The 72089-nt window shown below is 33.2% G+C and overlaps 2 protein-coding genes, 1 long non-coding RNA gene and 1 pseudogene across 3 annotated transcripts; 2 read left to right on the top strand and 2 right to left on the bottom strand.

Moving 5' to 3' along the window:
• Window positions 1–33010: 33010 nt before the first annotated feature.
• Window positions 33011–35065, bottom strand: LOC133174612 (uncharacterized). The gene has a single exon (XM_061309712.1). The coding sequence runs from the start codon at window positions 35063–35065 to the stop codon at window positions 33011–33013; it is 2055 nt and encodes a 684-aa protein (XP_061165696.1).
• A 2258-nt stretch (window positions 35066–37323) lies between these two features.
• Window positions 37324–38850, top strand: LOC133174641 (uncharacterized). Its single transcript, XR_009719152.1, has 3 exons — window positions 37324–37400; window positions 37727–37812; window positions 38810–38850. It is a non-coding gene; the product is annotated as an uncharacterized LOC133174641 (long non-coding RNA).
• Window positions 38851–41921: 3071 nt separating this feature from the next.
• LOC133174611 (monocarboxylate transporter 2-like) lies at window positions 41922–52972 on the top strand (annotated as a pseudogene).
• A 514-nt stretch (window positions 52973–53486) lies between these two features.
• Window positions 53487–55334, bottom strand: LOC133174610 (uncharacterized). Its single transcript, XM_061309711.1, has one exon. It carries the CDS (start codon window positions 55332–55334, stop codon window positions 53487–53489), a length of 1848 nt encoding a protein of 615 aa, XP_061165695.1.
• Window positions 55335–72089: the final 16755 nt, after the last annotated feature.

Below are 72089 nucleotides of genomic sequence, written 5' to 3'. Positions count from 1 at the left end.
TTTGTCTGTCGTCGTCCAACGTCTTTCGTGCGACGTGCAACGATCGTAAACTTTCAAACTTTTTCACCTTCTTCATTTGAACCGCTGAATGAATTTTAACCAATTTTAGCCTGTACCATCAATGAGTAAAGGGGTACAAAAATGCTGATTTCATTGTTCCTGCTCTCCTGGAACATGACGGGAGAGTCTAAAACCATATTAGTGCAAATTCAAACAATAAATCCTCTTTACCACTGGAGATCAAGCATTAAGCATTGAGCCCTCTACCAAAATTTCAAAATTCATGGTCCCAGGGTCAGGGGTTCTAAAGTAAGTCTCTTATGATCATATTGTGAAAATGTCCTCTCTCCCCTACAGACACAACCTAACACATGAGCGAACCCAAAGCGCACCCCGGGTTCGCTTTCTGGGTTCGCTCGAGGTCCGCTACGGGTCCGCTCTCAGAAATTTTGGGTGCGCTCTTGGTTCGCTTCGGGTTCGCTCTGCGTTCGCTCGGGGTCAGCTCTGGGTCCGCCATAGCGAACCCGGCGTTCGTTTTCTGGGTTCGCTTTACGCACTCATGCGTGAAGCGGACCCCGCTTTAATCTTGCCGCCAGTAAGGTCCTCCCCTTGTTTATTCCAAATACAGCAGTGAAATCGATTATTGTTATTTTTGTGGCGATCGATACATGTGCATGTACAGTGGCTGCAGCGTTATTGTTGACAACATATGCATACACGAACGATCACGTTTTACACAAAATAGTTAAAATAGTTAGGAGTGGATATTTTTTAAGAAAAAACTTAATAGATATTTTAGATTAAAAATATTTATTGCTGCAATTCGTCGACTTTGGAAAACTGAAAGAAAAAAAATTAGAAATAAATATTTTTGAAACTACATGTAAATAAGATTTAATAGGTATTTTAGATTACAAATAATTATTAATGTAATTCTCCGACTTAAAATTTTTTTATAATCTTTATGATACGTAAAGATGTAATTTATGATCGAATGCGGCATGTTCTATCACATGATATAGGTTGGCTGTGAGTTTTGATTCAATTGGATTTTATAATATGCAGTATGGGGGTAAAGGATTTTTAAAAGTGGCCTAAAAATGAATGAAAACTTATATCCATCTTTCCATTCATGAATTTCAAAAATCAGCATTTTTTTTAAATTCATTCATCTGCAGAAATTAAAATAATGATAAGTATCAGGGATAAAAAGTGACCCCGATAATCATGTCGTGTACATTTGCCGACTAAATATTTATGTAAGTATTGGGAATTATTAATTTTTGTAAAAATATACATTTTTGATGTATTGTTATATTAATATGACCACAATAAGCAGTTAACGGGGCCTATCATCAGAGAAAAAAATCGTCAAACATCTTAAATACGCTTTATCATTTAAAGTTACGCTATTTTAAAAGGATACAATACTGTGCGACTTAATATATTGCTTATTTACTACCGATAATTAGTTCGTTCAATAATGTACATGTAAATTGCGCTTTGTTTTTTTTTTTTTTTTCAGTTAAAAAAAAAACAAGGTAAATCAAGCTTTACATTATTTTTTTGTAAAAGGTAAATCAAAATAATACCATGGTATTTTACGAATGGGCATACTGTACATGTACATTTATGCTGTTCTTTATTTATTTATTTTTTTTTCATTCTTTTTTTCAATTAAATCAATAATTTTGATGTTGATCTGGATTTAAACAAAAATGTAAATTAGAATTATAAAAATAAAATAATTGAATGAAAGCACATACATGTACATATACATAATCTTGTACAGTATCATGAGATGATGAAATGCTATAATTTGTCAAAAACCTTTTTTTTTTTTTTTTTTTAAAAAAAAATTTTAATAACAATTGTGATAACCATTATTTTCTTTTTTCTTTTATACATTAAAGAATGTTTTGTCTGATAAATTTACGCAATATAAATTATTGAATTTTAAAAATAAAAAATAAAGAAAATAAATGTGTAAATATAACATGCTACCTGGATAATTAAAATATACAAATAATTTTTTTAAACCATGTTTATAATAATTTCACACTGTACATTAACACGCTTTGCTTGTAGAATGTTTTATTTACATCGAATGACAAAGTGGCGTGCTGATCGGTCGACGCACTGATTGGTTAACACGTCTTATCGCTAATCCTGATTGACAGCTCTGTTACGCAACACCGAACGCGCGTTCGCTTTCTGGGTTCGCTACTGAATTTGGGGTTCGCTTTCGGCGTTCGCTCTGGGTCCGCCCGGGGTGCACTCCGGGTTCGCTCGGGGTCAGCTATAGCGAACCCCAAGCGAACCCAGAAAGCGAACCCCGGGTGCGCTTTGGGTTCGCTTTCTGTTAGGTTGTGTCTGGTCGGTACTGTTTATAGCAAATAAACTAGGTGCCTGGTAATGATGAGTAAAGACGCCGATGAGTAAAGACGCCTCTTTCAAAACTCGTATAGAGACGTCACCATACACCGGTGAAGAGCTTCAAGTTAAAACCTAAATGCGGCACCTAGGGCCATTGAGCAGTAACGTTTCTCTATCGTACCAACGCCTACCGTGACAAGGGAAGTCGGTTTATAAGGTTTCACCGAAAGAAATCTGAATTCTAGTGTAGTGCAGAGCGCTTAGCGAAAGAACAGTTACATATAGCGTACTATCTATGTAAATGTTTTACGTTTGACGAACGAGAATCGAACCCTGACCTCCCTATCATGAAACGTCAACGCTTTTCTGTTCTTATTCTACATGTATAAGAGGTTACCGTCAAGGTAGCTCTGTCGGTAGAGCGCTTGCTCGGAAGGTCATGTGTTCGAATCACGGCCGCGACTGACCTAAGTCGATAAATAATAGGTAGCAACTGTTCCTTTGCCAAGCGCTCGGCACTTTGAAGTGAAAGTTGCAGGACATTCGGATGAGACCTTAAAAACCAAAGCCCCGTGTCAGGGTATGCGTTGGCACGATAAAGAATCCTCACTGCTCAATGGCCCTGAGTGCCGAGTAAAAGTCTAAATTTGCAGCCCTTCACCGGTATATTGTGAGTTTCTATAGTTTCTATGAGTGAAAAATTCTCGCACGGGACGTTAAACAATATGCAATCAATCAATCAATCTAAAAGAGGTCAATCAGATTACCACCAGATAAACACACGTATTCGGTCAGTACGGGTGTTGTGATAATTCAACAATAGAGCTATAGGTATCAGTTGGGAATTTCGTATTGCGATATACTGCGATGTTTTTAATGTAATGTAATATTTTCAAAATCAGTTAAAATGATCTTTTCTTGTTTTATTAACCTCCATTTATAAAAAGAGCATATAAAGCTATTTATAAATACGTTGTAACAACAACGTTCTTGTTGATTTGACAACATTTTTGCAACGAAATACAACCATACAACAGCAACCTTACTGTTTGGAACGATTGAAAACGTTAACTTCTGAAATCGTAAATTTAAAAATATTTTTAAGAAATCAGAAGTCTAAGCATTTTGATGGTATATCGCTCTTAGGAAAACTATCAAAATACGACATTGTTATGTCGCCTGCAAAGCAGAGTTGCCCTTAAGGATCAGGTTACCCGGTCTGTCTGTCCGTCTGTCACACCGAGAACTGTAAGAGGTATGGATTTGATATTTTGCACACATACAATATATATCGCTTGGCACTATGGCTTTTGTAAATTACTATCCATGGTACTAACCTTGTGACCCTTGTCCTTTGACCTACTTTCCAAAAATAGATCATAGTGCCGATATACGGAATATTTTTGATATTTAAGAGGTAAGCCTATGTTATTTAGCATGTGCACCGTTTGTCATAAGATATTATGAAAAATACTAGCACTACAATCCACTCATATGAATCATGTAGACTGACAATTGCAGTAATGACAAACTGAAATCACTTTTGGAGGATTGTTGGAAACACGTTGAGCTTATGATACAGTGCTTTGAAACTGTATCATATTCGCTTACCATATTAACATATTTAAATACTATGAAAATACATCGGGATTGGTATTCCACGTGGACCATGTCGACTGACAATTGCAGTAAAGACAGACAGAAATCTCTTTGGAGGATTGTTGGAAACACGTATTAAAAAAATGATAGATACTAGTCTAGTAGTTATTTCTAATAATTTCTATTAAATTATTTATTTGAGGGCTATGGAAAACATTTTCTTGTCAGATGTCAGATTCTATTGCAGTCTTATACTAATCCATGGATGCCATTTTTTCTTTGCAGGCGAATGCATAAACTATCATGCTAATCGTAAAATATAGCTGACTACTATAAGATTTATTTACATCTTTAAAAGGAAACAACAAAGCAGGAAACACATATGTTTTTGGAACATTGTAGTTTGTCAACGAATCGCAATACACCGGTGTATATTTTAGTTTCTTTACTGGAAAGGTTTACAAAAAAAGGACAAAACACAACCACAAACACACAAAAAGAAAACAACAAAAAGAAACAAAAACATAATAAAATCTAACAAGGGATCCGTGTTACCTTGGAGGGTACTATTTTATTTACCATATGTATGTAATGAGGTCCCCCTCCCACGCTCGATCCTCTTCTGAACAAAAGAAGTAAAAAAGGCAGCCGCCATGAGAAAAGGGTGCTAAAGTATGGAGAGTAATCGTGTTTAAATATCCAGTCTTGTGAGTTTGTAAATCCGAACTTGCAATCGTAGTAGGTTCATAGTCAACACATGTAAGTAGGTAATTCCAATTAATTTTAGCATGTAGTTCCGAACATAGAACTTCAGATTTTACTGTAATTTTGCCCTGCTTAATTCTTACTCGTCTTGTAGTAAACAAGACATTAATCTTGCATGTGTTGTAAGTTATCCTTTCATCCCTCTACATGTTTTCTGCTATCTTTATTGCCGAGCTCTTTAAAAAAACACAAAGACAATTCACAAGTCAACAAATGTAAAGTCTAGACGTTTGTCAAATTCTGATAATGAGAAAGTGTGGAGGAGTATCAGTACCACATTTTTAATGCTTTATTTTCTAGCTGTTTTCTAACTTCTTGTTTTTCCAAACATCAATACCCCCCTAAAACGTTGTCACGAACGAACCCGCTTATATTAGGTGCCTATTTTTTCAAAATTTGATATAATTGCAATTAAATTAATTCTTATTAACTGCAGCACTGATCACAGTAGCATATATAGTGTCTATGGGAGATAGCCTCGTACGCCATGGAAGCTCAGCGTTCGATTGTCCAATCTTTCTGGTGCAGTGCCAAACCTACATGTAGATGGTGACTATTCCTTTAGCATTGAAAGTCAATGGTCTTTTGGCTGAGACCTAAAAAAACCGAAGCCCATCTAGTCCATTCAAACAAACAAAAAATCAGGAGCAGAGCAAACAAAGACCCCTTAAACATCAGATTTGGAATCAGAAGGCATGGATAAGTGAGCATTCCTGTCGACCGGTCACACACATCAGGAAATAACGGAGAATTCAATCGAAAATTTAGTGTGTAAATAATGGCCTAACAAAATGTCAGTCAGCATTTTACTTAATGATACATTTTTTTGCTGACAAGGTCATTGTATACGAAATGATGACTTTAAACAAGACTGTTGATATTCTTGTTTCATCAACTTGTTTGTCAATAACTTACCTCATTTTAGAAATTGTTCATACGTACAGCATGCTCTTGCGTAACGAATCAACTGAGAGATATAATCCCCGTATGCAGATGATAAGGGTATATTGCTGCATAAGTTAGGGAAGTTGACGATTGAAAAGTTAAAGTCATCATGTTTATCATGAAGCTTTGTTGTCAGGTTACCATTAATATGTTTTTCTACTAAAATATCCAGGTATGAAACAGACGTGTCAGACTTTGGGGTATCTTGAATTTCAAGCTCACTGGGATCTATCATGTCGGCATATGAATGGAAATAACTATTGTTAATTGATAATATGTCTGTCGTCGATATGTCTAAATGTCGAGCTGAAGGCCACGGCAACTGTTTTCTTCTCATGTATAAGATTTTGAATAAATTCTGCTTCATATGAAAAAAAAATAAGTCTGCTAATAACGGGGCACAATTGGTACCCATGGGAATTCCGACAGATTGTTGGAAGACCTGATCTCCAAAAAAAACATAGATAAAATCAATCAGAAACTCAAGTATCTTTTTAATATCAACTTCAGAGTACTTGTGTTTACAAATCTGAATGGTTTTAACAAAATAATTTTGTAAATGACCAATGACAAGGTAAATAAATTTTTGAGTTCCATTTTTATTACAAAAGCAGCTGTCAATAAAGTCAAAAGGCCTGGACTTTAATTTACTGTCGGGAATGGTTGTATATGTAGATGAAAAGTCGTACGTTTTTATGTCATTTTGGTAAAAATTTTGTGATTTTAAATTTTTCCAAAAGTTCCTTGGAATTTTTAAGTATCCACATCTGATTTACACAACTTCTCGAATATATTGTTGCACAGCACTCCTGAAGTTTCCCCTTCACTGCTGTTAATATTTTAGTGAGGAGTAAAGAAAGAGGTTTGGAAGAACTTTTACTGGAACCCGCTTATCGTTAAATATCGTTAAATAAAATGACATTAAGAAAATGATATAAAACTGTAAAATTTTAATCTAAAAGTTAGAATTAAAATAAGAAATAAAAATAAAATTATTGAAACAAATTTGGAAAAAAAAGAAATTAAAAAAAAATAATAAAATTGTGGCACTGTTATCTCTCCATAATTTCTCATTATCGAAATTCGACAAACTTGTAAAATTTACTTTTGCAAACTTGTGAATTGCGCGGCTTTATATAAAGATATTGGAAAACATATAGAGAACTGATTGGTAAGTTGCAACATAATGAACAAATTCAAGTTAACTTCCAATATATTCAAGTTAAGTATCTTGTTTTATACAAGTAGAAGAAATATACAAGTATGATATCAAACGGGTCAAAATAAGAGTAAATCTTTTACCAGAGAAGCAAAGTTTACGACACCAAAAATACAAAAAAAGTCTATGCCAAACTACTGACAAAACTTTAACATGAAAGTGAAACAACGCCCGTAATGTCATATTGTCTCATTGCATATGATTGTTCGTTTGGTGCTTTATTCAAAAACGTACTGTTAATAAAACATACATGTAACCTTTACTTGTTGCATGGTTCTACATGTACTCTACTGACCATAGCTTTTGAATGGATATTGTTAAATGATTTACCGTTGGGCCATCAGTGTAATTTGAGTAAATGTTCACCTTATAACAGGCCTTAGTCATGCTTCTGGGAAAATAACAATCATTCCATTAAGCAGTAGAGCCATTCAATAAAAAAAGAGAGCCATGCAAAATGTGTGCTTAAAAATTGTTACAACGTTGTTCTGTCGCGCATAACGCCTCGAGACATGTAACGTTATGGAGTTAAAATTTGTAAATCGTAATGAATTTAAAACAACCTGCATTACAATGCGCATATGCATTATGTAAATAAGAGGATTTTCGGTGATAGGAAAAGATTTGTTTTCATTTTTATCTTAAAAACCTTACCTTTTTATATTTTTAAATGTTTCTCTTTCTTACAACAGCTAAGAAAATGATCTTGATTTTTTAAATAATTACATTTGTACAACTGTTGAAACTTATTTTATTAAATGTGATAAAACAAATCAAAGAATGTACGTACATTGTACATGTATTCTAGATCTTGCTCTAAAAGTGATAGAACATCATTATAGCATTGTTAGGCTTTCCTTTAATGGGGATAAAACATCTTGTATTATTAATGTAAAGTATAGTACATGTATAACCTTTTAATTTTGTCATTTGAACTTTAAAGCTTTTAGAAATGAACACTTCATATCATAAGGCTGCGTGATTTAACCCCTATGTATTTGCCTAACAAGAATTTTCCTACCAAAACCATGCAGGTTTTTTTTGGTATCAATAAATGACACAGGGTCATTATTCTACGGGGTCATTTTTCTACAATCCACATGGAGAAAAATAACCTCAAGGCCATAATTTCTACAAAAAAGTTGGTCATTTTTCTACGTAGAATATTGACCAGGGGGACAAATTTCTACGTAGACAAATGATCCCCGGTCAATATTCTACGGGGGTCACTTTTGGTCGTTACACTGGCGACAATACGCACCTAATGTTACTGCATATATTGTCGTCCATTGATACATTTTGTCACCGGCGACAATACCGGTATGTGCCGAGACAAGTTTTATTTTTCCTCCTGCAGAATGGACGACAACTTATACAGTCAGACATCGGCACATACGTATTGTCGTCGGCGAAAAAATGTACTGTAAACATTTGCACATATTGTCGCCAATATATTATTAAAGGACTTATCGCATGTTTCTAAATTATTTGAAATTAAAAGCGTATTACATTCCTTATGACCACAATTTATAAATTCTGTGTTTTTACTCTGGATAAATCGCGGTAATTAACCAATTATTGACTCAAATGAAACCCACTGAATTAAAAATCTAAGTTAATTAGATAGCGATCACGTGACCCTGTGACGTCAAAGGCGACAATGGCTGATCAGCTCTTCATTAATCTTACTAAAATATACGCGATACAACCTGAATTTTCTGCGTTGTGGACGACCAAATCACTTATTTTATCGATATAAAATTGAATATTCATCTTATATGTTAGAATTGTCAGCAAGAAAAAATCTGTTAGCATTGTAAAAATAGCAGCGTCGATAGCGAGGGAGACGCAGCGAAGACGAAGAAACTCGCCATAACAATGCAATTTGATTTGTCATCTTATCACATGTATTAACTGATTTGATTCACAAATTAAACATTATATAAGTTTGTTATTCTTCGTTTTGTATATAATATTAATTTATGCAAGTCTTCATATGTTTTTTTAAAGGATGGCGGTCTTGAAAAATAATTTTCCGATCACGAAACATTGCCGTAATTAGAGGTACAGGTTCTAAATGTTTTGAACAAAAAACGAAAATATCTTTAAAGCCTAATACCTTAGAACTAATTAATGTTTCTATAGTAATTGAAAAGCATATAAGATATTAATTTTTTCTCCGTTCATAGTGTGCATACTATTCTCATCTCTCTATCACCGAATTGTCGCCTATGACGTCAGAGCAGTATTTCGCCGAAATCCGACTGAATTGCTGTATTTGAATTTCAACTCTCAATATCTCTTAAAATATAATAATATATTATATAATGTTTAATATACATTAATATATACACAAGGACAAACTAACCAACCCACCTACACAAGTGCGTTACTATATCCCCTCCAACTCAGTTGCGAGGGGATAACAAGTAATAATGTAGAGATAAAACTTTTTTGATCAGAAAATTTTATAGGATTGCTGTACACCAGCTGAATGATACGCCAAGATACCGGAAATCTGATAACTCGCGATCGGCCTATTCATATTTCTTTATTCTGTATAATATTATACTTATAGACTGAAGGTTTTTTTTTTTTTTTTTTTTTTTTTTTTGTGATCAGTAGTGATAATTATCTGGAATTTTTTGTGTGTGATTCTTATACATGTACCGAGATCAGCGGATTGAAGATCGAGATTAATTTCGATTAAATCTTCTCATTAAACCTGGTTTTAGAGAAGTTATACATTCTTAAGTGTTTTATCTATCATATTATGAAATTGGTTACAATTTTTAGTGCACTGAATATCAGTTAGTCAAAAGTGATGAAAGTTCTTTTTTTAACAGAAATCGGGTGTTTGAATGAAGTTTTAGAGAGAAAGATACTTTCGAGCATCACTTCAGAATATCGGTTACACTAAAAATAAATGCATTCTTGAAAATAATCACATTTTCTTGTGATAAATGGTAAATACATAGTAATCTGTATTTAGGTTTTTGTTTGTTTCTTATGATCATGAAATGTTAAATTAGACCATTGCAACTTGGCTTACTTCAATAAAATTAGTCTATTTGGAGTCAAAACCTTGGGTTTTTAACCTCTGTAGTCATTTTAATATAGAAAATAACACCCTATACGCTTCGGAATTTTCTAATTAAAAATGGCAAGCCGAATTTTGCGTTGATATTGACTATTTCTATATTTTATTTTATAAGAAAACCCGACCATGGCAACTCGGACTTGGTGCGGGTTTGAGGATACCTTTATATATTTCTTTGTAAAATTTGCTTTGTGAAATTCATTGTGACGGAAAGATGCAAATTTGAAAATTGGACTTATTTCTCAATATGTTGTAATTAAGTTAAACTATAATATTTGTGTCAATATTATGGCGAGTGACTGTGTCAACGTTTTGTTACAGCTGAAGAATGATAGCATTATTTAACACTTGTTATGTGTTTTAGTTTGTTAATGTTAGGGATGTCAAAATATTTATTTTCCTTAGTCGATCATTCGATTGCATTATTCGAACGATAGTCAAATATTCGGAACATTTTCTGAAAATAAAATTTTATTTTATACTTCATTGGTACATACTCAGAAACCTTTTTACTTAAATCTATTTAAAAAGTAACATCAAAATTAATGTAACGTAACGCGTGGATAGCATGATTCTATGAAATAAATTTAGAAACCTAATTCTCCAAAATTTATTATTTCCCCGTAAATAGAATTCATAAATCGGCCTGTACATGCGGTCATTTTTTATTGAGTAAGCATTAAAAAATTACCAGCCGATATTTTTTAAAGCTTATTATGAATGGAGGAGGGGGGCTGTCAAAATGTCCTCAAACAGTTTAAAATGTAAGTGCATTGTTTTAATAATTATCGAAGTATCAAAACAGGTTAATTCCTTGCATTTGAGCAAACTTAAAATAGCAAAAGATAATTGCCCAGTGAATAATTTTGCAAGCAAAGCCCATTATATTGGTTGGTAATTTATTACAAAAACAACACAGGCAGTTACTGACAATTAATTCTCGCAGTAGTGAAGCATTTATAATTGCTGTACTTTCTACACTTACATGGAAAATCTACCGTTTTTTGTTGAGGAAAATTATCGACTGTCTATGAGAAAAGACTGTTTCTCATTTTTTTGATGAGAATTCCATCTCATGTATCACTCATTTATTGCATTAATATTCGAATGTCGTTTCATTATTCGATCGTCGGTCCATTCGACTGATAGTCGAATAGTCGACTATTCGTTGATATCCCTAGTTTATGTACAATTTAATAATACTTCTGATTGTTAAGTGTTTGCATTTCATAGGTAAAAAATAAATGAAGAAAGTTATTTTGAAATGTAAAATATTTTTGTCAATCTTCTCATTTTATCTCGTAAGAACGAGATACTAAGTCATACGAACGACATAATAATTCGTTAGTACGAGATAATAAAGTGTAAAACAACATACATTTAGTTGTACGTACCACGTAATAAGTAGGAAAAACGAGATAATATGGCGTAATAACAAGATACTAAGTGTTAAATACGACATAATGAGTAATAAAAATGAGATACCAATTCGTGATGTCATAATTACGAGATAATACGTCGTTATAACGACATACATTAAGTCGTAATAATGAGAAAATAAGTCGAAATAACAAGATAACAAGTCATTATCACAGGATACTAAGTCCCACGAATGACATAATACATGTAAGTCGTTAAATAAAAACGAGAAACTAGGTCGTATATGCACGAGATTATAAGTCGTAATAACGAGATGATAATTCCATTATAAAAAATATATATATTTTTTTTATTTATACATAATTTTATTCACATAAAGTGAATGAGATTAGGCAGCAGGCATAGCCTATTTTAGCCCTCTCCCTACAGCAAGGTCAAGGTAAATACACTGTATAACATTAATTAAACAAACATTTAAAAAATATATATTCTTTAAATATATGAGGTAATCAATATAGCATATGTTATCACGCACAGGAAAGATATTCTTAAGAAATGGCCAAAACTCAGTGATTTTCATAATGATTTATGAACTCGTAACTAAGGAAATGGATTTCCTTGGATACCAGTCCATTAATATGTCTGAAATATTCTTTTTTATTTTTGTTTGTGCATTCAGTAGGATAATATAATGATATACCAAACGCGTTTGCTACCAATGATATGCTTGTTGCTTTGCTGATTTTGACTCTTAACAAAGTCATTTTCTTCTGCAGAACAACTTTGCGAACAGTGGGAATAAAATATGCATGCAAAATTGTTCGTGGGAAGATATAGAAAATTTTTGTTACATATATGTATTGTTAAGTTTTGACCCGAGCTATAGGTTGGGGCCACATTATAGAGTCTAACATTTTCATAAAAGCATAAAGGAAAAATATTTGAAAAATAGTATTTTGAAGAACAGCAGAGCAAAAGTTAATCAGGTGACATTTGTGGCCCTTGAGACTCTTGTTATGAGGAGTAAGTGATTAAAAAGTACCTCTTGAAATTTAGAGGTAGATACGGGGGGAAGCTGAAAATTTGTTAGCCACAATATCAAGGGAGATTTTCTATTTTTGTATTTTCTCTCTACGGGAGGGGTTGGAGGGGGGGGGGGGGGTAGGGAGGTAAATCATCGTTGTTTTATCTATTTTTGTTCTGATCGTCTTTTCGTCCGCCTGCCTTTCCCTTTCTTTGTTTTGTTGTTGTTCAAACAACGAACAATAAAGATATAATTGCAAATTTTAATATTATGAAACTTTTTCGTTTGTAGGGTTTTCAATTTTTCATACAATTTCCCTTTATGTTGATTTTCTACTATTCATAAATTTTTAGACTATATCGGCATTTTGAAAAAAAACCTTTTACATACACGAGCATGCAAACCTGTTAGATAGTAAACCATTACATTACATATCCTGGTGAGGATCAACAATGCTGATCAAATTGATTAAAAAGAAATTCTCTCTCTCTCTCTCTCTCAAAAAGCATGAATTAAACTATTTTTTCTTTTTTAAGCTTCTGGGGCTTATAGTTTTTGGTCTGTCTAGCTGTTTGTTCGTCCGTTTGTCCGCAGAAACTTTAATAATGCTCATAACTTTTGATTGGTTGGAGCTAGGGCTTTCTTATTTCACATGTGTATTGCATGTGATACAGCCTTCCTTTACATACTACATATTCGACTTCTTGCACATGTTTATATCTAGTGACGAGACCTTCCCTTGGCTACTAACACTTTTACCTTTTGACTTTGATCTTTAAGTTTAACCTATTTTTGAAAAACTGTAACCATAGTTACACGTAGTTACACGTAAATTACTTGTGACAAGACCTTCCTTTGAGTACCAGCATTATTGACCTTTTGACTTTGATCTAAAAGTTTGACCTACTTTTGAAAAACTTTAACCTTGGTTACAACTTTTAAAGTGTCGGTGCTACAATTTTCATATTTTATACATGTGTATTCCTTGTGACAAGACTTTTCATTCCGTACCAACATTTTGACCTCACATAACTTAGGAGTTTGACCTACTATAAGAAATATAGCCTTGACTATAATATCTGAATGGTTAGTGCAAGATATTCCATATTTCATATGTTTATTGCTTATGCCAAGACTTTTTTGAATACAGAGAATTTTGATTTTTTGATCTTGACTTTAAATTTGAAGTTAAACTTTCATATGAGAATCTTTAACCTTGGCATTGAACATCAGTGTTTCACAAACACATTTTTGTCCCCCGCTTTCAATGAAAGTGGGGGATATTAATTTGGGTCTGTCTGTTCCTCCGTCCGTCTGTCTTTCTGTAACACTTTCGTTTCCGCCCGATATCTCGAGAAGCCTTTGAGCTTTTGCAATGAAATTTTACATAATTCCCTATGGCCTACAAAGACCCCTATTGATTCTGAGGTCAAAGGTCAATGTCATAAATTCGTAAATTCTGTCTGTTTTAACACTTTTGTTTCCGGCGATATCTCGAGATGCCTATGACCTTTTGCAATGAAATTTTAGACTCCTTATGGCCTAAGGAAAATCCCCATTGATTTTGAGGTCAAAATGGCAAAGGTTAAGGTCGTAAATTCATACATTCTGTCTGTGTGTAACACTTTCGTTTCCGGGCGATATCTCACGATGATTTTGAGCTTTTGCAATGAAATTTTATACCATATTTCCCTATGGAGTCGCCCCTCTCAAATTGCCCCCCCCCCCTTTAATTTTTTTTAAAAGTCAATTGGAAATTTGTTGGCATCGATCACGTTCAAAGTTTTAGAGTTACTCCCCGTTTGTATTAAAAGTCACGTGACACTATTTTCAGCACAGTTATAGCATATAATACAGGTTGTCGGCGGATTTTATATTCTTATTACATCTATCAAGTTCGGGACCTAATCACTCCCCACTGAAAAAACAGTATATAGAAAAATCAGCACGCCCTTCAATTATAACGAATCTGGTCAATACAGGCAGTTTACATATAGTTTTTCATCTCATAAAAAATACAGCTCCAGTCTCGTGCAAAAATGCCCGAAACGGGAAGGGAGATTCAGGAATTATTTTGCATCAGCCATATATATTGACATGGACCTCAACTGAAATACTGTTATGATACGTGCAGCCGCTTGCAAACGAAAGTATTGTTTCGCCGGTGTAAAGACGAATAATGACCCCCATAGAATAATGACCGGGGGTCATTTTTCGCCGTCGAGTAATGACCCTCGGTCATTATTCAACGGCGAAAAATGACCCCCAGTCATTATTCGACGTCGAAAAATGACCCTTTTGCCCGTAGAAGAAAGTGCCATCACCCTAAAAATCAGCATAGCCTACGTGAAGAAAAATGACCCCCGTAGAATAATGACCCCTTGTAGATTAAAGTTTAAATTTTTAGGGGGCAAAAAAAATAAATCAAGAGACCTTTGGCCAAAATGCTTACCTGAGCTAAAGTGGGAATACATCGTTGATATTTTGATCTCATTACATTATACAATTATTGCTGTTTTTAAGGTCAATGCGATGATTCAGAATCTTGAGGAGTAAAAGATTTATTGAGCCCAAAGGGCGAGGTGAACATTGTTTTTTGATGGTGGAAAATAATCGTACTGAGAGAAAAAACTGCAATAATTGTTTTATTGTATGATTCAACGATTAAATTACTACAAACTGATTAAGCAGACATGTCAAGTTTCTTTTTTTTACATTTGCTCAAGTCCTAGCCAATAACAGTGAGAGAATCGGAGCTAACATAAGCATAACCAGTATTAATTTTGCATTTTAAATCTATTTTGGTGCAATGTAGGAAAAATTAATGTCAGGCATAACATCGAAAGGGGAAGTGGGGCATTATAAGAGGCAAAAATGACAGGTTAACTTAGAAATATCTTTGAAGAATCCCTCAAAAAGTTAAATGAAGTAAGGGGGATTTCCTTTTACTTTACTGTACCAAAAGGTTGGGGGTAGGGCAACCAGACTTGCAATGAAAATTTTCAAGCGAAAAAATTAATTTACGTTCATGAAAATGGATGGGGGAGGACACCCCACCCCTGATTCTATGCACCTGAATGTTATGTTCACCTTGTCCACTCAAGTAGGAAAGATTTTTTTAACTATACTGTATAAAAAAGAGGAGTGGTTACAAAACTTTCAACGAACATTTTCAAACTAAAAATTGCTAAAATATACATTCTGAGAAAGGGGGGAGGGCAATCCCTCTCCCTTCTCCAATTCTTTGTGCCTGAATATTATGTTCACTTGAATGGAATTCGGATGTAGGTGAAATAACTTTTCAGAATTGTTTTCAATCTATTTTTAGTTTAATGTAGGAAAAACAATCCTTATGTTCACCTGGAAGGTCAATAAAATGGTCTGTCTTTAATGATAAATTGAAAACATTAATCTTCAATATACACTGTATTGAAATGTTTCCATATTGATTTGACAATGTATCAATGTTTTAAAGTAGATTAAAAAAAATATTTCTCTTACATTTATATATCCTATTCTCAGACGACCATGTTAACAGACTTTAATGTACATTATACTGGGATTCTTCTTTATAACTTCTATATATTTAAAAGGAATTTCCATAGACTTCTGTTTATAAATAAAATTGAATGCACATTATACGATTGTATATATTTCAGACATGCTGAAATTTTATGTCTTTCTTATGTTTGCCACGTCTGCTTCATATTTGGACGTTCTACTGACTGTAGACGATAAAGACCAACTAACAACTAAATTGTCTGACAAGCAGGATGACTTCAGCGTTTTCCAACGTCAACTTTCCTTATTTATGTAGTAATATTCCGCTATCATTTGCACATGATGTTTACGTCTACTATGTATTCGATACCCAAGGGCACGATTAAGTTTTAAATCGAGGCAGGTTACAGACAGATACATGTAAGTTGATGTTACAGGGGTTTCAACAACCTCGTTTAAAGTTAGCATTCGTAAATTCAATGGTCTTATCAATGACCCTATCAACAAATATAACCTATAATTGGGTCAATTGTTTGGCCTTGGTTTTTATACTAAATTTGAGAGCGGAATTTCCCGTTCACTTGATTATTCATAGGGCTCACGGCTGGTGTGACGGGTCAACAGGGAATGCTTACTCTTTCTAGGCACCTGATCCCACCTTTGCAATTTTCGGGGGTCGCGGCTAGGATAAGGCTGTCCGTAAACTATCAAACTGTTCCAACTGTAGTAACTTCTCTGAACTACCTAGATATGACGTCATAGCTGTCCGTAAACTATCAAACTGTTCCAACGGTAGTAACTTCTCTGAACTATCTAGATATGACGTCATAATAGCATATGACGTCAAGTCACTGTATACGTGAGCTGACATCACGGGGAAAATGTCATAACTTTTACATTCCTTTCATATGACATGTAGAATGTTTTTTGTATTGTTGTTTAATTCAAGTTTCGGGATTGTTTTTTTAGCTCTAGTGTGCTGTTATAATGTTTAACATTTGTACATTAATATCGTATTTCCTTTCGCTTGTCTGATATGCATATATTGAAACAATTGCAAAAAAATTGAATGTGAAAGCTCCCCTTACACGTCCGTAGACAGAGTTAGAAATTATGAATCGTGTATATATTTGACTGGCACAAGTGAGTAATAAGGATAAATTGAAGATATTCTATGTGAATCTACAAGAGAAGTATGCCCTCTAACTGAATTTTGCTGGGGAATTGGATGCAATTTATCCTATTTTGTACAAATTGCTATAAAGAGTGGAAAATGCCCCTTCTTTTGTGGGTAAGTTGAATTTCTCGTGAAATATCTTCTTAAGAAGTAAAATTCAGACTTGCCCCCAGCCATTTATATGTACCAGAGAACGATGAATTGACTTATGTAACAAACTTTTCACAATAATTTTGTTTTGCACTTGTGTCGATGCGATTTTTGCGCAACATTTAAGAATTCATAAGTGTCTGTCACGTGATTAACAGTGACGTGACATCACAAAAATGCTTTATTATATACCTGATCGAACTCTTATTACAAATTGACTGCAAATTCATACATAGATAACATATTGAATTAAAATCTAGCTCAAAATAAAATGTATATTTTTAAATGCATCTTAAGCCTCTGGACAGCCTTAACATAGCTGCGTTCACCTTCTTTTCATTAGGAAATATGTCCACAGTATGTCGTTCGCATGAGATATTAATATGTCATATGCGATACATTTGCACGACTTTTTATGTCATTCTATATATATATATATATATATATATATATATATATATATATATATATATATATATATATATATATATATATATATATATATATATATATATATATATATTATTGCATAACTTTCCGTATTTATTTCCGAAAACTTATGTCATTAATTTTATTTTTCCTTTCCTTTTTTTTTTTAAAGTTGATCATACTCAAAGCATGCTGAATATTTTGGGAGACATGTTTACCATTAAAAAGCCAGAACATCCCGCTTGTCCGTAATTTAGCTACGAATGTCTATAATCAGTCAAGTATCCTAATATGAAACGAACGGAAGACATTCATAAAGGGAGATTACGTTAAGAGTTATAACCAATAGTAGCCATTTTGCGATTTTCAATATGTGCTGAGAACACAATAGGTTTAATAGATAGAATATGCATGTAATTGTAATGCTGTTTTATTGCATTTTAATCGCGCGTTTGTCCAGTGTTGGTCAAAAAGGGCATAAAGAAGACCTTGGTGGCCGTCACGATAGCTCAGTCGGTAGAGCGACTGACCTAAGTCAATAAAAAATAGGTAGCAACTGTTCCTTCGACAAGCGCTCGGCACTCTGAAGTGAAAGTTGCGAGTCCTTCGGATGAGACCTTAAAAACCAAGGCCCCGTGTCACGGTAGGCGTTGGCACGATAAAGAATCCTCACTGCTCAATAGCCCTGAGTGCCGAATAAAGGTCTAAATTTAAAGCCCTTCATCGGTATTTGGTGACGTCTCTACATGAGTGAAAAATTCTCGAATGGGACGTAAATCAACATACAATCAATAAATCAATCAAACCTTGGCATCAATCACCTGTTATAAATTTTGTATCACTCTGTTGGAAAAGGTGTCATCTTTCAACGGGGGGTCAATTTTTTATAGGACACACGTATCAAAAAATGACCCCTAGGGCTCTTTTTCTACAAAAAATGATTTTTTTCTACGGCTAGGGGGTCATTTTTCAACGACAAACAATGACCCCCCGGTCATTATTCTATGGGGGTCATTATTCATCTTTACACCGGCAATCAGAAGTCAGAAGGTTATTCCCTATTCCCTATTGACTATTCGAATGGCGAACCGGATGCTGCTACCAGTTCCCTTTTCAAATTACCGTAAATGTCCTAATAATTTTTTTTTCAAAAAATTGAATAACTCATTATAATACATGTTAAAGAAGCAAATCAAAGACATCACTTAAAAAGGAAGAGTTAGGACCCCAAACCAAAGTAGCTAGCCTGACCAAAATGATGACAATGGATAGAAGAGGTAAACCTTCAACCAGGAGCTGGCTTACACCCTGGATCCCATATTTTGACCTTCATCTTTTTACAGGAGAGGGGTCTGGGAGAGACCCCTTGACACTCAAAAGGAATTGAGTTTACAAGGGCGGTAGCCCATTTAGCTAGCCCGGTCAAAATTGGAAAAATCCCGTATCATACAGTTATAAGAGTACATAGTTCTAGGGGCTGGCGTACACCCTGGATTCCATATTTTGACCTTCATCTTTTTTACAGAAGAGAGTTCTGGGAGGGACCCCTTGACTCTCAAAAGGAATTGAGTTTACAAGAGCGGTAACTCATTTAGCTAGCCCGGTCAAAATTGGAAAAATCCCGTATCATACAGTTATAAGAGTACATAGTTCTAGGGGCTGGCGTACACCCTGGATCCCATATTTTGACCTTCATCTTTATACAGAAGAGGGGTCTGGAAGAGATCCCTTGACCGTCAAAAGGAATTGACTTTACAAGAGCGGTAACCCATTTAGCTAGCCCGGTCAAACTTTGAAAAATCCCATTTCATACAGTTATAAGAGTACATAGTTCTAGGGGCTGGTTTACACCCTGGATCCCATATTTTGACCTTCATCTTTTTACAGGAGAGGGGTCTGGGAGAGACCCCTTGACGCTCAAAAAGAATTGAGTTAACAAGAGCGGTAACCCATTTAGCTAGCCCGGTCAAAATTGGAAAAATCCCGTATAATACCTTCTTTGTTTTAGTTTTTGAATAAAGATCGGGTTCGGAAAGACTGAAATCAATATACACGTGGGCATTATAAACAGCCTCCTTACATCCTTCTAATTACGCTTCATGAACCTGTAAATTTTTGCAGACGTATTTTCTTTCGTCTACAAAGAAATATTGCACAGACAAAGACAATGATAGAAAACAGAGACTTCATTTTTGAGTAGCACTATCTGCGTGGTCAATGAATGAACTCCTCTGACCCCGTCTCAACCGAAAGAACTATGCACGCTAACCCTCGATTTTCGCCTATACTTTACACCTATTTAAATTAATATTAAAGGTGCTTAGACACAGATTTGAACTTAATATTTTCTCAAATTTTCTGTATATTATCAAGACTTATATATTGCAATAGCATTTCACACGAAAATATAATTAAAAACTGATTTTATCTGGAAATTATTGGAACTACGAATTCCGGGACGCGTTTGGTTAACACATCTTTGCACTTACACAAATTTTAACTTTATCTTCAATATTTAAGAAAAGAAGCGATTTTGTTATGTATAAATGCAAAATATTACATCTATAATCCAGAAAATTCAGAGTAGAAATGTTCGAAAGCAAAACCAACTCAGCAGTATTGTCAGTCCGTGCTCTGCGATGTGTACAGACTTTAACAAATTGAACACACCCGTGAAACGTAAACTGTTTTTGTAAACAGGGCACGAGCTCTGTTATTGTTAATGTTTACGATTCACCGGGTGTGTTCAATTGTTAAACTCTGCACACACCACTGAGCACGGACTTACAATACTGTGAGTGGGTTTTGCTTTCGAACATTTCTACTCTGAATTTTCTGTGTTATAGTTTTAATATTTTTCATTAATACACAACAAAATTGCCATTTTTCTTCAGTATTAAGAATAAAATTAAAATATGTGAAAGCGCAAGGTTGTGTTAATCCAACGCGTCCAGAATTTCCAAATTTTAATAACTTCGAGATAAAATAAGATTTTTATCATATTTTAGTATGAAATGCTATAGCAACATATAAGTCATGAAAATATACAGAAAAATTGAGAAAATATTACCTTCAAATCTGTGTCCAAGCACCTTTAATGACAATTATGTCCTGAAAAAACTTTTCAATGCAAAGAAAAAAAATTAATAGTAATTGATCAATAGATATAATACCAGTGCCAAATAGTTTATCAACCTTAACGACAGGGCTTTTTAGAGGTTTTTTTAATCGGGGGGGGGGGGGGTAAACAATGATATCCATTGGGGCTCTAAAGCATCACCGGGCTTTTAAATACTAATGGATATGGATATATGTCCTTTTAATCTTTCCGTGTGTTATGTTTAACTCATGTAAGATCAGACGTATAAGGTTGATAAAACACCATTTTTAGATGTAAACTTCATTGAAATTTGTGATAACGTGAACGCTATAAATATATGTTCCCCCGTGAAACAACAAAGAATTTGGTATTTTTAGGAAAGGGGAAATGTCCTTTCAAAATATTTTCCTTTTAATTTCAATGGATTTCTATTGTGGATAAAGTTTTACTATTATCATAGACTTCTTTCTCTATTAAATGCCGAAATAAATTGAGATTTTTATAAATTCATATAAATATTTACGTAAGTATGAAAAATCATTTACATATGTTAACTTCTGAAAATTGATTTGGGGATAGGCGGCAGAACAATATTTTTGTTCGCAGTTCTTTGAATATTCCTGCAACTTTCTATTTTAAAATAAATTCAGAAGAAAAAAAAAACAAATTGCCTTGAAGACCTATCCATTTGATGTTCATTAAATGTACGTAATTAAAAATTTGGGTTGTATGGGTCATTTAAAGTGAAGATTCCAAATTTAAGGCAAATCCTGCAATTATAAAAAAAAAGGGGGGGGGAACTTATTAGTAGATCATATCCAATATTTTTTTTTTATTTAAATCGACACATGTATTATTCAATACCGTGTATTATTCAATACAAGATGTTCCTTTGATATATAATATTTCAACTCGACAACGCTTATAAAACTTCATAAACGCATATTTTTTCTTATACGTGATTACAGGTATTAAATTTAACATGATCGTATTCAAAAAATGCACAGTGTCCAACTTCTGGGCCATTTCCTCCAAGAATTTTCTTACGTCATGCATGCTCTCAAAATCGTTGCGAAATATAATCAAAAGATTAAACAAGTCTAATTATTTTCCAGTTTATTTCTACTTATATTAAGTGCCAATGCCTTACTTTAGCGCATCATGTGCAGTTTTATTAGTTGCGTAGTAAAAATTATCTTCATTTCTTAAAAAGATTTATAACGTATATTTATCTGTATCATTCAATCAAATAGTGTGTAACAAGTAATTAATTTCAATACTTTTGTCAATCATTACATTTCAGATAAAGAAAATCATTATCAATAAGTGAAGTCAGTGCATTTTGTTCAAATTTTAACCAAAAATTCCATTCCAAAAATGCCCATTTCAAAACATTACTATAATAATTCACATAACTACCAAGTCTCGAGGATTGGGATGGGGTAGCATGAGGGGCGTATAGTGATTTACTTATAAGATAGAAAACGCAAAGTGTAAAATATGAATAAGGACATATTATACTTATTACTTACTTATATGTACTTCAGAACATATTATAATGATTTGTTAATTCTATAATCAATAACGTAAGACGTTATGGGGTGTGCGTTGGGGTGGGGTGGGGGGCATAAATCTAGTTGACTTCATTTTGTAATAACTTCATCTTTTTCCAGAAATCGTTCTGTGCACGTTCTTTTTAAATTGACTGATGTAATCTGATGGCTAGAATCTAACTGTACGTGAAAATTATAGTCCTCAATATTCCTGAACCTGATGTTTAAGATTTGAGTGGCAGATCTCACAAATTCAAATTCCAAATCATCAAACATTGAGCCCGAAGTTTATTGACGCAATATACAAACAAGAGGCCCGTGGGCCAAATCGCTTACCTGAGTTATTTGGTTAGTGAAAAGCAGAAATCAATTTAGCATTGAAAAGTTTAAATCTAAAAGACCAAAACCCAAATGGAGAGGGTAATGAGGTCTGAACAAATCTACACTAACTGAAAATATTTCCATATTTATATGACTAATCATGGCTTTAAAAGATTTCTTATAAATTTCTCTTATATATTTCATGTAAAACATTGATCTTTTATTGTGGCCCCGTCCTACCCCCAGGTGTCATCATTTGAAGAAGCTTGAATCTAAACTACCTGATGATGCTTAAATATTAATATGACCAATCATTCCTTTATTTCTTGTTCTTGAGGAGAAGATATTTAAGGATTTTTCCTGTATATTCCTATGTAAAACTTAGATCACTTAACATGGCCCCACCCTAGCCCCATGTGCCATGATTTGAACAATCTTGAATCTACACTACAATGTACCTGAGGATGCTTCCTTTTAAATATTACTAATTATGTCTTTGCTTTTCTTGACAAAAGAATTTAAAAAGATTTTTCCTATATATTCCTATGTTGAACTTTCATGACCCATTGTGGCCCCACCCTAGCCCCAGGTGTCATGATTTGAACAACTTGAATCTACACTATGTAATGAGGCTTTCACATATGTTTCATTTTTTTGGCCCAGTGGTTATTGAGAAGAAAAAAAATGAAATGATGCCATTAAATTTTCACTATTTCTTAATAATCTCCCCTGAAAGTGAGCGTGACACTTCCTGTGAGCAAAATTAAATCCCCTTCAACAAAGAATGCTTTGTGGAAAGTTTGGTTGAAAATAGCTCAATATTTCTCGATATGAATTCGAAAATGTCGATATAGCGACACATTAAGACGGACGACGGACACTCTTCGATCAGAAAAACTCACTTGAGTATTCGGCTCAGGTGAGCTTAAAAGTAAGGGGAAAATCTAAAAAGCTACAAATGGTACACTTAACTTTTTCCCAAAGAGTTAGAAGTTGACCACAATCCTACATGTATATATATGGAATGACAATTTGTTACCGTTTAACCCGTTACTCGGTCGGAACGATGTTAATCGGCCAGAAAATCTGTGATCGGTTTGTAAAAAAAAACAAAACAAAAAACAAGAGGCCCAAGGGCCTTAACGGTCACCTGAGTATAATATAACAATTAAGAGAATCCATAGAGTATAAAATGAAATGAAAGGTGAACCTTTGTTGCCCAAAAGCAAGAAAAAAATAGGGTGATCAAGATCAACAAAATAATTAGTCTAGTATTCATTAACAGTTCATAAATTAGGTTCTAATCTCTTCCCCATTTATCACTCTCACCATACAGTATATTAACAAACTATCAGTGCTTCTGTACTATTTTAATTCCTTGTTGAAATCTCTTACATAGGCCTCTCTTGGTCTTTGATGAACATTTAATAAGACAAGTTATTTTGTCTCAATTTTATTTATCTATTACTTATAAGTCTACCTGATCATTTTAACTATAAAAGTACTTTTTGTATTATACAATAAAAAAGCTTGCATAATTCTCTTATTCTATTAACCTTTCAAGTACATTATCTACAGTGATTAATTATCAAAAGTAAATGGCAAAGGGGAATAACTCCTCTCAGTTGAATACAAATTGATAGAGCCCTGACCAGGACCAGAACCCTTGATCAAATGGTCCAGATGTTAAAAAAATCTGGTAAAAATACCCTTCCTTATGAAAACTTTTACTCTTTTCGCCTCTGATATGCCCAAGTGCAAAGAAGATTTTTAAAGAAATAATGCATTTTTACTACAGATTCACCATATTCACTATATTATCAATAGAACCCCCTCCCCACCAAGAATCACCAGAGCCTCTCACCCTGGGACCAGAAGTTTGCTCATCGTTAGTAATCACTTTGTTTATCTGCTTAACACTAACAGACATGATTATTTAATAGAATTAATGCATTTTCACTATATTATCAAGAGCCCCTACCTTATACCAGCAGCTATAGGTCAGATAGCAATAGGTCACCTGAGTGACTAAAGTGACCTAAAAAAAAGGGGGGGGGGAATTTAAGCATTATTTCCTATATTCAATTAAAATTATTTAAATTTCTGAAATGTTAGCATGTTCACACATCTATTAAAGCTGACTCGGAGATAATTAAGGTTCTTCGAATTGACGTCGAGTGGTAATCGGCCAGTTTGTGAGATGTTAACTGTGAACTGATTATAATGTGTATCTTACCACTTCTATCATTTGCAGTTACCTATCAAATTATATTGTAAATTAAGCATTTAGCACCCACTGAGTTCTGATTATCCTTAAATCATTATTTTTTTGTCTGTTAAAATTGAAATAAAATATATACTAACACTTTTTTAGTCTTCTTGTTTATTTCAATAGAGTCTACAAGATAAAATAGAATTTTTGATAGAATTAACCGATATATCGGTCGGGAGTTCAACGTTAACCGATTCGTAATTCGGTATTCCATGATTGTAAAGTGTACTATGGAATATTGTACACCATACAATGGTGTACAATTGTCGACTTGTCAGATACTGTTGTTGTCTTGTCAGATAATTATGTCGACTTGTCAGATTTTTAGGTCACCTGAGTCACTCAGGTGACCTATTGCTATCTGTTTTCGTCCGTCGTCGTCCTTCGTCTGTCATGCGTCGTGTGTTAATAGCGATTCTCTGTAACCACTTAAACTTCTTTGCCACGCATGGTCACCGATTTTGATGAAACTTTGCCCATTATTACAACTTGACACCAGAAAAATTTGAAGAATCAAAGAGAGCTTTTTACAAATATGCGTTTGTTTGTTTGTTTGTTTAATGTCCCTTCGAGAATTTTTCACTCATGCAAATTTAGGCCTGTACTCGGCCTTACGGCCTTTGAGCAGTGATGGATCTTTTTTGTGTCAGCACCTACTGCGTCACGGAATCTCAGTTTAAATATGGTTTCATTCGGTCTCCACGTCCTGCAGTGGGAATCGAACCCGCGACGCAAGGACCTCTCCTTACTTCGCGACTCTAACCACTGCGACACGCAGGCGACTGAAACATACATAGTAATATATAGTTTTGGTAAAATTTTAATCATTTCACTATAGACATCATTTAAAAAACGGAAATTATTGATAAAAGATCCCCCGTAACAAGAGATTTTGGTGCTTTTTTTTCAGGCTAAAGTAATATAGATTTCTTATAGCTAATTTATAACAAAGTTTTCATTATTTCGCTATATACACACCATGACTGACCAACAATAAATATTTTATTCAAAAAATCACTTACCTACATACATTGTAGTATATTTTTACTATTTTACTAATTAACATTTTCAATAGCCAATGAGAATACGACTTACGTAAACAGGCAGGTGCCAAATAAAAGAAATATTTTATCTGTCGGGTACCACATAAATATCTGGCAGCCTCCAGATACGTTCAATTAATGTGGCTTACTTGGGGATATCTAGCGGCCGCCTGATAGAATTGGGTTATCAAAAACATGTACGTGCGCTTGACTAACCGTTACACAGACTCTTGGTTTTATTTCTAATCAAATGTCATGTAGTTAGGCATAGATTTTTCATTTACGGAAGCCAGTAGATGCCAGGTGAGAAAAAATATTTATCGGGGGGGGGGGGGCACCAGTTAATTATGTGGCAACCGCCAAATAAATATCTGGCGGGCCCAACACAAATAATTAGTGACCGCCAAATATAATGATTCAATCTAATGAAGCATAAAAAGGAAGAGTAACATAACCTAATAAAAAGATATTTTTATATTAAGTGTAGATATATAATCTTTGCAAATAAGGCATGAAACACCAGATTTGACTACAAACAGCTTCACTTAGGGAAAAAAAACTAAAATTTTCTTTAGCAATAACTACTCTTTGTCAACTTGAAAATACAAGCTCTGTCAATTAAATAATAATTACATTGAGGTAATATCAAGACACTTAAAAATCGATTTCCTGAAGAAATTGACTTGCGGTGATCTAATGCTGATCCCATTTCTACGAAAGCCCAGAAGGCTCATTCGAGATTCGAGTTTCGAAATACGAGATTCGAAATTCGAGTTTCGAGATTCAAGATCCAAATTAACCAATCAAAAGGCGGATTCAATAATTGATTACTTCCCTTTATTAAGTTTTTACTATCAAGAAATCACTGAATATATTTATAACAAATGGGTCATCTGCTTAAATAATAATTCAAGAAAAAATGTTATATGTATCAAAACAAAATAAAAATGAATTTTGGGTAACGTTTTTTAAAAAAAAAATAAAAGCTTATTTTCCTCATTAAACAAAAAATAGATACATCTATAGAATATTATATGGTCTTATAGTTGAATTGCGAAATTAGTAGGTCGATAAATTATTTAGTTAGCACATGGATGAGGGAGAAAATTATTATTTATAAGAAATACTAAGGACCGTCTTTTTTGCACAGTAATTTAATTAAGGATACATTTCATTACTCTTAAGGGTTCATTTGTGCAAGTAGACTGATCTACTATTTGATAATAAAATAAATTCCAGTCTGTATTGTACATGTATAATAATTTTTAATTAATTCAAGTATTCATAGCCTTAGACCAAGATAAGTAATTAAAAACTTATTTTTTTATGTATTGGGAAACATTGGTGTATATTCCCTTCTGCTAATGTGTAGGCTAATGTGAAGTCACAGATTTCACCTAAAGCGCATCATTGCCGATTTGCGGAAAGGCAAAGACGGAGTCGCCCCCTCTCAGTAGAGGAGGGGGGGGGGGGGCGGAGGACCACTTTCTGCGATCTTGGAGACATCTATCATTGTCATTTTTCAAGTGAATATAATTATAAATCACTTAAACATATTTTTATGATGCAGAAATTAAAATCTCCACTCTTAATAAAATTGAGAAATTTTAATATCCTTACACAGAACTTGGAAATTATGGAAACTTTTTTACTGAATAATCTAAATATAATTTTTAAATTGTTTTATGTTTGACTTCCTACTAACCCAAACATATTTCCTAATTTCTATTCCCTGTCTTAATCGTAGACTCCTGTTGCTATCATTTTTTAATAGTCTGATATATCGACTTCAAGGTAACATTTCAATTTTAGATTTAACCAGCTATGATCAACTTTACCCCATTTTTCAACCAAATACATGTATAAATAAATATTTTTTTACATCAAGAAAATGATGTATAGGCAACAGCCTTTTCGCCTATATGGAATATACACCATTGGGATAGCGAACGCGATTTTTCTTTATCAGTACTACGATGTCTTTAAGATTTCCTGTGTACAATAAACGGCATACATGAACTAAGTAATTTTAATACGTACTGCTTTAGGCTATACGATTTTTCAAAGTCCTAAAGGTGTATAGAGGGTCCATTGTTTTTTTAAAATAATTAATTTTTTATCATTATCAAATACTTTTATTTCTTTTTTTGTCTTTTTTCGGCCATTACATCATGTATTGAAACTTGTGTATTGATTGGTTATGTATCTTGCGAGACCCGAGCGGTTTATAATATATAATTATTTTACCCATGCATTGCAAGATTGACACTGAATGTTGATAACCGAACATTTGTCTACCGTTGTAATAAAATAAACAACATAGCCATAGGACCCTGGGCACGTGTCTCTACCTCCCCCCCCCTCCACACTCACACATTCCCCTTATATTTTTTACCGTTATGATATACTATAGAAAACATAGCAACTTTATGTTTGTGTCCATTCAAAAATAACGTCTAATAACCGTGATAACCCCCTGTTACTTTTTTGGAGGGGGGCTTTACAGTGATTTTTTAAAATTATTTCCTACGGGCCTGAACAAAGAGAAATCATTACTTTTATTAAGCATGTATATTTCAGCCATCCGTACTTAAGGGGCTGTCTCTTGGTTTCACAAACTTGGTCACTGGTCACTTTCTAATACCTTATCACAAACTACATGTATATCCACTTTGAAACCCGTATTACTATTTATTATTTAATAATCACTAGTCACTTCTTTTATTGCACACTAATAATTCTCATCGACTACAATACGCCCCCCCCCCTTTGCTCTTTGAATCCGATTAACAATATTTATTATTTTGACACCAAACCTGTAAACAAAGTAGATAATACGGTATATATATTCTTGATATAAATCTATTATAATATTTAAGAAGTTATAATAAATTTAAGCATATTTTGCAGACCAAAAACCCAATATTTTTTTCTAATTTCGTTCTGATATATATAACACTCTTTCTTGCATTGTAATATAATCAAATGACCTCTTCGGTTTGAATATATTCAATGATTTCTAGAAGGTCAAAACTTAGCAAAGGGGAGTAATTGAATCTTAAACCCCCTTTTGATTGGTTAGTTTGAATCTTGAATCTTGAATCTCGAAACTCGAATTTCGAATCTCGTATTTCGAAACTCGAATCTCGAATGAGCCTTCTGGGCTTTCGTACATTTCTGATGTTTTAGAAGTCCGTGTTTGCTCTGCTCCAAATCTGTATTAATCCAGTGGATTTTTAAACTTGAGAACTGTTCGTTATCATCATATTTCATTTCAAATAAAAAGTTTTTATGATGATAAATGTTCATGTAACAAGGTTATGCTATTTTTATGCCCCCGTATCGAAGATTCGGGGGTATATAGTTTTTGCCCTGTCTGTCTGTTTAGCTGTCTAATTGTCCGCATAAACTTTAACCTTGCCCATAACATTTGATTGATTGTAGCTCTGGCTTTCATATTTCATATGTGTATTCCTTCTGACAAGACCTTTCTTTGGGTCCCATCATATTTGACCTATTGACCTTGGAGTTTGACCCAGTTTTGCAAAATTTTGCCCAACACTAAAACTGACGATAACTTTTGAACAGTTAGTGATGGGGCTTTCATACTTCAGCTGTGTATTCCTTGTGACAAGACCTTTCTTCGGACACCAACAACTTTGACCCTTTAACCTTGACCTTGGAGTTTGACCTACATTTGAAAAAACTTTAACCTTGGCCATAACTTTTGAACAGTTGGAGCTAGGGCTTGATACTTCACATGTGTATTCCTTGTGACAAGACCTTCCTTTGGATATCATCATCATATTTGACCTTGACCTTAGAGTTTGAACTACTTTAATTTTGTAAAACGTTAACCTTGGCCATAACTTTGAAACAGTTAGTGCTAGGATTTTCATAGTTTACAAGTGTATTCCTGGTGACAAGAACTTCCCTTGGATACCAACATCAAATTTGACCTTTTGACCCACTTTTGCAAATTTTTATGAGACTTTAACCTGGCCATAACTTTTGAACAGTTGGTGCTTGGGTTTTTAAACTTCACTTTTTTATTCCTTGTGATAAGACCTTCCTTTAGATACCAGCAACTTTGACCCTTGACCCTTTGACCTTGGAGTTTGACCTACTTTTGACAAAACTTAAAACTTAACCATAACTTTTGAACAGTTGGAAGGGCTTTCATCCTTCACCTGAGTATTTATTGTGACAAGACTTTCCTTGGATACCAATATCTTTGACCCTTTGGTCTCGACCCTGGAGTTTGACCTACTTTTGAAAAACTTTAACATTGACCATAACTTTTAAACAGTTGGTGTTAGGCCATTCATAGTTCACATGTGCATTCCTTGTGACAAGATTCTTCCTTTAGATACCAACAAGTTTGATTCTTTGACCTTGACCTTGGAGTTTGACCTACTTTTGAAAAACTTTATTCTTGGCCATAACTTTTGAACAGTTGGTGTTAGGTCTTTCAACTTCACAAATGCATTCCTTGTGACAAGACCTTCCCTTAAATACCAACAACTCTGACCCTTTGGCCTTGAAGTTTGACCTACTTTTGAAAAACTTTAACCTTGGCCATAAATTTTTAACAATTGGTGTTATAGCTTTCATACTTCACATGTATATTCCTTGTGATAAGACCTTCCTTTGGATACCACAATTTTGGCATTGACCTTGAAGTTTGATCTACTTTTAAAATTTTTTAACTTTGGCCATAACATTTGTATGTATGGTTCTAGGACCTTTACATTTCACGATCATGTGTATCACTTGTGACAAGAACTTCCCTTGGGCACCATTTGACCTTGACCTTGTCGTTTTACTTACTTTAATTTTTTTTTTTACCTTCGCCATAACTTTCAAACGTTTTGTACTAGGACTTTCATATTTCACAGATATATTCCTCGAGACAAGACCTTTCTTTGCGTACCATCATTTTTGATTTCATGACCTGGAGTTTGACTTGCGTTCAAGAAACTTTAACCTTCGCCATAAGTTGCCATACGGGGGCATTAGTGTTTCACAAACACATCTTGTTTTTATTCAAATAAACATTATGAAATCACTAATTTTCGTGGGGGGTTTGATATTCGTTGTTTTCGAGATATGAAGAGACCAACGAATTCATATCCATGTCGAAATGTAAAAAAAAAAATCATATATATAACTACTCAACATTTCCTCCTCCACAAAATCAAATCCCCCCGAACCAATATTGTTTTCTTCAAACCTCGAAAATTGGACCATACGAAAATATGTGATTTTACGGTAGATGACCGAGTTTGAATTGTTAAGAAAAGGTCCCTGCAAAGTACTGTATAGGGAAAAGTTCAGTTTTAATTTTCGCCAAATTCTTGCTTTTTGAAGGCTATGATAAACACGTTGAAATCAAACTTAAATTTGCAATTGCACAAATTAACATGTCTTCAATTCGGTTATGGGAAAAAAAATTACCAAACTTCCATACCGAACCTCTTCAACGATTTGAAAACCCGTATAACGCGATGACAAATTTTTCTAAGGCATTTTTTCCCAGGGAAAAAAATTTCTGATCATTTCATTTCACGAATTTTGTGAAGGAAGCAGAAAAATGTTATAAAGGGATTTAGAGGAGAGGAAAAGCCTTTATTTGATGATTTTATTTAAGGAATGAATTTAATAGCTACCCAATTTATACGGTATAAAGTGGGTTGGGACAGTTTACGCTCTATAAACCGCGAAACTGTTCCAAACCACTTTATACCGTATACATTGGGTAGCCATTAATTTCATTCCTTATAATTTTAATTTTCATTCATTTAGTGTACGAAAAAGATTTGGAGGGGGCCTGGGCCCCCCTTTTACGTCCCAAAATATACATAAGATTTAATAATTCAATTTTTTGGGTGTGGCCGTGGGCCCCTTCCCCGACCCCAAACTGGTCGCCCCCCCCCCTTTCAAAATTCCTGGATCCGCCACTGAAAATGTAATTATTGTTGGACTATTTTCTGTTTACAATTTTTTAATAGATAAATCTTCCTCTTGTTGATTTCATTTAAAAAAAATTTTTTTTTAAATAAGCAGGAATTACAAACATACAGATGATGGGCAAACAAGCTTAAAAAAATCTATAGTTCGATAAATAAGAAAGCGACAACTTAAGTCTCATTTGTAACACAATATTTCAGTAAACATTAATGTATTCTTTATGTAAAATCTCCAAAATTTGCAAATCTCGCAAATGTTAAAATTATTTGCCTATGTTAAAGCATGCACACACCAGAGAGGGTAAAAATGACCATTTCTTGATACTTTAACACAATTCTTTCTACATAAGTGGATATTCAGTCCATTTTGGTGACAGTATATCTTCAAATTAGTATAAAGATATACATTTTTTGCTTAACAAAAAATGGAGAAATGACCACCTCTACCTTAAAAATACACTTTTATGAGGCAAAATTCGTAACTTACCATAGATTAATTTTTGCCAGGAGAATTTTTCCGCAGAAAAGTTTTGGTTGTCATAATTGCACACCTTTCTGTAATTTGAACTTTGCTCTAATTACTTAGTTTACAAATTGAATTTGATTTTTATACATTTGAAGCTGCACGCCTTGTTCTTCTATCTTTTTTGTTTTGAATACTTTTATAGTCGTTTGAAATAAATCCATGAAAGAACACATTTTGTATTAAAAAAATTCAAAATATACAAAATTTCCACTGCAATAAATGAATGCTGTTATATAATATTCATCATATGATTGAATAATTATAAAGCATTAATAATTGTTAAGGAGATGAAATACAATAATAACAGAATATATAATTCTTAAAAATCAGACGAGAACAAAATGTTATGTACATAATGCCCTAGTCCCCGAAACAGAAAGAAGCGTACATATGTGCAATCCAACAAGACATACTTGATCTTGGCAGTTCATCAACATAACCAAATACATTTATTTGATTTATTAATGCAATATATTATGCAGATGATTTGACCCACTTTGTTTTTTTTTCTCTATGAACGTCCCAGGTAAATAAAACTGAGATGTCTACAGTATCTCAATTTTATACATGTACATATATATTTTCACTCAATTGTTGTCGTATATTGTCAATTCTAGCTTTTGTTGCTGTCTGTATTCTGTGAAATGGTTCCTGTCTAAGCGACTCCTGATAAGATTGCAAAGCCCCTTGTAAGTCTCCCACAACTTGCTGACAGATTCCTAGTATCTGCCAGGACATGTCTCTTTGGAATAGTGATATATATCTTCCATCATCATAAAGAAGCAGTGTGCGGAGGTCTTGAAGTGATTGCAGATACCGAAATCTGTTACCAAGTCGGTAGTTCGATAAAACAGAGAGCATATGTACTATAACAAATGGTGAATAAAACGACCCTTTAAAACCACTACCACTCATTAATTTGTCCATTTGTTGTTCTAATGTTAACTCTTCAATGTAGCGTATCCTATGATAAAGTGTCAACTCAGCTACCCAGGCGAAGTTCATTTTTTTAGACAAAGATAAACTACTTACATCTTCACTGTATCTGTATCTGTCTACAATACCTTTATACAAAATATAGGGCTTTGATAGTCTTTGTTTTGTCAAGTTAGTTATGTTAAGTGCTTTATAATATCTCCCTGTCCTATAGTAATACAAAGCTAAGTAAAGAGAATGTGAAATACTTCCTATCCGTGACGACAATTTCAACATGTTACAAAGCATTTTATCCAAATATTTAACGTATTTGTTTTTCAAATAAAAAGAACTATATGCAGCCGTGAAGGCAGTGTTAACAAGATAATTAGCTTTGCAGTACTGTAATGTCAAAGACATGTATGGAGATATTATCGAGTGTTGTAACATGTCTACAGATTTTAAATACGTAAAGGAATATCCCTCCTTAATAACCAATTTATCCAATATTTCATTCATGATACTTTTATCTATATCTACAATGTCTTGAATATGTCCTCTATTAGAGGGGATCACTAATGACGGACGGCTGAGGGCTGGCACAAGGATTGACCTGAGTGTTGGGCTATGTAGGAGACAGGCCACGCCTATTCTGTAATACTGATTTAGTTGTTCTAACAGGGATTCGCGTGCTACTCCGACAATCTTGTATGAAAACATATTGTTCTGTGGAATAAAAAAATTGGCAAATTTACAACGATACACACAGAGAATGAGATATTTAAAACACATCCAAAAGCATTCCAGTAGATTGTTAGGACGCCAGTTCAAATGTCCAACTTGTATTAACCAGAACATTGTAGTCTTCATGAAGTAAGAACAGAGCAATGGTTCCTCTACATTGTTATTGATTACTTCTTTGAGAAATATTTTGAGAAGTCCATAACATAAAAATTGAGTATGATTCATGTTAAACACTAGTTTTTGTTCGGCAAGAGAAAAGGACAATCTCCACTCTAAATCATTTTCACTAGAATTACATTTACTACCAATAGGCACACAGTGAATATCGTTATTTAAAATATCTTTAAGCACAGCTGCTGGAGGCCACATTTGTTTAACGCATCTTTTAATCCAGTGTTCTGTAATACTTGGCCAATATTTGCTGGCAAAACAAAACACTCTATCAACTTCAGTATCTCCAATGTAATACCTAGAACAAGGACCATGTTCAGTAACATTTTCGAAACGTATTTCATCAGCGAATACCTGTCTCCATAAAAAACTTGATATATAAATTCTGTCATTGAAAGGAATGATTGCTGTTGTAAAATATTTACCCCTTGGCACTGTTAGAAGCTGTAGTCTAACAAAGCCAGGTGGTGTATTAGTGTCCTCCATGAGAATAATATCACAAAGTGATGAATTGTAAGCCCTTGACTGAGAGATGTCTTTTATCACTTTCCATCCACAACACCACATCATGTAATCCTGGTCAGATGTATCAAACCTGAATCCCTCCCTCTGACTACCGCTGAGAATGCTTCTTCCTATACATTCGTGCTTATAAGTATGTCTATTTTGATCTAGTATGTATAACATGTCCCAGACATTCCTTCTAATAGTCACTTCTGTTGGTGTCCCTATCTTACGACATAGACCAATATACAGGATCTCAGATAGACGAGGAATGTGGTCCATCCTGGAAATTGTGTAGAAAAATTAATGACTGTTCATTCAGTCAAAACGAAAATATATAGAACAGTCGGTTATTCTTTTTAAAATTTGAAAATCTTGTTTTGTCTGAAAATAAAAAAATACACGGAGTTCTTCAAAAGTTCTACACCAAAAGTAAGTTAATAAAATAAGCTGTATTGTTTTCTTTATATTTCTTACTGATTCAGAAGGAAATTAAGTTTTTTTTATGAATGTTTAATTAACAGAAATTTAATAAATAATTTAGATTTATATTTTAAAGATTTAGAAAATTGTAATGATATAAGGTATAAGAAAAAAATTCTTAGAATAGATAATAGAATCTTTTATTGTTTTTTTTAAATGTCGTTAAACTTTTTTATTACAATGATCTTCGGCAACATATACATAATCGATATTATTATATCTCATTATAATTATTCTATACAATGCATTATCTGATTGGTTCTAGATTATCACGTGACAGCTCCGTAAAACTTCATATTTCCCTGTCATCAGCATGCTTTTCATCATATTCCACCTCTTCGGAAAACCAGTGCATTTTTCCCGCAAATGTTACCGTTCATTGAACGAAAACTCCTGAGAGTACTTGACGTCACAATAGCCTGGCTCACGTCACAAAATTGCTGATTGTTTCATTGGAGTGTGTTGTGTCAAAGGGTTTCAGTAACTTTACGTGAAAAATGAAGGTGAATTTGAGAGTGGTGCCGAATTTGAAAGTTTATGTTTATTTAAAAATTTTTCCTTGTTTCGGTATAATAAACAATTCATTGCATGAATGTGTTGCCGTTCAGGAGTTTTCTCCCTTATGCAACTTGTGGGTCTCCCAATTCTGTATATTGGACAAAATAACTCTAAGTCAGGATTAAAATGTAAAAAAAAAATTATTATTGCTTGTTGTATTTAATTTGCACAATCTCTTTGAATGATCATCCCTATTTCTTGCTCCCGTAGAAATATTTCTATCCTAAATAGATATGGGAATAAAATATTCTCAAATGGGAGAATTAAGTTTTAGGGAATTATAAATAAATTTACAAAAGTATAAAAGTATTTCCCAAAATACTTGGAGTTCCTTGCAATATCGTATCAAAGTCAAATATAGTGCCCTATTCACACGGAGAGTTTAATTCGTAGTAAATTAATGCGAAGTAAAATGATGCGAATTAAACTAATGCGAATTAAATTGCGTTCACACGACAACTAATGCGAAGTAAACTAATGCGAATTATAATTTTATTTCTACTTGTGTAACAAGGCTATTCAGTGAGACTATTATGACGTCATTTACAAATCACGTCATATTGTGCAGAGCAGATGTGTACACATTTGACAAAATGTCATAGTGTCTGTGCACATTTTAGTGATTTACATAATTTTCCTTTGTTTTCCACTCAAAAATAGCACAAGTACCTATATTTGACCATCGACATGTGGTCAGTGACTAAATTCTGCCCTTACGCATGCGTCAAAATTTAATTCGAATTAGCTTCGCTTAGCGTTCACACGGAGCTAATGCGAAATATTTTAATGCGCAGTAAACTAATTCGATTTAAACTAATTCGCATTAAATTCTCCGTGTGAACGCGGATCAAATTTAATTCGCAGTAACTTACGTTTAATTCGAATTAAACTCTCCGTGTGAACAGGGCATAGTTGTGGGAGAGTTATTTCACCTCCCACTAATTTTCTCCCACAGAACAATTCACTATAATTATTATCGACTTTCACTCCCAGACATTCTGGCGATGTGAGTTGTAAAAGTCAACTGACAAACTGACTGGTCGATCGATTTGCGCTCGCTTATATTGACATCGGGCTCGATTGTCGTGACGTCACGACAAAGTGAAAATAGGGTCTGTACGTCTCGTCACGTGACTAGCGAGATTTTTTGATAATATTAACTTCCGGGTACCTCACACATGGAGATGTGTATTGGATTACACATGTTTATGGTTTACACAAAGCGTACAAGGAAAGATTAAGCAGTTGTACAAAGCCGAAGGGATCTCCGACGTACGATGGATGAATTGAGTGTCATTAAAGCTTGGATGCGAGCATCCAGGAGGAGAATTTCGATCGAAGTACAGGTAAACAAGTCGGAGAATGTCACCTGTTTCTTGTGTATTCTTGGGGGAAATCGAAGTGTCTTGTATTATACCTGAATGGAATAGTTTTGTAATCATCATTCCAATTAATTTATTAACAGATTTTTCTTGAATTCGAGAACAATGATGTCTATACCAGCTGATAAAAGAGGAATAGTGTAAGTGCCCGATGGGTACGAACGTCATCTTGTGACTGCATCACCTTTGTTTGGGTAAATAATTTGTTCAGAATACGATTCATTTATCAACAGAATTTTAGCAGTTGCGTGCCAGTGAGTCTAGTCTTAAGTATTCAATGTTTGAAAGAACATATTTCCCAAGGATAGATTTTCTTTATATATTCTGCCAATTCTCTCTGTATTTATCATTGAACAAAATTCACATGACTGCAATAATATGACCATATTCTTCAGTTTAGAGAGCATGTTATAGAGGAATTTTAGGTTAAAGTTTCAGTCTGTTAAGGTTTCAGTCTGTTTCAGTGTTTGAAATATTCTTTCATCTTACACAAATGTATACATTAAGATTCATTTTATAGCTAAAGTACAAGAGAACTGCAGCACCGAAGACTACATGTACATCGATTTGAATAATCTGTATCCTCAAAAGGCAACTCAAATACAGGTATGAATAATGTCACAAAATAAGTTCTTGGACTTACATTTACTCTGATAATACACATAAAGCATATTAAAAATAGTAAAGAATTATAGGTACATCAGGTGACAACTCAATCAAGTATGGAATATTATTAACGCTGAGTTTCCAATTGTGAAAAGGGTATTCAATATATTCAATATAAGTTGTCAATCATTTATAAAGGATTTGTCCAGTGGTGCTTAACTTTTCTCCCACAGGTTTTTACACATTCACCCATCATTCATCTAAACTGTATTCAGGCATTTCGGGACTTTTTTATTGAGAGATTTAAGATTTTTGAAGTCCTTTATGATTTGGACACTTTTTCTTGATCCAGTAGATGCTTTTTTTTCTTAATTAACATGACACTGACAAATATTGTACCCCCATAACTTGAATGAATTGTCATTTCTTGTGAGAGTGATATAGTTGTAATTAATATAGATCTATGCTGAGAAGAAAGAAATCTATGAAACCAAGCAGTTTTGTGTACTTGTTTGTACTTGTTTTTTTTTTTATACCTTGTATTTTTCTAAAAAAAAAAGCACAGTAGCATAGTGGTTTTCTAGTGAGAAACCAAGGATTGATCAATGATGGGTCTAATTAATATTCACAAATGTCACATATGCATATAACCAACGTGTCAGCGATGTATATGATATATCTCTCAAGAAACATCAAAGTGTAAAAAAAAAAAAAAATAAATAAAAAAAAAAAAAAAAAAAAAAAACCACCATTGGACAAATTTTTCTATGCATCTGAATCATTTATAACACTAAATTGTATTTAAAAATTAGGCTAACAATAATGTCAAAGAACAATATAGTCTTTAACACATAAGTACAATTTTGCATTCATTCGTCTATTCACTCTACTGCATTAAATGAGGTTCATTTGCATATAAATGTTGTTAACATTGTTTTACTGTCTTTAATAACTTGTAATACTAAATTTTATAACTTCACAAATTCGTTCATTTTAGAAAATGCATATAATTTGGAAAAGAGACCACCAATCCACTGGGGTTCATCGCATGAAAGCAATGGTATAACAGAATATTGTAAAGCTGGACGAGTTATAGTGAAACAGGTGGGCAAGTATTGGTACTTTGTTCTTGGAATTTTTCGCCCCAGTTAAGTTTTATTTTTCTCATTCGGCCCTCATTACAAGTAGGTGAATTTAAAGCGGGGCAAATTCAAAGAAGGCAGCATATATCTTTTAAACACAAATGTGCTTCGTCAAATTTTAAAAGGGCAAAATTGTTTTCAAGAGTGAAAGAGTGAATATATTAAAAATTAAAATCGGGTGAAAATACCCAATAATACAGGTTATATGTATTTATGTATTAACACAGTATATTCTTTATAATGAAAATAATTTGTTCTGTAAAAGGAAAAATTTTGTTCTGATTTGTATTTAATAAAAAAATAAATGCCAGATTTAAAGCATATTTTGCAGGCACCTAAATTACCATCAGTTCTGTGTCAAGCTGTGCAAAAATTCTATGTCATATTACAGAATCTTTTCTTAAATACAGGTTTATGTCTGCTCATCTGGCAATCCTAGGACATCACTGGATGGTTTTGTTTAAGAAGATTACAGAGTTAACACACACTTCCAGCATGAAGACCAGCCAGTTGCCTCACCTGTCTTGACATTGTTAAAGGTAAGTGACCCTTTCAGAAAAGGATCTGACAATGCAAAGGCTTGCTCATCAATTAAAGATTTCCATTTACCAATAGCTAATTAATTTGAATTTCAGTAGCTTAAAAATTTAATGATATGAATTAAAAAATATATTTTAATCAAAATTATTTTTATTTCAGTACTTTGAGACAGTGAAAAGACATGACTCTAAATTACTGCATCAGAGATCTATCCAGGTTATAAATCTGAGGAAAACAATTAAGCATCATTTGGAGCTACGAGTTGTCTGCATGTGTAACGAACAAAGGACAGTGACCAGTTGTACCTATGATATCAGACGGGGCATCCTTAAAAACTTCAGTCGCACTCGTCAGTTAGAATAGAAAACTTCATAATTTTATAACTTTTGTATCAATCCTTTTGCACTACATATGACTTTGAATTTCAGTAGCCTTTACATGTAGCATCCTCCAAGCATTTCATGAAGTACCAATTTGCAGGTGTAAAATGTTTGTCCCAAATGAAACAAAAAAAAAATAAATTCTCTGGCAGTTAGCAGTGTCATGAGCAGTTGATTGATGTCACAGTTCCACCGGCATAGTATTTGTAGTTGAATGGTGCCATTTTTAAGAAAACTTTTCACAAAAACCTGGAAAACATCAGATGGAAAGGAGCATCCACAAGAAAAACAGTGAACACTTTCTTGAATATTAACGATGATATGTCATGCCCCATTTACATCCTTTATATAAACTAATTAACCAAATCATAGAGAATTATATACAAATTTGTCCTTTTGTGTATTTATAGTGTATTAAATTGATTTTACTGATTGATAAATATTTATGTTTTTCGCAGTCATTAATATTTACAAATAGAAGTACATATAACAAAAATATTACATGTTTATTAGGATAACATGAAATTGTTATTCATCAAAAACCATCGCTGACCGAGGCGAACAATGGTTTTCAAGGGGTAACAATTTCACATTACCCAAAATAAACAAGTAATATTTTTCTTGTTTTAGAATGCATTTGAAAGAAAACATCAAGGTGAAACGAATGCGCAAACATTCTGCACAGCCAACAATCTTTATTACTATATATTTACATTTCCAATGTCTTTGTCCGAGATAAAATTTCAAATAGTAAAAATACTTTATTTCTACATCAATCTACTGGTTCATCGATAGGCGTGGTGAAAAAAATATCACGTGCGGGGCGGGACAAATAGAGACAGAAACGAAACTTTTAGCACGTGAATTTGCAGGATCAAGAGCATGTATATGTAAGGAATAACTGTCAGATTTTTTGGTTTCATGACGATGATCAATCGATTGGCTTGCGTGATAATTTTATGCATAAACGTCTTCGGCGTATATGCAAATTATCACGCAAGCCACTTGATTGATCACATCATGAAACCAAAAAATTAGACAGTTATTCCTTAAATATTCTGTTACCCGTAGTCATGCATTCATTTGCAGATACATGGATAACACATTCACTCAAAGCACTGTCCCTTTTTCAGTACCTTGTGCAGCCCTGTAATATATAATGACATATGGAGAAAAATTCCTATTTCAAGAAAAAATATCTGTCATAATTGTAGGAGTATTGGAAAGGGGGGAGGGCGTCATGAAGCTTGGCAGTTAATATGTGTACATGAAAAAAATACCTTCTTCTTTGTAGAATAAAAAATGATTGTTTTTTTTTAGTGTGTGTGACTATTTTTATTTCTGGATAGACCATGTAGACAGGGTAGACTACAGAATGAGCTGTCCATTTTTATTCACTGTAGTAATTAAGTTTAAAAAAAATAGAATGTTTTCTCTACAAGGATCATGTGTTATCGACGTGGTAATCAACTTTGTATTCCCATGGTCGATGCATTCCCGATCTCATGCACACTGTCCAATACTCCAAAATAGACCCTTGTAAGCTATATCAATGCAATTTATTTCTGAAACCAATCTGTAGATAAGCTTACCTTTTGAATACAGACTATTTTAGCATTAAAATTTAATTTTCCCTTTATGCTTAAGTATGTTGGCTAATCTTGGACCGCTCAGAATGGCTTGTGTTTACGTCATGTAATGAAAAAATAAAGCAATTAAACGCTATTTACCTGCATCTATCAATCCATTTTCTCCTCTTCTTTGCAACAATCGGGAATCAAAACAAACTACAAGTTTTATAATTCCACTGCGATGCTTACGACTTTAAGCGAAACAGTAATCCATTGTATCCAAGAACGCTCAGGTACCCGGAAGTTAAAAAACGAAAGTGAAAGTAAACGAGACTTACAGTCCCTATAACCACCTAGCATAGAAGCTTTGATATGCTGCCATGCCGATCGGACCGACGAAAGGAAACATGCAACCTAGGGCGCGGATAATTACTGTTCAGTACATTTGGGACTTATTGCTGACGAACTTCGTAAACATGAACAAAAACAATCGTAAACAGTCAAAGCGTGACTTGGGAATGTAAGATGTCGAGGAATTTCGGGGTAACGCTAATTACCAACCTCGTCCCAATAATGAACATGGTAAATATACAATTGATGATAAAATAAAACATACAATGAATAAAACATATAATTTGTCGTTTTATAGTCTTATATTTAACAGGGGATATAATTTAACTTGTACTGTGTATTTCCACAGAAAGCGTTTCCCATAGCAGTGGGAATTAAATGGTAACAAATGTTCGGGAAACATAAAGATTTATTCAGCCAAGAGATATCATATTTCTTTTTCTTGGCTGAATAAATCTTCATATTTCCCTCACGATCATGCAATAAATGTATAATGTACAATGATGTCTTCCTTCTGATTTAACTATGTACAAACTTAAAAAAGCAGTATAGATACGAAATTTATTGCACGAAGTCACTTTTGCCAAAATAGAGAATCGAATTTATATTGTAGTGGTGAAGTAGGGGTTATAGATCAAGCGAATTTGGTAGCTGTAAAATATAATATCATACTTTGTTATCTGGTCGCACGCCTGGCGGAGTGAATTGTTGCAGTGACAAGAGTCGCGGCGTAAAGAGTTGATCCTTAGATTCGAATCCACTGTGCGACGTGGAAACCTGTCATTCGGATGAGACCGTATAAAACCAGGCCCCGTGTTGCAGTAGGTGCTGACACGAAAAATATCCTTCACTGCTCGAAGTCGTAGGTGTCAAGTACAGGTCTAAACTGCAACCCTCCACCACCAAATGATAGCGTCTCCATCTGAGTGAAAAATTATCGATGGGACATTAAACAACCTACCAATCAAAAAAATATTGTTATCTGACTAAAAATAAGGTATGTTGTTCTAAAATGTCCGTATCCATAATTGACAAAGTAAATTCCGACCAGATTTGTAACATAAATACCTGAAAAAAAGCTATAAAATCGAATATTTGTAGGCATTGAAAGCACCTTCCTCTCCTTAACTCTTACTTTGACCAAGTGTAACTTCCCCCCACCCACACCCCCCAAAAAAAATTTAAAACGTGTTGGAGTATTTGTTACTTTTATTTATTTCAGCATTATTTCTTTTAGAATAAGATTTTTTGGGTAGATTTTAAATAGGATTTCACATACTCAAGTTGCTCAACTCGCTCGAAATCCTCTCAGGTGACTTATACATGTAGCTGCTAAGATGAATGACGTTACTTGAGAATAAGTGAAAAGCACGAAAAATTTTGGAGATAATAAAATCCCCTTTCTTTTCTTTACTTTTTTGATAATCAAACTAAAACTATGAAGTAGGAATTTTTAACAAAGAAACAAACAGCTTAGATTTCCACTAAATAGATACGAGAGAAATAATTGAAGGTCAGAATTTTTCTTGGAGATTTTACTTAATTTATTCTTAAATTGAAAATGAATAGAGATCACTTACCTGATTTAACTTTCCTTCAAATTTTATTGTATTGCAGTCAAAATACTGAATAAAGTAAGTTAACATATAAAAAGCCAAAGAAATCACAAAGCTGTATAATCTTTGAAAAAAACAACTAGTAACTGAAACATTTTAAGTGTGCTGAATATAAAAACATATACTTTGAAACCTGTGATGAGGCGTGAAGATCAAAATCTGAAATAGTGTAGGGGAAATGATATCTCACAAATTGTCCAATCATATTATTTTCCCCCTTTTCTATAGACAATTTTTTTTATATAGTATTGTCCTATGTCGGAAATAAAAGTATTTTGTTAAGAGGAAATAGATTTATCTCAAAATAAATTGGTCATCATGTCTACAATAGATAATTATTCAAGTTCATTAATCGGAAAATTGTTTCTTAAATGCAAACGTCAATTTGGTTTTTTTTTTAAATATCATAATACCTGTTTCCTTTCATAATTCCTTTTTTCCGAACCCAATACATGTAAAATATTCGTAAATATTATTCATCACGCGCTACATACATATTATGTGTATGAAGACAAGACATCATGTTTTCATTTAAGAAATGAATTTAATTTTTGAAGATTCATGAGGACATGAACTACGACGCTTCACGCCGGCATATTTCATGAAGCGCTTCATCATAAATATGACGGCGTGAAGCGTTGTAGTTTATCTACAAAAAGTCTTCAGATTTGCAAAGATTCTTAAAGAAAATTATTTGGAAATGTAAATATTGAAACATGATTAACTTTCACATATGTAAAAGTTTTGATAGGATATTCACAATTCTGGACGCCAATTGAAAAATTGAACAAACTACATTTTTACATGCAGATTAATTAATTCAACACACATCTTTCTGATCGAGTGAGCAATGATGAGTTCTGATTTCTGTAGATTTCTTAATCATCTTAATTAATATCATTTCCGAGTTTTGGGTTTGTCTAACTGAATATAAAAGAAATGAATTTACAGAACAAAAATTTTAATTGAAGTTACATGTCTATAATTTTTCTTCCGTTGAAAGACTCCAAATTTCTGAGTCCTTGATGTATAATTTTCCAATTAGACAATGTGTGGGGAATTAAGATAGAAATTGGTCTCTACTTTCCAGGATCCACGTTGTCTTGTACATGTACGTGTCTTACCTTTGCAAGCTTTAGTTCCTTTTAGTAAAACGAAAGTAGAGGAAATCCCTCAAATAATATGCTTGGACAATTTTTGGCGAATCATTTTCCCTGTACCTTTTCATATTTGCACATCTTCAGTGTCTTCAACATACAATTATCTATAATTAGCACAGTTTAAATGTTTTAATTATTAGATGTCATCTTAGATATAACAAAGCTTATTGCTTCCTTGAGTAAAGAAGTAGCTGTCAGTGCATTCTTAATGTACCCTTATTGAATACAATTTTTATAAAAACATGCACATCAGAAAAAATAAAATTACGAGATAAAATTTAATAGAACATAAAATCAGGTAAGTGTGCTGTATTCATTTAATTTCAGGTATTATGGAAATAAATTGTCTTTGTTTTGTTTGTTAATTGTTTTACGTCCCTCTCGAGAATTTTCACTCATATGGAGACGCCACCACTTGCCGGTGGAGAGCTGCAAATTTTGAAATATGCTCGGCATTCAGGGCTTTTCTTTTTACATTTTTATTCATTATTTCGTTCTACAATATCTATATTGACAACATACATTTAGTAATTGTACCCCCTTATTAGCAGATCTATTTTTGCATTCATATGTAATAGAATTTATTCAAAAACTTCTACATGAGAAGAAGGAAACACTTTGTGTGGCTTTAAGCTTCAACTAGACATTTAGATATACCGACGAAGTATTATCAAGAACAATAGTTACTTGCATCCATACTTGGTTTGGATAAGCAGGAAAATACGACACAATTCAAACAAATGCTCTTTTCAGATTTTATAATCGCTAATTTAAATAGTGGTTTATAAAATTAATCGTATTTTGCAGGTATTGGAATGAATTTAGTGATGTTTTCATCAATAATAATTCTGAAAGAGGATATTTTGTGCAAAAAATGTCCCTTGCTTGGGGGATCTGCCTGGCTGGAGCAGGTGTGGGTATGATAAGTTTCCCACCATTTTATGTTTACTTACACACAACTTTTGGATTAAAGGGATCCTTCCTTATATGTTCAGGCATTTGTTTGAATTGTGTCGTATTTTCCTGCTTATCCAAACCAAGCAAATTTCAAACTCGAAGTAAGTATACAAATATTTTATTTTAAAAATTAAAATATTTAACTTTTTATCTTAAAGAGATACAGAGACATATTTTGATTCTGTCCAAATTTTACTCTCTTCATCGGAGAAAGACATCTTTACCTCTCCAAAGCAAACGACAAACTTATTTTGAATAATATATGATTTTATATCTGCAACTGTCCATTTTCAGACAAAGTGGAAGACAATATTTATTGCTATTCAACAAATGGCATTACATCTCTTTACATAAATGTGACTATCCATTCAATAAACAATTAACTTAATATTGCCTGTATGGTACCATCATTGATTCTGAATACAAAACCAGTTTTCTTCATTTTGCGCGGGGAATGGAGGAGGTGGTTGTTAATCTTCAAAACAAAAAAAATTGTGTTTTAAGTAGGGGAAAGTACTCAAACTGTTCTGTGAGAGAAAAAAAAGTAATATCGGGCTTACGATTCTTGTTCAGTTTCTTCCTCTCAAAGAACGCACATTTTCTGGCATTTCTCCTATACATAAAAAGTGCCGTGCTCTTGAAATACACTTTAGCAACGATGCAGCAGATACAAACTTTGTTATTCCTCTCTTTGCTTGTTTTATAGTGTGTGGGTTTTTTTTTTTTCAAAATTCCGCTATACTCATTGCGTGGACCCTGAGGTCCACGCAGAAAATACACTGTATAAATGCAAAGTGAAACCGGATGCAAGGTGAAACCGGATGAAACCCCTGTCGGGACAACTCATCACATTCACAAAGACAATTCGCGCTATTTTACGTGATCAACTTAACGCAAGGATGACATGAACAATAATTATGAATACCTTAGGTATATATTTATTAGCATATTCTCCTTAACAAAAAATACTGTAGTAAATTTCAAATGGGGGGGGGGGGGTCGGGGGGTCGGGTTATAAAAAAAGTTCTCCAAAGCTTTTATGAATTTTGACCATGAAATTTCATAAATGTCAAGAATGGGTTTCCAAAACATAATTCCACGGGTGTATAGTTATTCAAAGTTTTCACATTAGTAAATCAAAATTTCGAAGTTTTCACTATGGTAGATCAAATTTACAGTTTTTACTAAGTTTTATTATTAATATAACTTCTATTAATAGTAAATCAAAGTTCTAAAGTTTTCACTGTAGTTTAATTATCATCCTCTTACATATGTAAAGTATTTTGATAATATATTGCTTATTTTGCCGTTTGGGGGGGGGGGGGGGGTGAGTTGTACATCTTAATTCATATTTATAGATTAATTAATTCAAATGCAATATTTACATTAAAAATTAAGAAAATACGTTTAATTTACAATTTAATATTAAGGCCATGTTGTTATTTTTTATTACAGCTTAATAAGCAATAATGTTTAAGACCAAAATAATATATATACAATTTTAATACAACTAAGAAACTTTTCTTCTGATTTTTGTTAGAAACGCATGCATATGGTGCACGTATTGCAGTTCTTTTTTAAGGAAATTTTTGTGAATCTTTTATTTTATGATACAATTTAAATGTCATAGAAGAAACATGGTTTTGACTCATTATGTCCTTTTAAGTCTTTTAGAGTCAGTCCATATTTGTGAAATTAAAGAGCAGACTATGTTCGTGGGCAAGCAAAATTTTATTGTTCTTTGGGTCGTTATTTCATTTATTTTAATGCAAATTAAATGAATCAAAACCTTGACAGAAAAATTATTCGTGAAGATGTAAATTCGTTTGTAAAGGTGACCCACGAAATCCACGAGCATTGGTCCCCCATGAGCAAGGACGATTCCACAGTATGTTTAAGTCAACTGGCATTGGTAAAATTATCTAACGTTCTTTTATAGAAAAACGATCGGAAAAGAGATTTTTAATAACAGAACTTTTTGACTTTAACCTTTTAAATCGCATAACTTTGTTTTGTTTGTGACGGCTCATCTTCTATTCAACACTGGATATGCCGCTCCTTTCACTTACTTGCAAATCAAAGGAGAGGAGGGGGGCTTCTCGGAGCAATCGTCTGCCCTATTCATAACGTCCTTAGGAGCCGGAAGCTCAAAAGCAAGAATAGCATTCGGATAGTTCTCGACGAAGTTTCCTGCACTTCGAACTCGAGCATATCTTGGTGTTGTGTTTACAGCGATCCTGACGTTACGATCCCTTATTTTAAGCATAACTACTTACATTTCCAACAGTTTTCTCTATGATAATTCTTTGAAAGTTAAGTGTGTTAATTTTCCCCCGCTTTCACTTACTTGCCAATCAAAGGAGAGGAGGAGGGCTTCTCGGAGCAATCGTCTGCCCTATTCATAACGTCCTTAGGAGCCGGAAGTTCAAAAGCAAGAATAGCATTCGGATGGTTCTCGACCAAGTTTCCTGTTATGTGTGTTAATTTTCCCCCGCTTTCACTGAAAGTGGTGGATATTAATTTGGGTCTGTCCGTCAGTCCGTCCGTCTGTCCGTCCGTCTGTATTTCTGTCTGTCTGTAACACTTTCGTTTCCGCGCGATATCTCGAGAACCCTTTCGCAACGAAATTTTGCATAGCAACTCCCTATGGACTAAAGAACAGGGTTGGCTGGGAAATACCAATGGTGGGAATTACCAGTGGTAAATACCGGTATTTCCCGTCCCGGGAAATCCTACAGATTTTCTCTAAACTGGGAAATATTGGGAAATACTGGGAAATACTAAGTTATTAGAGTTTTTTATTTCTCTAATTCATTCAATCTTATACAAAATTTAAAAATAAAATAAACATAGAAATAGAAGATGAATAATATGGAATATGTCTCAAATTGCTATATAACATATTCAGAATGTATCACCTACTCCAGGTCCCATACCCAAAAGCATTCTGAAACATTTCCCTGGCTGTACAAAAACTGAAGTTTTTCAATTCAAGTTTCAGTTTTGTAAAATTATTAAGTTTATTAATTCTAAATCCAAGAACAACAACAACAAAAAAAAAACTTGTTTTCATCCTTCTATAAACACTGTAGTTATTACAAACAATCATGTTGTTTTAACAAATTGCTCTGGACAGTTTTGTGCTCCTGTTTTGAGAGATAATTACCTTGAGTAAAACTAAAGGCTTCTTCTCAGATTTGAATCATACCGTACTCTACATTTAAGAATTTTCTTAGATCCTTCTTTAGTCACATAAAAACCCAATTGGGATCTTTGTGTTCATTTCATGGACCTTTATAGACCTTTATAGACTACATCTGACTCAAGCACTCATGATTGGTATATGAATATACTGTGTTATGATTACATGTATATTAAAGGAATTACTTGGAAACCAGAATTTTTTAAATCAGGAACAGTGATACCAGGTAGATATCTTAGCCAATAAGGTGTACTACATGTCAATATGAATGAATGTCCTGGGAAATACGAGTATTTCCCAGTTTTTTGCCAACCCTGCTAAAGAAGAACCCTATTAATTTTGAGGTCAAAAGGTCAAAGGTCAAGGTCATAAATTCATAAATTCTGTCTGTTTTAACACTTTCGTTTCCGCGCGATATCTCTCGAATTCTTTAAGCTTTTGCAATGAAATTTTATATAACAACTCCCTGTGGCCTAAAGAAGACCTCTATTGATTTTGAGGTCTAAAGGTCAAAGTTCAAGGTCATAAATTCACAAATTCCCTCTGTGTGTAACACGTTCGTTTCCGGGCGATATCTCAAAAAACTTTTGAGCTTTTGCAAAGAAATTTTATGCCATAACTCCCTATGGCATCTCAAAAATAATTTTTTTTTATTTATTGTATATTAAAAGTCGCATGGCACTATTTTTAGCACAGGGGCATGCGGAGAGTTATTATGTATAATACAGGTTGTCGGTCGACTTTATATTCTAATTACATCACATCTATTAGAACTGTTTAGTAAAGGCTAAATTAGACAATATGTATTGTGTAATATTTTGACAATATCGAACGTGAATATAAACATTATATGTGACCTAATGTTTGCATTTAATCAGACTTAACTCAATATGAGTTAAGTCATATTATGGAAATGAGTAGATCAACTTCTTGTTGCATAGTCAAAGAAGCATAACTCTTACAACATTATCATTACTGACTTTTGACACTACCCTTTTGAAATAATTTGCTATATAATCAAGTGCCTCCATGGTTTAGGGGTATGACTCTCACTTAGCATGCGAGGGGCGCCGGGATCAAATCCCGGACGATCCTTTGGGGGGGGGGGGATTTACTAAATGATAATATTCAGCATGTGAAATGAAGAAGTTATGACGTCTGGCTTGTACAAACTCATAAAATCATTATTACAGTGTGATAAATAAAAAGAATCTTCTATACACATATTAAAGAATAAGCAATCAAACCTTTATATCCAAACCGACATTTTTCATTTGCTTCAATATACATGTATACATTTTATAATTTTAATAATTCTACAAATCCAGGGAGAGGGGGGAGTCCGAACCCCTCCCCCCCCCCCCCCCCCGAACTGCGCATACTCTTCTTTTTTCCTAAGCGGGGGACACAAATTCTCTGAATTAGCTTGTTTGCTGTAAATTCAAGTGCCTCCGTGGTCTATGGGTATGACTCTCGCTTAGCATATGAGAGGCCCCGGGATCAAATCCCGGACGACCCTTTTTTGGAATTTTTTTTTTCTTTTTTGGGTTTACTAAATGATAGTATTCAGCATGTGAAATGAAAAAGTTATGACGTCTGGCTTGTACAAACTCATAAAATCATTATTACAGTGTGATAAATATTCTATATAAAAAGAATCTTCAATACACATATTAAAGAATAAGCAATCAAATCTTTATATCCATAATGGCATTTTTTATTTGCTTCAATATACATGTATACATTTAATAATTCTACAAATCCGGGGGGGGGGGGGGGGATTCCGACCCCCAACTGCGCATGCTCTTCTTTTTTCCCTAAGCGGGGGACAAAAATTCTCTGAATTAGCTTGTTTATTTATAATCACGTTCTTCTTTCATATCCAAATGTAAGGAATCTCTGTCTAGTTTGTTGGATATGCCAGGGACATTAACGACAGTTGGAAATGTGGGATAATTTATGCAAATTAGTCTACATTAACTGTCGTTAATGCCCTGCATATCCAACAAACTAGACAGTGATTCCTTGAATTACAACGTAAAAAATAAAAATCCATCTCGAATTCATTTATTCCTCAGTGTTTTTTGTGATAGCATACGGTAATATCATTTATCTACACCGATAAGTTCTTTAACAAGCAAACCTAATTGTCAAGCAATTACACGAGACCTGTCATGGCAGCTGGAGAAGACGACTGGAAAAATATGAAATTCTTTTTTTAAGCGTTCAAAGGGCTTCGATGTTGATCATGAATAAAAATTTCATGTTATTCGAAGAAATTTTAATTCAAAATATTCAAAACTTATTTTACCTGAAGTTGACTGAAGTGAAAAAATATTTTTGCACCTTTACGGTGACCCTATAGAATTTTAGCCCTCTCTCAAATACGCCAAATGAGAAAAATCGGAGAGGGTACATTATTTTAGCTAATAGCCTACTAGACGAAAGCACGGGGAATTGAAGTTATACCACTACTGACAGAAAAATTCCAATAATATATATTGTAGGGCTATTACTTACAGCCTATAGGCTTATAGCAGAGAGAAATACTTTGTTCAAAATCCCACATTTAGTTTTGGAGCAGAAGTAGATGTACGTCACCCCCCCCCCCCCCCTTTGTAAAAACTTGAAAAATAACAATTTCATTTATTGTGAAACCTGTTATACTATGCTATGGATATTGTACTTCAGGTGCTCTTATTTCATTTTCCTCAAGGAAAAAAGCAGCGAATATGCACATTTTAATGATAAATTGATTTTTTTTCTTGTAGGCCTAAACATTAACTTTTAACGCCCTACGAATAGGCCGAGTATTTGATACAAAAGCATGTATTCAGAAAAAAAAATGTATTGATTAAAGGACAAAATTTTATTAATTGTATTTGAACAATACCTTATTTATTAATTTTCTCTTTTCAGGTAAGCAAAATTTATTACGAAGTACAAATTGTACTTCGGGTTCGTTGCCACTATGCTCTCAGTGAGGAATATACAAATTTTAGCTATAAATTTATTAGGAAAACCTACTAATAGTCTTTCGATGCATAAATATATTCACACCTAATAGTGTTATAAGTAATTTACCATTATTTCAATGACCATTCACACAAAAGCTTTTTTATGTTCATGCAGCTATAATCGCCTCGTTTTCCTTTTTAACATCGGACTCGATGCTATATAATGTTCTAGAAGTTTCCGTTAATGTTTAGATCGGCGAATGAAGAAAATAATTTGCACATTTCTCTTTTTAATCGGTTATCACAACTTATTTCTTTTATATCATTTAAATCAAATTTTGATTGAATAATTCAGTGATGACGTTTAATGAAATAAATAAACGATTGCTTGTTGTCAGTTTCATTAAAAATTGCCAGTAACTTAGATCCGCCAACCGGAACCGCCACCGTACTCACGTTTTTGCTATTTCATGGCTGTTTACAGAAAAAGGAAGTAGACTTTTAATTTAATGTACAATACTTACTATGCGAGTGAAATCTGAATATAGTTTACGGACATCATCTTGTATCTAGTGTATTCACAGAGGAGTTAGTAAGAACTCTGGTGCACCCGTTTCGGAGTTTATTTGCAAAAGTTATTAATTTATAAGTATAGATTTTTAATTAATTATTTTTACTGCTGAAGCAAGCTTATTGATATTGGAAAAAGCTTTTTAATACCTTTTTGGGGGATGGAGGGGGGTTAAGTTGTGTGTGGCTGTTCAGTGGAAAACATGTTCATCTCATAGGTTTTCTATTTCTGTGTAAATTTCTGTTTTTTAACGTATGTGAAAAGGATAAAGCTAGAATACATTTTGAGCTAACACTTGCTTTAAAATTAACCCTTGTTCTAGATCTATCTTGTCCAGTCATCTCACCCTCACCACCTCTATTTTGTACCCTTGCCTCCTCTTTGTCTTTCTTTTTAGAATTGAAATTATCTGGCCCCATCAACACAATCAGCACAATATTACTTTTAATTGTTTATTTCATTTCATTTTCAGCTAAGAATCCTGAATCTGATGTTTTTATTGGGGGTGTGGGTGGGGTTTGGGGTTAATTGAAGGGGGTATAGGGTGCCACACAGGTGGACTAAAATCTGAATACCTATTGCATTCCTTTTCAGGAATCACTCATACAGAGATCCCTTCGGTACTTCTTGGGATGTTGGGAGTGGGCAGGTTTCCTAGCAGTCTATCTATAGCAACTATGCAACAGGGAATCGAGTCCCTTATAGGAATCTAGGAATCCCAATTGCAGGTAAAATAATTGTATACTAAACTTTAAAATGCTTAACATTATCCTTGTTTATGCATTAACGATTCCTGTTCCAAGCATATTTACTCTGCAATTTAACTGATAAATGAAACATTCTTTTCATGAATGAAAAAAAAAATGTAATTCCAATGATGATTGTGTGAACAACAAAATCGATGTGTCTAAATTTTAGTGTTTGCGAGCAAGAAGACAATTTAAACAAACATAATCATACTAAAGAGTGCTAATAATTATACACTGCGAAAATTGTTCAATATTAAATATTGCCAGTTATGTGCACTAGATAAAATTGAGTCACTCATGTGACCTTCCTGGACATAAAAACGTCAAATGCTTTGAGTGCGCGATCCCTACCTTAAAACACCGAACACTTTACTGATAATCCATCCTTTAACTGCATGAAGATCTGATGTGTTTGAGTCGTCAGCTTTGACTCTTAATAAGAAATTCTGCTTACTTACTTTACATAAATTAACCATTTCTAGCATATTTGGTAAACAACACATTTTCTTTCGTAGTCTAACACCAATATCTTGTCTCCTGCTGGATGAAGTGTAATGTTATAAGTATCGGTCATGTCTGTCAAAACAATGTCTCTGCTTTCCCTTTCTTCGCGTTTTAGCTGTTTAAGTTTAGTAGTCGTATGAAAACAAACCAATATGTTATCTTGTGAGTCAAATGCGAGTCCACGAGGATATCCATCCTGAGCACTCTTAAAAATCTCTTTGTTATTCTGATCCACAACTATTACCATCCCATCTCTTATAAAACAATGATTATCTGATATCAACGACGAGCACACAAAGGGTACCTTTCCATCACTTGTATATGCTGAACTATGTATAATGCAGAAATCCAAAGAACAAATCATTCTCTTGGAATCATTGGCGGCAAACACTGACGTTGGCCCACAAGAAATTGCCAACATAGGCTCTTCCAAGTGAATGGTTCTAAGTTTTGTTATTTTTGTAGTTTCTGCGACCTCAATTCGATAATGATTAATAAAGTTTTTAAAAGAAACATAAAGTTCATTCAAACATAAACCAGTGTGGCAGAGGCCGTAAGGTTTGTCCTGACACTTCTCAGTGTGAACACATTCTCCTGTGGACTTGCTGATGTCGTAAATCTTCAGCGAAGGTGGGTTAGCCAGAGAAAGTATAATCCTAGTGTCATGTATAAACAAGCCATAACAAACTGTTTCTGACAATTCGTTAATCTCCGATAGCTTTTTAAATTCAACTTTCATCCAGTCCATTTGAGACATTCTTTTTCTTCTTTGTAAAATATTATCTTTATCAGTTATCTTTGGAGCACTCATCTGTGAAATTCTCTCCACAATCCTAGATTGTACTTTAGACAATGCTACGTCTTCAAATTCTTTGCCATTGGAAATTTGACTCAGAAAGTCTGAGTTGTGTTGCATGTAATCTTCAGAGAAGTTCCAAATATCCAAAGATTTTAAACGAGTAATGTAGTCAGAAATCTGATTTTGTAATCTATAATTCGTAATAAACAGTTGTTTTGAGGATCCACTATTCAACATTGATTGTAGTATGATTATTGCTTCATGTACTGTAGTAGAAAACCGTTTCAACTCATCAGAAGCTATTTCAATGTTTCCAGTAGAATCTGCATGATTCTGTTCAAACCGTTTCAGCCACTGTGCATGAGCACCGTCCAGTAACGACCTGATTTCTTTAACTTTCTCTTCTGTCTTCATACATATTTCTTGCTTCCTGCTGTTGAGTTTGGCTACTTTATTCAAGTTTTCTAACAGCATATCTTCCAGTCTTTTCTCCAAACAAATATATTTCGAAGCAATATTTTGAATGTTATCTCGGTCAATTCCCAAAGCCATATCTTCAACTGTGTCTAGATTCTTGCATAGTTTATGCTGTTTGACGAGGCATATGCTACAACATAGCTCTTGGTGGTCGTGACAAAACACATCAAGTATCTTCCCTTTGTGCAAGAGACATGACTCTTCTACCTCAACTTCGCTGTTCAACTTTTTGATGTCTGAAATACTTAATATTTTATGATTCTGCAGACTTTGCACAGCTCTGTGTAATGATTTACAATCTTCGCAAATAGCTTCCATACATGCTTTGCACCAGTGCTTCGCAGGTACAGTTTTCTCTTGTCGTTTGCAAATCATGCAGTTTTTATTTTCATCTTGTTCCAGAGACATAGCCAGAATAAGTTTATTTTGTGGTAATTCGGATGCCCATTCTCCACTAGAAATGTCAGTCCTCGGAGCTTCGATACATCTACGACACACTGGACATTCGATGAATTTTATTGTGTCGTTTTCCTTATGTGTTGCCATACTTGACATGCAAGTCTGTATAGGGAAAAGAGTACCAATTATTTTCCCATAGAACTCTATACAAACCTTTTGCTCTCTCAGTACTCTACTAATTCGACTTCAGACAAATCCTTGGCACCATTTGAAACTTTATTCTGAGCGCTTATAAAAAAGCCCGAAAAAAATATAGGGTCCCATGGCGTTTATAGGTCAAAATTGCAGTTGTTTACAACTTATAGCGATCGGCAGTAAATGACACTATGCCAAAAACAGCAGCCCCCACTCCTACAATCTCCCCTGGTATTTCTATATTTTCTGTAATATTCCTACATTCCATCATTTATTTCAAACATTAATATTTTTACTTTAAAATGAAAATAAATATATACCTGAGTTCAGCCAATCGGGTAACACACACTATTCAGTACTCTATACTACTTAGTGTAACAAACAAAACCACGTGTACATCCGGGGATTTGGTACTCTCATTCCTATACTTACATATTGACCTATCCCAGAAGTAGTCAATTTTGTTATTTTCAAAGACCTTATACCTACCAATGTTTATGTGTGAAATTTGAGGCCTTTCACTTCAGTGTCTTGGAAACTGTGACCATCTTAATTAATGACACCTCCCTGCTGCAAGTAGTGTTCCAGGGAATGAGTAAATTTCATTCCTGTGATCAGACCTGGATATAGTTGTGACTGTAATGAATAAAATATTTATACAATTGCATGGTTTTGTTTTTTGATGTTAATAAAATGATATAAAGTCACATTTGTGTCAATTTTCTCATAAGGGTGGATTCTACCCAGAATTTGAAAAAAGCTCCAAAATTTGATAAATCATGGCTAATTAAGCAAAATTGAAAGTTTTTAAAAAGAGTGATTCAGAATTTTTTTGAAGCTTATGAGAAGTAAATAATTTAAGACTCTGATATACTAATTGATTCTTATCTACCCCCTCCTGTTAAATAAGTATGTGCAAAAAAGTTTCACCACCCCCCAGTGAAAGGCACTTAGAGAAATAGCAGGTGCCCCCTATTATACTTGTTTACAATTAATTTAGACAAGAGCAAGTTTATCCTTTTGATAACAAATTAAAGTTTAGTCTCTGTAGTCTTAATCAGTACTATTCATAAGCTACATTATTAAAATTTATGCCTAGAAAAGAGGAATTCAGGTCAATTTTAAAAAATCAAGAAATGCAATAAGTATTACTTCATACCCCAAAATGTACCACACAATAATAGGCTGGAAAGTTAAAAGATGAAAAATTTACCTGCAATGTACAGAAAACTGTCCAACAAAATACATCAGGTGGATAGCGAGTCTCCGTCTTCTTCTTATATAGAGAAAATGCTCATGTGGATCAGGTACCAACCTCTCCCGGGGCCGAGGAAGCTGAAAGATGAAAGTCCTCTACAGTGCTTAAATGAAAATGAATCAGAAAAGTTAGTCAAATTAAGCATAAAGCATTAGTGAAACAGCAATATTTTTCAAGTTTTCTAAAAAATTAACAATTTACACAACTGCTACATCAGCTGAATATTTAAAAAATGGATCCAGCAAGGGTGGGGTACATGTTATACAATATTACATGTAATTACATGTAAATACATGAAAGGTCAAATGTGATACATGCAGTTTAAAGCCATTCCAGCAATTCATGAAAAAAAATCAGAAGCCTAAGGTCCCAACAATTAAGATTTCATCATGCTGAAATTCTACATGTCTGGTTAGCAAGTCTAAGGGAAGTAACTCTAAGTACAAAAACTGGAAAGCAGCTGAAAATGAGTTACAGAGGGCCACCCTGATGAAACAACAGGCAGCAAGAAAGGGAAAATACAGAACTTTTTGTAGCTATAGCTACAACAAAGAAACAACTTAACTACAAATTCCTCACCCTGCAGTCCAAGAGAAGCAATCCAGAAGATCACACACACTACCAGACATGAGATGTCAAGACCGAAAAATGTGCTCCTTTCACATGACCACCAAAGAAAGGCCCTTTTAAGGGTCACCAAAATTACTCGAAAAGATACCGAAAGTGCAAACATTTAAGAAACAAATTAAAAATGAACACCAGGTCACGACCCCTACACTTCCATATATCTACACCTATAAGGCACAACATAAAAATACATACAGATACATGTATACATAATACATACATATATTTATACATACATACAAACATTCATCATAAGAGCAATCTGATGCACTTTCTTAACTTACTTTCTTCCTCTGGCTATGTAAACTGCACAATCCTGTACAATTTCTACTTTTTTCTCTACCCCCCCCCCCCTCCCTTTTACAAAGGACACAGTTCTTCTCAAACCCCCACCCAAAAAACTAATGAAGTTTTTTGCTATTTTTTCTCTCGGTATGTCTTCAATATTCAAATAAATAGCTAAAAATAACTTTTCATGACTTTCAATTCACTAAACATTGTAAAAGTTGGGGTCTCTATAGGGAAAAGAGTACCAATTATTTTCCCATAGAACTCTATACAAACCTTTTGCTCTCTCAGTACTCTACTAATTCGACTTCAGACAAATCCTTGGCACCATTTGAAACTTTATTCTGAGCGCTTATAAAAAAGCCCGAAAAAAATATAGGGTCCCATGGCGTTTATAGGTCAAAATTGCAGTTGTTTACAACTTATAGCGATCGGCAGTAAATGACACTATGCCAAAAACAGCAGCCCCCACTCCTACAATCTCCCCTGGTATTTCTATATTTTCTGTAATATTCCTACATTCCATCATTTATTTCAAACATTAATATTTTTACTTTAAAATGAAAATAAATATATACCTGAGTTCAGCCAATCGGGTAACACACACTATTCAGTACTCTATACTACTTAGTGTAACAAACAAAACCACGTGTACATCCGGGGATTTGGTACTCTCATTCCAATACATGCCTCACAAAATGTGTGATAACACGACAAATACTTTGGATTTCTTACCTTCTCTAAACATATCGGACAGTGAATTTTTTCACTCGCAGGGTAAGCGACTGGGATTTTGTTTTTTAAATCAGCCATTTAAAAGAATGATACATATATTCTCAAAGGCCAAAGCTCAACTTTCGGTTTAAATTCTCCTCATTATGGCACGCCGATGGAATCAAAAGTATCTTTTGATAAATTCATAAAGTTCGTGATTTTTAAAGCTTCAAAACTGTGTTGTAGATTTTTATATGGTTGATTCTTACTTAAAAATAATAAGAAATCTAAAATTAAAAAGAAATTAAAAATATACATTGTGACAAGATATAAGATTCATTCTGTATTAGAACCTTATAGCAATGACCGAATTTAACGAGGCCCTAGTTAATCTGATATTTCCGGATGTAAGGTGGCAGAGGACAGTTTTTTGGCAATCAAAACGTTTGGCTGATGTTTTTCTTAATATTGAGCTGCTTGTAAAATGTGCATTGGAAAATTTTAAATTCTCTCTACATGTAACAATGGTATGGTCTAGGCCCTTGAGGATTTCGAAGCTTTTAGGAATAAAACATGTACAACTTACACAATGAGCCCTAATGATGGCACAGGGTCAATCTCAAACTTTCATGAAAATTTAGCCTATTTTCACTATTTCGCCAGATCCGCAACAGCTTCCAGGCCCGTGCTAATGCCCTACACTACCACACAAAATGCAGACAAACACCTGCACATACCACTGAACAGCAAGGGATAATGGCTCAACCACCTCGTTTTCAAGCTACAATTCATCCTATGAACCCAACCCGCTTTTCTGGTAAAATACCGGAAGAGTGATTTTGATCTTAGTTTCGTATTTCTAGTCCATATCCCATAAACAGTAGTAGTGACACTAAAGTGTCATATATCAATAAAATATACAAGGCCACCAATTCCCTCCAAATGCACACATAAAATATTCTAGCAATAAAATCACATATAATATGCATTCAAACCTTAGGTTTCTCTTTTTCTTTTCTTTTTCTTTTTTTTTTTCTTTTTTTTTTTTTTTTTTTGGCCGGTACTTAATCCGAAACTGTCCTCTGTCACCTTTAACTTTCAAAGTTTGTCTTGCAAGTAATAATTAAAAACTTCCTTAATGCAAAAAGTACATGCAATTCTGAGCAAAAATATACAAAATATGTCTCAATTTATTGAAAAATAAAAAAAGTTATGGCCAATTAGAGACCTCACCAATTATCGGTCAACCACCTTAAGCCCAGTTTGTTTGTTTCACATAAAAAAGAAGCAATTCTTACAATTCAAAAGGATCAATTTACTATCAAAAAAGTGTTAAATGGTAACTTTAATCTATTTCAAATACAATTACATGTAAAAAGTCAAATAAAAAGTGCACATCTTGATGAAATGTACTCACATGTATCACATACTCCCCTACTTTTCATGTTCTGTGAAATTCCATTTTATCTCTTTATTCCTTGGTTTTATATATCTACAGCTTCTTTGCAAAATTAAAATCTTATTTACCTTTAAGGATATTTATTATGATATGCAAAAACCCCTCTTGCATCACATGCTGAAGAAGAAGTGTCCTGGAAATGGCAGTTATACACTCAACCCCTCCAGCCATTACTCCAGTGAATTGAAAATGCACTGTGAAAATCTGATTTTCCTAACTGCACTCTTTCTAAGTGTTTAATATTCACTTTCAACAATTTTGAGTAATCAAATACATACATTTAATTCTCCTGAATATTAAAAGTGACTATTCTGGCCTTCCTGGGCATTTGTGGGCAGATTACATGGGCCTAGCACAATTCAACAATTACATGAAAATGTACATCTTACTGATATTACTTCATTAAATATGCAATATAAACACTTTGTTTTGTTATTATTCAAAGAAAAATATACATTCCATAGGAAACAATTGAAAAATTCAGATTCTATCACATTTAAATATAGATAAATAAAAAAATTGAAAGGGGGAGGGCATTTTTCATGTGAACATTAATTATAAAGTGGGCCTAATTTGGTAAAATAAAGCATAAAAGTTTTTTTGTACTGCATATGGCTAAGAGTAGTGACATTTAGGTATACTGACTGATTTTATTTTCAAAATAATTTAATTTAGTAAAATAAGTTCAAAATATAGCAAATTTATGTAATTTCAATAATATTGCAATAATTAATACACTTTAATTTTAATTAGAATTAATTGATTAAAGCAAACGTTAATTAGAATTATGCAACAATACCCAAAGTATCAAAATCAAACAAATAATTCATTCTCTGCAAAAAAAATGCCTGAATTTTTTATGATTTGTTATGCTGATGGTTCAAAGGCTTTGAAAGTGTATGCTTGAAAAGAGTAACCCCCGTTGCTTTTTAGTGAATATACCCAATTGTACAGATTTTACATGAAAGAAATAGAGTGAGATTTTAAATTGACATACACCAATAAACCTATTTATAGAAAAATCAGACTAAAATTCATATTTCTGAAAATTGATGTATTCTTGAAGGTGGCAGAGGACAGTTTTTTTGGCAATCAAAACGTTTGGCTGATGTTTTTCTTAATATTGAGCTGCTTGTAAAATGTGCATTGGAAAATTTTAAATTCTCTCTACATGTAACAATGGTATGGTCTAGGCCCTTGAGGATTTCGAAGCTTTTAGGAATAAAACATTACAAATTACACAATGAGCCCTAATGATGGCACAGGGACAATCTCAAACTTTCATGAAAATTTAGCCTATTTTCACTATTTCGCCAGATCCGCAACAGCTTCCAGGCCCGTGCTAATGCCCTATACTACCACACAAAATACAGACAAACACCTGCACATACCACTGAACAGCAAGAGATAATGGCTCAACCACCCCGTTTTCAAGCTACAATTCATCCTATGAACCCAACCCGCTTTTCTGGTGAAATACCGGAAGAGTGATTTTTGATCTTAGTTTCGTATTTCTAGTCCATATCCCATAAACAGTAGTAGTGACACTAAAGTGTCATATATCAATAAAATATACAAGGCCACCAATTCCCTCCAAATGCACACATAAAATATTCTAGCAATAAAATCACATATAATATGCATTCAAACCTTAGGTTTCTCTATTTTTATTTTTTTTTTTTGACCGGTACTTAATCCGAAACTATCCTCTGCCATCTAAACAAGCGCTTATGCAGTCTAATATCACGCATCCGAGTAGTGTATTTATCTGAAATGGTACTCAAAAGATTAAAATTTTCAAAATCCTTCACAACATCTTTGTGTAGAAAAATCTTCACATTAGGGCAAAAAAAATTAACTTTAGTTTCTCAGGCCAGAACTTTCAAAATGCAATGCAGCAGACAGGTTCTTTTCTTTTTTAGAAGCAGGTGTTCAACAAAATGATGATATCAGCTGTTTCTTACTTTTTTGTTCTCTTACATTAATTATAATAGATACTCAACTTTAAATAATGTTATTCCAAACATTTGTTTAAAAGTTAATTCATAAAATGAACAACAAATATACTGTTTATCTAATAAAACGTCTATCTATTACATGTATGAAAAGAAAAATTACTCAATTTTCTTTCTCAACTTGGAAAAATAGAGAAATGAGTTACTTTACTTTTCAGTATGTCAATAAAAAATTTTTGGCCTTACTTTCTTTTGTTTGATCTAGCTTGTGTTTCTTTTGACCAGAGCAATTTCTGCACTCTTTCCTTTATCGTAAATTCAGTTGAGGTGCTATGCACACGACTTTCATTTTAGATATAGACTGACAGTAAACTAATAGACGGGGTCGCGTGACCCTGTCAAAAACGATGTAGGTAGGTAGGAATTCTTTTCAGACAACAATGCTGTAGTTTCAAAATTTATTGAAGTTGAAGGTATTAATAGAATAAAAATATTTGTTGACTGAAGAAAAATCAGGAATAATTTTAAAAAAAAAATCGTTTCACAGAAGTTTAAAAAAACGTTTTGACTCTGGCCATTTTTAGCCAGCCGGTTGAGAGAGAGCAGACATTTTTTTAAGATGGCCTGAATATCTTGATTTTTATTTTCTAAAATGACTGTGTTTATACCAGCACTTCTAAAGCACTTCTAAAGAAAGTTCGAGTTTATTGTTATCCTGAATTCTCATTTTCCTCCTAGGGGCCAAATGGGGACCGAAAAATCATATTCTTTATTTTACAAACCTGGTTCCTAGAAAATGATTGTTGTGTAAGCCTATTTCAAACTTCTTCTAAAAGACTTTTTCACATTTAATCCATCAGTCAAAAATGCTTTAAATGTATTTGGCAACACTATTAAACCCATTATCCCGTTCGTTTCAGAGTTATGGGGTTTTTTTATCCATCAACTTCCAAATTTAAGAGAAATCCAAATATAACATTAGACAAAATATACTAAAGTTTAGAAGGTGAAAGTCTGCATCTTAACTTTTACAAATATTTTCTAAAAATGGTAAAATGATAAAAGCAGCAGCAAAATGGTACAAGTGGTAAAAGCAGCAACTTTGCTGTAAGATCTGAGCTAGGATGATTGAATGTACACTTTGATGTCATTAAAAATATCCTGTTATACTGGCATAGATTAAAGAATCCAGATTGTGAATTTCCCTTACTTATTGATACTTTTAAATGTTCTAAAACACTACACCAAAATGGTGTTACTTCATGGTATTCTTGTATTAACTTCATACTTAACCATTTTGATATTAAACTTAGTGATGTTTTAGGTATGTCACTCCAATAGTTTAAAATAAACTTGAGAAGAATATTACTTAACTTCTATTAAATTACTTGGGAAAAAGACAGGAATTTACATGAAGGTGGTAAATTATCTACCTTCACCTGCCTAAAGACTAACTTGGAACCCTATCTAGATATTTAACAAAGATCAGTCATAACAAGGTTATCAGCTCACAGACTTAAAATTGAAATTGGACGATATTAAAAAAAAAACCCAAAGATGAACGAATTTGTTCCCTTTGTGATCATAAGGAGATTCGGGATAAAATTCATTTTCTCCTTGTATATCCTCATTTTAGTATACAAAGACTTGAACTCATAAGTATTTGTAATAATAAATGTAAAAATTTTCAGTATCTGTCGTATGGTAATCAATTTCTTTGGCTCATGACTGATGAAGGCCCTGAAATCCTAAGATCACTTGCTAGATTCCTTGATAATCTACCTTAATGAAATATATGGAGATAACGAATAGCATTCAAGCTCAAAAGTCCATTAAACATTACAAAATAGGTGCAGAGACCTCCAAAACATCAGAGGTGGGATCAGGTGCCATATGCATGGAGGAGTACTGAAGAATTTAGAATATTTGGGGATGTATATATATATATATATATATATATATATATATATATATATATATATATATATATATATATATATATATATATATATATATATATATATATATATATATATATATATATATATATATATATATTATCTCTTCTGTTATTGGTATGTATATATGTATCTTTCCAGTTACTTGACTATTATATATCATTATAACATATACAATATGTGTATTCAGTACATCTCTTGTAAATGAATTTATCAATGATTATACAATTAAGCACTGCTCATTATATTTAAGAGCCAGTCCGCGAGAAAACCATGCAAAACTGTCCAAATCGAAGGTTGTCATATCTTGATGAAATTTGGTGGGTAGTTAGACTTCATAACATGTAATTCAAAAAAGCGAAAAATTTTCCTCATCATCCAACATGGCAGCCGTAGGAAGCGCCACCTTCTTTTTGCACATTTAAGTGCAAATGCACTTAAATAATTAAAGCAAAATGGTAAAAATTACATTTGATTTATTTAACTCAAAATTAAATTTGCATTTCCTTTAAGGTATTTTAGAGTACATATGACTATGTTCTTCTAAAACTGACATTTATCATAACCAAATACCCAACATATCAAAGGGTAGACAACTCTTAAAAATTGGAACAATGCCAATTTTGAAGAATTGACAAAATTATTACATTTTGAATGGCTAAAATCTTCCAAGACCTAGCTACAAAATTAAGATTGTTGATCTTATTGTCAAAATATAACTCTAAATATTATCTTTGCAAAATATTAAGCTTGGGATTTTATAATTTATTGAGATATTGAGATTTACAAATTGCCAATTTTCCCCAAAATTCTTCAAATTCCAATGGGTTACAAAGACAGATATAGAACTTTAAATTATAAATACTTGTTGTTATATAAGAAAAAAATGTTACCATTTTCTTTATAACCATAATTAAAATTTTAAAAATTATAAAATTGAAAATTAAATAAAAATTTCAAAAATCCCCCGTATATGAGGATTAGCATTTTGCCAACTGTTTAGAAATGGAATGAATTCATGATAAAATGTTCATTCGTATTTGTAATTTTTCAACGTTCATATTGAATATTCATTTTTCTTTCATTTTATTACTATTTTCCCTATAATAAAAAAAAAAATGAAATTTACATGTATTTAAATTCTGGAGGACTCTATTACATCACAGTTCACCATACATATAAATTTTGAGACTTGAACACATTTGAATCTCCGATAAGTTGTTTGCATTCTGTTAATTTTAAATTGGCGCCATCTTGTCAAAACCACATTTCTGATTTATCAAAATACTTGACATGAAAATGACGAAATGCTACACAAAATACTCTGTAAGGGAGATAAGCATTTTTTTAGGTCACCTGAGTCACTCAGGTGACCTATTGCTATCCGTTTTCGTCCGTCGTCGTGCGTCGTCCGTCGTGCGTTAACTTTTGAACATTTTCAACTTCTTCTCTAGAACCGCTCAACCAATTTCAACCAATTTTGGCATATAGCATCTTTGGGTAAAGGGGAACAAAAATTGTGAAGTTCATAGTCCCTGTCCCCCTGGGGCCCCAGATGTGGGGCAAAAAACACCAAAATTGATGAAAACTTTGAAAATCTTCTTCTTTACTCCTGGACATCAAACAGTCAAACTGTTGGCATGATTGTAATAAGCATTTGGCCCTCTACCTAAATTTTGAAATTCATGGCCCCAGGGTCAGGGTTTCTGGTGCTAGGGCGGGGCTCTATTGATTATATAGTGAAAATGCATGAATTCCTTGAAAATCTTCTTCTCTGCTCCTTGGTATTATTTAAACAAACTAAAGTGCATGGTTATGATGCACAAGGATGCTTTTTCAAAAATTTTGAAATTCATGGCCCCAGGGTTGGGGAGGGGGGGGGGCTCTATTAATTATATAGTGGAAAAGCATTAATTCTTTGAAAATCTTCTTTTCTGCTCCTGGTTATAAAGTAAACTAAGTGTGCAGATATGATGAACGAGAGTGCTTCTTCATGAATCATAGCCTCTAAGTCAAATGTTCTGGTGTAAGGATGGGTCTCCATTGATAATATAGGGAAAATGCATTAATTCTGTTAAATAATCCTGTCTGCTCCTTAGTGTTGAGCAGATAAATAAAGTGCATAGTTATGACGAACAATTGTGCTTCTTACAAAATTTTAAATTTTGTGCTCTTCAGGTTTTGGTGTTTCTTGGTTTGGGGGGGGGGGGGGGGGCTATATTTACTAATAAAATGAAAATGTGTTAATTCTTTGAAAATCTTCAACTAAGTGCATAGTTATGATAATGAGGGTACCTCTACCAAATTTATGAATTTCATGACCCTGGGACATGGGTGCTAGGGTAGGGTTGTTTTGAATCTGTAGTGAAAATGCATTATTTCTTTGAAATCTTCTCTGCTCCTTGGCATATTGAAGGCAAACAGAATTAAAGTTTTAATAAGCAAGGGTATTTTTACCAGATTTTTGAAGATCAGGAGCATTTGGTCAAGTGCTCTATTAATTTGTATTCAACTGAGAGATGTTATTCCCCTTTGCCATTTACTTTTGATAATTAATCACTGTAAATAATGTATTTGAGAGTTGAAAGAATAAGAGAATTATGCAAAAAAAATTATTGAATAGTACAAAAAGTAGTTTCATAGTTTTAATGATCAGATAGACTCGTAAATAATAAATAGATAAAAATGAGACAAAAATAATTTATTAAATGTTCAAGACCAAGCGAGGCCAATGTGACAGGTCGCATTGTGGGGTTAAAAGTAATACAGAGGAACTAATAGTTTGTTAATAGTCTGCATGCTGATAGTGCTAAATGGGGGATAAATTAGAATTTAATGTATGAGTTGTTACTGAGTACTAGACTAATTATTTCATTGATCCTGATCACCCTATTTTTCTTGCTTTTGGGCAACAAAGCTTCACTTTTCAGTTCATTTTATACTCTATGGATCCTCTAAATTGTTGTATTATACTCAGGTGACCGTTAAGGCCCTTGGGCCTCTTGTTTTTTTCAAATCATAGAACTTAATTTTCTTACATCCATGTAGATTTTATTACGGTATAATTCTGATATATGAGGAGCATAAGTAAAAATCATCATTAAATCTGGGGTTTTTTAAAATTATTTATTATTTCATTTTTTTTTCTTATAATCTTACTAAAATGGATTTTGTAAAATGATATACTGTTAAATCATTTATATTTTGTAGGTTGAGGAAAATAAAATAGTTTGCGGGGATTCGGCTCTGAGGTGTTTAGTTGTTGCATATTCCAAAATTTACATTTTAAAGGTGCTTGGACACAGATTTGAAGTTAATATTTTCTCAAATTTTCTGTATAATTTCATGACTTATATGTTGCTATAGCATTTCATACTAAAATAAAATAAAAATCTTATTTCATATCGAAGTTATTGAAACTTCAAATTTCTGGACGCGTTTGATTGACACACCCTTGCACTTTCACAAATTTTAATTTTATTCTTAATACTTAAGAAAAGTTGCAATTTTGTTGTGTATTAATGAAAAATATCAAAACTATAATCCAGAAAATTCAGAGTAGAAATGTTCGAAAGCAAAACCCACTCACAGTATTGTAAGTCCGTGCTCAGTGGTGTGTGCAGACTTCAACAATTGAACACACCCGGTGAATCGTAAACATTAACAATAACAGAGCTCGTGTCCTGTTTACAAAAACAGTTTACGTTTCACGGGTGTATTCAATTTGTTAAACTCTATACACAACACTGAGCACGGGCTGACGATATTAATGAGGGGGTTTGCTTTCGCACATTTCTACTCTGAATTTTCTGGATTGTAGATGTAATGTTTTTCATTAATACACAACAAAATCGTTTCTTTTCTTAAATATTAAGGATAAAGATAAAATTTGTGAAAGTGCAAGGATGTGTTAATCAAACGCGTCCAGGAATTCGTAGTTCCAATAATTTCCAGATAAAATAAGTTTTTAATTATATTTTCGTGTGAAATGCTATTGCAATATATAAGTCGTGATATTATACAGAAAATTTGAGAAAACATTAACTTCAAATCTGTGTCTAAGCACCTTTAAGGGACTCTTCATACCACTAACAACAATGACCCCCCCCCCTTCCAGTTTTAGACTCCAAATATTTAACTGTGTTATCAATTGTGTTAGCCAGTAATTTCAACATACCCAGTGGCGGATTTAAGTGGGGCGCACCCGGCGCCACGCCATCCCTAAAATTGTCAAAGTTAGCGTAAGTCATAGTTTCGTCGAGAAAATGTAAAATGTCTACTTGGTAGACCTCATTTTTACCCTACAAAATCAATAGCTTCGCCCCCTGGGCCCCCACCAAGGCTTCGCCCTGAGCCCACTGGGGTCCTCAAGGCATCCCCCAGACTCCCTATCTACTTCCTGCCCCCCCCCCCCACTTCAATTCCTGGATCCGCGCCTGATACCAATATTTTCAACATCCGCTTAAAAATTTTATTTGTATATTAAATAATTTTAGTGCTTTGTTTAAATAGGCATATATAATATCAGATCATTGAATACCATACATACTACAGTATTCTAGTCTTGTGAAAAGGAATGTGTGTACAGACCTGTAAGCACAATTATTTCAATAAAATTACATGGTCATTATAAATTCCTTAGATAAACTGCATCTACACATGCTGCACTACATTGTGACTGGTAATAGACATACAAAATGTGTATATTTTATAGGTAATGAAAAGTTTTACCAAAATTATGTTTATGACCCTATGCGAGTACCTTTACATATTTGGGTGTATGCACAGCTAATAAATTTCTCAGTATCAATCCATATACATACCTTACTTTTTTTATTTAGTTTGAAACTGGTATAACCGTCCTGATAAACAATAAACCATTGTAAATTATTTATTATAACATGCATTTTCTTCGGGAACAACTATTTCAATTTCATTTGCATGGAGGTGGGTGCATGGGTGGGGTAAAACTACTGGGTAGATACACATGTATATAGAACCTGAACTTGAAAATGAATTATCTCTCCTCCACTGGAAAGAAGTTAATCTGACCTTGAATGCCCCCCCCCCCCCGGCCGTTTTCAGTGAGTACATATATACAAAAAAAAATTTCCTATCATCTCCAAAAATAAACTCTGTCTGCAAGGGTATTATTGTTACTATTATGGTTATTCAGACAAATTATCAAGTAAATTACAAAGCACAAAACAATTTTATTAATAATATTATAAAAATAATAAAATAAATGCCATGACAAAATTCGACAGCACCCCCTTCCCATTTGAATGAAATTATCAATCCTTTATCATGTTTATAGATCTAACATTCATGCCCGTTTGTAATTCTTACCAGTTTGTACTGCAGAATGGAATATGTTTTGGCTGCAATCATTTGTTCTTCGCACAAGCGGAATATTGTAGACATGTATCATGATACTTGCTTTGTCCTTGCTTGTTTTAGGATGAGCCCTCTATCCAATACAATGATACATGCACAATGTTTGCTTGTCATTCCAGTAAACAAAACGTCATCACGAAGTTTTAAAGCATATAATAAAGGTTTTAACAAGTACAGTTTATCACAATTTCCATTTCTACACAGCGATACAACATAAAAGGCCTTAGCGCAGGGGCTGTTTGCTTGTTCAAGCTGGATTGTTGGTTTTTTTTTCTACATTCAAAGATCTTAAAAATGAGTTTTTCCACTTCCATAGTGCAATGATGCTCCACAACTCACTAGTTTTCATATAAAATGATCATACATGACCTTCTATATTCCATGTTGATATACAGGACTGTGATTTTTACCCAATAATACTGAAGAGTTCCAACAAGGGGAAATAACAATTTAACGTCAGGAAATTGGTTGTAGGGGTCTAAAATGAGCATTAGAAATTTATATGAAGTACCTAAATTAGTTATTCCTATTTTTAAAAATATAATAGACTTAGAATCTTTTTTTTTCATTTAGATATTTAAGAAATAGTCTATAAATATGATAATAGACTGTTATTTAAAATATATGAAATTGGAGCTAAGTATGGTATTTCAAAGTTAATTATCAACATGTAGATATTATTTCCCAAGCTCAATATTTTACTACCTAGTAGACCTAAGACTATTCTAAAGATTACACTTATTTTAATTTAATTTTTTACTTGGTCTTGAGAGAAAATAGCATATAAAAATGGCTAAAAAAATCATACCCATTGATTTAGAATCTATAAATAGACCTTTAAAAAATAAAACATTCATTTGAATTACGTTTTTCTTCATTAATTGTATAAATAAGACCATGATTTTGAAAAGAAAACAAAATTTGAAAATAAACTGATGGCAGAAGGTCACTTTTTGAATTAAAAAGTTTGTATGTTTTTCCGTATAATTAAGTGTGATTTATGACAAATATGCAAATGAGATGTTACTAAAAATAGATGCGAGGTTCAACATTTTTTTGTAGATATTCTGACTTCTACTTTTATGCAGAAAATTTTAAGCCACTAAAAAATCCTATGTTGCAACCTTCCATTTGGACGATTTTTTGAATTTTGCATGGTTTTCTCGCAGACTGGCTCTTAAGATCAGGTTTGTTCTATTAATTGGATCTTCCTCCTTTTGTTTCATGTTTGTAAATCTTTTGTGCTCCTCCGTGGGCCAAAAATTGGACTAATAAAATCTTGTATTAAGCCTTGTATTCACAAAGTTCAAAATAACTTCATTAGCTCAGTCTCAGTTTTCCAGAATGATCGCTCGTATGGCATTGGATGAATATTCCAGTTAACAAATGCAATGGCTGTTAGATTCTGGTAGAAGTTTTGAGTCATTAGTAGCTTTAATTACTATGTCATATAGTAATTATATAGGGATATATATATATATATATATATATATATATATATATATATATATATATATATATATATATATATATATATATATATATATATATATATATATATATATATATATATATATATATATATATATATATATATATATATATATATATATACCCTCTATCCCTTCCAAAATCCACGAATATATTCAAGGTTGCTTACACGTCCCCCACCTTCCCCCATTCTTCCCATCTATTTGTCAATGCATGTACATGTATATATACTAAAACTATGCAATTGAAAACAAATTTAATGTGGTGGATATTTTTTCTTGTCAAAGAAGTTTGGTGTGACGATCCCGATGTTTAACCTATTTTAAAGCACCATATAGTGAAGTATCATTATATAATGTTGAAGTATCATCATATGATGTTGAAGTATCATTATATAATGTTAAAGTATCAGCATATAATGTTAAAGTATCAGCATATAATGTTGAAGTATCATCATATAATGTTAAAATATCATCATATAATGTTAAAGTATCAGCATATAATGTTGAAGTATCATCATATAATGTTGAAGTATCATCATATAATGTTAATGTATCAGCATATAATCTTGAAGTATCAGCATATAATGTTAAAGTATCAGTATATAATGTTGAAGTATCAGCATATAATGTTAAAGTATCAGCATATAATCTTGAAGTATCAGCAAGAAGACCTGGAGTAATGAAAATGTGTAATGGTAACGCATTGTAATCATTACATTTTTTCAAAGTAATGAGATTTAATGTGTAATGGAGCCATCTTTCAATTACAAATAATTGTAATGTAACGGATTACTTTCAAAATAATGTCAGTAATGACAATTACTTTTCAATTACATTTTAATTACATTTTGTAATGTAATTTCTTTTTATTATTGAATCTATAAATCAAGGTCACTGAGAGCCCATACCGAAAAACTTATAACTTATTCAGATCGAGGTATAATTTAGTTGTAACTTAGGTACAAAAAACTTATAACTCATGTATATGTTTTTATCTTTTATTGCAAAATAAAAACACTTAGTGCTTAAAAGTTACAAAAAAAGTTATGAAAAGTTATAACTACAAAAAGTTATGAAAAAGTTACAGAAAAGTTATACACTTTATGATAAACCTTGTGGTGGAATATTACTCAATTAGGCTATATAAAAGCTACCGCTTGAAATTTATACAAAAAGATTATTAAAATTCATACAAAACAGATTATTTAAAAAGTTAATAGCACTTAAAAGTTTATTTTTTAAATATGATTAAGAGGGCTTGACTCATTGTCAAATACATTTGAATGAATGCACATGCATGTTTTCAAGTCTACCTTATTTTCCCTCATGCCATCATAACATAATTATCTCAGAATGGTTGTTTACATAGATTCTATAGAATACATTTTGTTAGCATATAGCAATTAGGGTCTTTGTAAAATCACCAATACTGCATTTTACTCTTGTAAGCACCATGATCTACCTGTACTTTATTAAAAAAAAGTTCTAAACAGTGATTCGGTCACAGTTTATAGCTGCATACCACCCAAGTCCTTGTACAGGTATCCTTGTGGATGTA

This window comes from Saccostrea echinata, unplaced genomic scaffold (assembly GCF_033153115.1).
Source record: "Saccostrea echinata isolate AGI-Se365-2 ecotype Australia unplaced genomic scaffold, CSIRO_AGI_Sech_v1 ptg000058l, whole genome shotgun sequence".
In the NCBI taxonomy this organism is placed as follows: domain Eukaryota; kingdom Metazoa; phylum Mollusca; class Bivalvia; order Ostreida; family Ostreidae; genus Saccostrea; species Saccostrea echinata.
This window is presented reverse-complemented; position numbering and strand designations above follow the sequence as displayed.

Coding starts and splice junctions, on each gene's coding strand:
- LOC133174612 (XM_061309712.1), bottom strand. CDS start 35,065: ATGGACCACATTCCTCGTCTATCTGAGATCCTGTATATTGGTCTATGT.
- LOC133174610 (XM_061309711.1), bottom strand. CDS start 55,334: ATGGCAACACATAAGGAAAACGACACAATAAAATTCATCGAATGTCCA.